Source organism: Phascolarctos cinereus, unplaced genomic scaffold, assembly GCF_003287225.1.
Source record: "Phascolarctos cinereus isolate Bilbo 61053 unplaced genomic scaffold, phaCin_HiC Scaffold_7;HRSCAF=346, whole genome shotgun sequence".
NCBI classification, from domain to species: domain Eukaryota; kingdom Metazoa; phylum Chordata; class Mammalia; order Diprotodontia; family Phascolarctidae; genus Phascolarctos; species Phascolarctos cinereus.
Window position 1 is genome coordinate 42,628,215 of NW_027556180.1, and position 72,089 is coordinate 42,700,303.

Sequence of the window (72,089 nt, forward strand, 5' to 3'; positions counted from 1 at the left end):
TATTAAGTACTTTACCATGTGCCAAAGACTGTTTCAAGAAGTGCTTAAAAATATTATCTCTTTTGATCCAAACCATAACCCTGGGAGGTAGGTACCATTATTACCACCCTCATTTTATAGTTGAGAAAACTGAAGAATGAAGTACTATAGGTATCATTGTTTCTGTTTTACAGGTAAGGAAACTGAGGCTGAGATCCTTTCCCAGGGCCCCGCAGCTAACAAGAAAGTAAGATTTTCAATCTAGATCTTCTGACTTCAGACACTTGAGGGGGTCATTTCTTTGAAGTTTTGGATAGAACTGTTCCAGAAGCCAATCAGGCATTTTCCTCCTGGATGTGAGCCAACTCATATTTTCTTCAAATTTTTCAGCCAGGGAGAAAATAACAACAATAATTGATACTTAAATAGCATTTTAAAGTTTGCAAAGTATTTAACATATATTACTTCAGTTGATCTTCCCAACTCACCCCACGAGATAGATGCTATAGTTGAATCCCCATTTCACAGATGAGGAAACTGAAGCTAAGAGAGGTTACGTGACTTGGCCAGGGTCACTGGGCCAGTACATGCCTGAAATAGGATTTGTACACTGGAAGACAGAATAGCAGCAGCCCTTGTCCTCTTAGACTCTGTCATGGAGATTTGTCCAGCAATTGGAAGGTCCTGTTACATTCCTTTATTTCTTATTATAAATCAATTCTCTTCTTAATTCTCTCAAGTTCCTGCCTAGACGGACATTGTCAAGACTTTGCATTTATCCATATCTACCCTCATGTCTCCTCCCAAGAGCTTGGCAATCCCTTGTGAGTCGGCCTGGAGTGTAAAATGATGGAGTTAGGTTATTAAAATGTAGCATCTCATCCCGATGTCTTCATCCATGCCCTGGTGCACAAAGCTTGCTCAGCAATTTCCAAAGGAAATCCAGTTCTCTTCGGGGTTTTGAGAGTCAGTTGCTGGGGGCTCCCCTCCATCTGGGGGACCAGTCTTTGATTACACATCTGGGCATGCAGAGGGCTTCAAGTCACACCTCAATCCATACCACTTGACCTCAAACCCTTTTCCTTGATATCTGCAAGGAACCCTGACTTTTTCAAAGTCTCTTTCTCCAAGAGGCTGCCATCCCCAGGGGAGAGCTTTAGCTGAGCTGATCTGGATTTAAGAATTGTGACATTAGCTTTCCCCACCCCCACCTTGTGGCTCATCCCTTGGTTTCATGTTTTGTTTGAGAGCTCCCCATCCCTCTGGTCTGGAGACAAGGCTTGCTCTGGTGTGGTCTTAATAGAGCTCCCAGGTGGGCCCAGCTAAAGCCTCAACATTCCTTCACTTTAGAGATTTACAAGAGGAATTCTGCCTGTCACTTCTTTTAACCAAGTAGAGAACAGGTATTGCCCTAATCTGTCTCTCTGTCTTTCCTCTTTTTTTTCTTTCCCTTTTTAATGGAATAAGTATGGTTTGTTGTCAAATTATCCATCTGACTCCATTAACTCCAAAGCTTCATAAAAGTCACCCCTCCCACACATGCACTCACACACACACACAACTTATAAGTGTATATGATTAGATCACTAGATGATTTCATTGGTTTAGAATCTAGGATACACAGATTTTGTTATTAGTTTATTTTTATTGTAGTACCTTGGAGTACCCCCAACTTGCAAAGTAGATAGTGTAAAAAGGTTACTTTAGTTTCAGGGTACTCTGTGGGTACTCATCTACTCAAAACCATAATTCATGAACCCTTACCAATATGTTTATCTTTATTAGTTAACCAGAAGATAAGTCCAGTTTCATGTTTCTTCTAGTTAAAGGAAATACACACATATGCCTATAGATAAAGGAAATAGATATATGTGTATGTATGTGTGTATAGGTATATATATATATATATATACATATATATATACATATATATATATATATATATACATATATACATACCTACACACATATCTATGTCTATCTACATGTCTGTCCTCAAAAAGCCTACATTCCACTATTCTCGAGCTATGAGCAAAATCATCACTTTGGTTCACAGAAAAATGAAGTGTACCCATGATTAAGGATTGGTAGTCTTTCGGAAGTTGTATACTGAGGCAAGCCCTATTCTGGGACACTAATGGTGGGAAGATGGCAGTATTGGTTCCATAGTTAATATAGAAATTCAGGCTATCTGTGATCCTCAAATGCCTTGGTTTTATAAGGGGGAGAGGGAGAAACTTTACATCTATGAACTTAAAAGTGTATTCATTATATAGCTTCTTTGTCAAATAACCAGATAATTTTACATCTGGAAGGTGCCCTAGAAATTAGCTCAGAGCCAGGAGGACTGTAGCTTTATACTGTCTCTGTCACTGATTAAAATTATAACCATGGGTATATCTCTTGGACTGTAGTTTCTACATCTTTCAAACGATAGGGTTGGGCTAGAAGATGGTTTCCAAGGTCCATTCCAGCTCTGAAGCCTAGTGTAGATATGATTGAATGAGAAAGGAAGAAGTAGTTTCAAATAAATACTTTAAACTTTTAGAATTTCGATGTGTGTGTATGTAGGTGGGAGACAATGCATTGGGTGTTTGGGGGGACAGTGGGTGGGAAGCCCTTTTGTGGGTATTTAGAGAGGTTTTAAGAGAAAAAAAGTGAGTTGAAAGTTGATACCACTTGGGGGAAAAAAGTGTGTGTGTGTGTGTGTGTGTGTGTACATATAGTGAAACTCCAATTAAGTGGAATGCTCAGAGAAAAGTCAGTTGGGTTGCTCAAGAAACATTTATTAAACGTTCAATATATGCTAGGTACTGTGCTAAGCATGGGGAATGTAAAAAAAAATTAAGGCAAAAAACAATTACTTTCCTGAAGAAGGGTATGTTCTGAGAAGGAAAGTAAAAGAAAGAGAAAGAGGGAGAGAGTAAGAGAGGGAGAGGGAAAATGAGTGAGCTGTAGTGAACTCCAGCCTTGGGGTCAGAAGACCTGAGTTCAAGTTTTGCCTTTGAAACATACTGGTTACATGACCACAGACAAGTCAATTCACTTGTCAGGGTTGAGGGCCACTGTCAAAGATTATAAGGTTATAGGTCAATTGCTGATCTGCATCCATGGAGGGTATTTCCATAGTGGGATGAAATTCACAGGTTCAGACCATATATCTATCTATATCTATATCTATATCTATATCTATATCTATATCTATATCTATATCTATATCTATATCTATATCTATATCTATATCTATATCTATATCTATGTCTATGTCTATGTCTATGTCTATGTCTATGTCTATGTCTATGTCTATGTCTATGTCTATGTCTATGTCTATGTCTATGTCTATATCTATATCTATATCTATATCTATATCTATACCTAATCTATATCTATATCTATATCTATATCTATATCTATATCTATATCTATATCTATATCTATATCTATATCTATATCTATATCTATATCTATATCTATATCTATATCTGTATCTGTATCTATATCTATATCTATACCTACATCTAATATGATTCTGTACTCTCTGTACATACACATATGTATATAATATGTACATATTTCTGCATATATACACATATGTACACAATATATTCATGTATGTATCCATATACATATATAGTATTCCAAAAGTCTTTATACATTTTCAGGCTATTAAAGCTTAAAACTGCATGAAGACTTTTGGGACATCTTGTATTGCCCAAGATTCATATATAGCACTAATACATGTTTCTGTGGAGGGTAGATTTGTTAGCTAGTACTCAATCCCTTCCTCTTTCTTCTCTTTCAGAAAGAAATGGAGCTGAATTTTTCCTAGGCCTTGTCCATATCCACACTGGGGATGGGTTGGAGTGTGATCTTTTCTTTTATTACTGACATCTCCTCCCTTTCCTCTTTCTCTGGAGATTCAAACATCCACACCCTGTTACACAATTAGCTCACTTTTACTCTAGGGGCAATGTAATGGTTTTCAGGTCTATATGATCTCTTTTTCTGCTATTTTATGATGTTTATAATCAGATGAAAAACTATTACTACAACTACAATAGCTCAGAGCCCCCAGTTAGGAAAATTCCTAATATTTGGATAGAGATATGCTTCAGTTAGCCTATGGCTTTCTCCATTCTTTTTCCCCCCCTCAGCATGGAGTAAGTATATAATACACATCTTCATGACTCATCCCATACTTCTTTATATATGAAGCAAAATCAGGATACAGAAAACACTTAGAGAAAATAAATGATGAGTATGTGCCTGTTACTGGATAAGTACAAGGAGGGAACATGGGTGAGTATTTAAAGAAGTCCTCTTGAAATTTCTTAGTCATTGAAGAGCTGCTTATAATTGGAAGGTTCAGCCTGAGTTCTTTGTTCCAAGGTTCTGGGAGAGCCCACATTCATCTCTATTCCCACTGTTGCAGCTTAGGATGTCATTTTCTCACTGTCTTTACCCATCATCCATGTGACAATACTCTCTCATTCAACTCTTTAATCCCCAAGTGGAGATGCTCATGAAGTCCTGGCTTCTTCCTCTCAATCTATTCTCTTGCAGACTCATGTGTCTTTTTCAAAATTCCTGGGCATGGCTAAAGTTTGCCTTCCAGATGAAAGCTCCTGATAATCTTAATAGCTTTTAAAGATGAGAGGGGATGTATTTCCCTCCAAACTACAAATTGTAGGCCATCAGTCAGTTCTCAAACATCTAATTTGGGTGTCATACACACATACATATATTTGTTTTTCAACTGTGTCTAACCCCATTTTGGGGTTTTCTTGGCAAAAAATACTAAAATACTGAAGTGCTTTCCCATTTAGTTTTCCAGCTCATTTTACAGATGAGGAAACTGAAGCAGAGTAAAGGGACTTGCCCAGGGTCACACAGCTAGTAAGTGTCTGAGGCCAGTTTTGAACTCAGGAAGAGGAATCTTCCTGACTCCTGGCTGGTACTCTATCTACTATACCATCTAGCTGTCCTAGCACATACACACATGTATATACGTATATACACACATGTGTATATATGTATGAGTATGTATATATGTGTGTGTACACACACACACACACACATGTCATTGCTTCCTAGATTTACAGTGAGAAAGACCTTAGAGTTCATCTTGTCCATCTCACTCATCTTATATATGTGGAAACTCAGTCCTTGAGATATGAATTGATTATTACTATAAACAGTAGAGCTAGGATTCAAAGCCAGATTTTCTTATTCTAAATCCAGTATACCAGATGGCCTCTTGTGGTGTAAAATTTACTCAAAACAAAACTGAAACACTTATTCCCTTCAGTACTTCCTTTCAAAAATCATTTCAAGTCATGCTGGTAGATGGATGGTACAGCAAGTCACTTAATCTACCCCAGCCTCTGTTTCCTCATCTGCACAAATGGGGATAAGAATAGCACCTGCTTTACACAGTGGTTGTAAAGATCAATGGAGATAATATATGTAAAGTGTTTTTCAAGCCTTAAAGAGCTAAGTAAATGTTAGCTATTAGTCCATATTTCCTGATATATTAAGTAGAAAGAACAAAATATTAAAATATTACTTAATTTTTGTTGGGCATATAGCAGGTGCTTAATAAATGCTTGTTGAATGAATGTTTGGGTTCTTATCTTTTAAGTCTGTATGATGGAAATTAAATTATTTTATTTTATTCTTGCAGGGCTCCAAGCAGCATTTTCAGCACCAGTTCTTACTGCAAAGGACAGTAGATGTTAGACAGGGAGAAGAGGAGACTCATGGATTAAATCAGACCCTGCAATGAAGCCAGACAGACCATCGATAGCAAGTGGTTCTGTTATTATTTGCCCCAAAGTAGAGTATTCTGCCTCCAGCTTTCACTTTAAGGGTCCAGTTTGTTGGGTGTCATCTCACAGAAATTTTATGATATTTTCTGTTTCAAAAAATAAGTAGATGGGGGCAGCTAAGTGGTGCAGTGGATAGAGCACAGGCCCTGAAGTCAGGAGGACCTGAGTTCAAATGCGGCCTCAGACCAAACACTTGACATTTACTAGCTATGTGACCCTGGGCAAATCATTTTATCCCAATTGCCTAAAAAAAAAAAAAGTAGATACATCATTCCTTAGGCTACCAGGAAGACAGTATTTTGGAAGAGGAAAAGAAGACAAAAGTGGAACAGAAGTGAATAAGTCAATATGCCAATGACTAAAGGGAACCCATCTGTGGATGTTTGCCCCCAAAACAAAAGGCAATCTTGAGTCAGCCTGAGTTTCTTTTGAAGATTTCTTGTGGAGTCTCATCCTAGTATGGAGGTCACTTTGGGTTATCGAATGCTGCACCAGTGGATTGATAGACAGATAAAGCATTTATTAAGCACCTACTGTGTTCTAGGAAGTATACTAAACTCTGGGAATACAAATACAAGCATGATTGCCCTTACCCTCGAGGAGCTTACCTTCTAATGGAGGAAGACTATAGATAAAGGAGAACTAAAAAGAGAGTAGAAGAGGCAACAGCATGGCAGGTGAGGAGAAGCTGAGAGAGTCCCATTGTGAATAACATGAAGCAAGACTGGATCCTTCCTAAAATAGTGATTCCAGGGAAGGAGTCACCTTGAATTCACAGGGAAGGAGAGTAGTCTTACCTTGAATGGGAAATAACCCCAGTTTAGCCCATCTGCCAATTATTGTTAAATGTGCAGAGCCTTATGACAATGGTGGTAGGAGAATGGATTCTTCATCTTAGTCATTATCTGATACATTCTCAGCTGTAAAGTGGTTGGTATGTTCATGAGCTAAGGGAAGATGGAGGTATTAATCATTCAAGAGCTGAAGATACATCCAAATGCTCTGGAATTTGTTTCAAAGAATGGAGGGACCACCAAGAGGTCAGACACCACCAGCATTACTGCTCTTCAACCTTGCTAGGCCTTTTCTTGACTTCCACCATGGCCAGATGAGCTTTTTAACTTTTTTGCCTGTTAATGAGAAAATTATTTCGGCGAATATTTATTGAGAACCTGTGGATACCGAGATAAATAAGACCTTGTCCCTGTTCTCATGGAGCTTTCCCTGGAGTAGGGAGCTACCATATAGAAAGTGCATCTATACACTTTATGGATGTAGATAAAAGTATGTAGCTTGTAGATAAGCTATATACATATGTTTTCTAGCATATATATATATATATATACATATATATATATACATATAAAAGTAAATAGCTAACTTTTTTTCTTAGACTTGTGATATCATCAGGCTAGGGAGCTACACAGGGAGAAAACTCTGTCAAAGCAGGTTGGCATCTTCTCTTCAACTTAGAGTCTTAGAGTTGTCTAGGGGCACTGAGAAGATAACAGATTTCCCAAGGGTACTCAGTAGGTATGTGTCAGGGTCAGGACTCGAGCCCAGGTCTTCCTGACTCTTAGACCAGTTGTCTATCCTCTTTCTACACTGATTACTAGCATATGTTCATATAGTTAAAAAGCAAAACAAAGCAACCTTATAATTATTTAGAATTTTTTAAAGTTGGAGATATATATATATATAATATGTTTTAATTGTGTCAATATATGTACTGTCTTTATCCTATGTCTTCCACTCCCACCTTGTATCATGATCCTCTCCTTCTAACAAAGAAAAACCAAGAATCGAAATCAAGTAGCCAAATGACTTTGTCTGTTAGTGTATGCAATGTTTCCTGTGCCTCCCCAACAAAAGGAGGATGGTAATTTTTATTTAGGCAATGAGCTAGGTGCCACAGTGGATAGAGCTCCAGATGTGGAGTCAGGAAGATTTGAGTTCAAATCCGGTCTCAGACACTTACTAGCTATGTGATCTTGGGCAAGTCACTCAACCCTGTTTGCCTCAGTTTCCTCATCTATAAAGAGCTGGAGAAGGAAGCAGCAAACCACTCCAGTATCTTTGCCAAGAAAACTCCAAATGGGGTCAGAAAGAGTCAGACAGGACTGAACAGCAAAAACAAAATTTTATTTAGAACTTTAAAGTGACAAGGCACTTTTCCCATAACCTTCTAAAGTATATAGAATAAATATCATTGTTCCCATTTTATAGACTAAAAAAGTGAGACTCAGAGGGGTGAAATCTTATGGTCACATCTAATAACTAACCAAACTGGAATTTCAACTCCTAAGGCTCCTAAGGCAAGTTCCCAACCTTTCCCTCCTGACCACATTGCTTTCTTAGGGAATGCTTAAGGAAGGGACTAATAAGGTGTTGGGCTAGATCTCAGGAAAGAAGGATCTTTTCCAACTGAGGAGTCTTTGTAGAAAGCTTAGCTCTTTTCCATTTCTTTGGGACTTTGAAGTTTAGAATTTTACCACCACTCTCCTCTTCCTTCAATCTGGTGTCAAGTGCTAAAAGGGAGAAGAATTGGAATGGCTCTCCTTACCCTAAAGTACAAGTCTGATCATGCTACTCCTCTGTTCAAGAAATATCAATGACTCTCTGTTGCCTATAGGATGAAATGAAAAATTGTCTGGCCTTTGAAGACCTTCACGATTTGGCTGTGACCCATTTTCCTAAACATTTCTCCTTGTTTACTCTAACAATCCATCTCTACTGGTAACACTGCAACATTCCACACTCGACATTGCATTGTAAGCTTATCGAGGGCAGAGATCATTGTTGGTCTCTTTTTTTAATACTCAGTGCCTAACACAGTGTCTGGCACTGGTACTTAAGAAATATTGATTGATTGATTGACAGTCCACTTCCACCTCCATGCTTTTTCACAGGCTTTCCCCCATGACTTATCTCTGCCTCTCAGAACCCCTGAATCTTTAGACTCAGATGCCCCCTCTCTTACATGAGCCCTTCACCAATTGGTAGCGATTTCCCTCCCCTGTACCACCCCCCACCACTGAAATGACTTTGTGCTTACTTTTTATATATTTGTACTTACTTTGTATTTGTTTGCCTATGTACATGCTTCTTCCCCAGTCTTCATTTCCCCAGTGGAATGTTAGCTATTAGACAGCAAAGACAGCTTCGTTTTTGTCTTTGTAGCCCCAGCCCTTAGCACACAGTAGGCACCTGATAAATGCTTGGTGCATGAATGAACGGATAAACAATTGTCTGACTGGTCTTACTGCTCAAGTCTGTGTGATGTCAAGATTAGCAATTAGATTCGATTCCATTTGACAAGGCTTCATTTAAACCGTTTTGACATACTATTGTTTCCCACCTGCCTGACCTTGCATAGTATTTACTTAATGAGTGCTGATGGGTTTGGGTTGAATTGGATAGTTTAAGACACTCCACCACCGGGCCACAGCTTTGGACTTTGGGTGATAAGAGAGGAGGAAAGAAAGAGAAATGGCAGCTGGGAGGGGAGAGCTTAAGGGAAGACCCTCAAGAGAAGTCATTTTGATTCAACCTAAATTACCAGAATAGTGGAGCATCGCCCTTCCTTGAGATTGTCTTTTCTACAAAGCCTTCCCAATCCCAGTTGTGGAGTGGCAGTGTGGGACAATGGAAAACCCCCTGGATTTAGAGTCCTAGGACCCGGGTTTGAATGTTGGCTTCTTCACTTATCACCTGTTTGACCCTGGGAGAGTCACCTCCCCTCTCTGTTCTCTGTCCCCTCATCCATGAAATGAGAGAGTTGAGCTAGATGGGGGAGTCTATTCCCAGCCTGCTCCATGCCATGCATCATCACTACCACCTGGTGACTTGGACTCTGGCTCCTGGGTCCCTTGACACTTACATGTGAGCTTTTGCCTTATATTCCTGAGGTCCAGGACTCTGTCGTTTCCTGGTCATGCTGTAGGTGCGTACCTCCTAACTCACCCCCTATTTCCAGCTCCTCTTATTTTGAGTAATCCATTAAAATATAAACCCCTTGAAGGCCGGCACTGCCTTGTTTTCTTGTATTTATATCTTCAGAACTTAGCTCAGTGCTTGGCACATAGTAAGTCCTTGATAAATGTTCCATCTGTCTTTCCTTCTTTCTACCTTCCTCTCTCCTTCCCTCATTTCCTTTATTCCTCCCTCACTCCATCCCTCCTTCCTTCTATATCTTTCTCTCCATTCATTCATCCATCCATCCATCCATCCATCCATCCATCCATCCATCTATCTATCTATCTATCTATCTATCTATCTATCTATCTATCTATCTATCTCTCTGATTTCTTCCAAATCTAAATCTTCGAACCTACAATGCTACTCCTGCATCCTGGAACAACTCACTAAAACTTATCTGGGCCTCATTTTCCTCAGATATAAAATGAGAAGGTTGAACTAGAAGATTTCAAAGATCCAAGTGCAGTGGTTTAACTAGGTTTATCTGATCTCCTGTACATTACAGACTATTTGAATCTCTCTAGAGCTTCTTCTTCCTAAGTGTACAGGGAAGGTAGCAAAGCTGAATATGAGAGGACAGTGTTGACATTCTCATCGACAGAGGTGAACATGTGGCCCTTCTTTCCTCACCCTGATTGTCTGGAGGAAAAGCTTTTTTTTATGATTATCGATCCACAGTTGAAAGGGGCCTCAAAGGCCATCAAACCCTAACCCCTCATTTTGCACTTGAGTAAACTGAGGCCCAGAGAGAAAGCTGTTTTGCCCGACATCCCACAGGTACCATCTCAGAGACAATATTTGCACCTCGGTCCTCTGACATCAGAAACAGTTCACTAGACCAGGACAGCGCTCCCTCCATTTACTAAGGGGCTAGGGTTGAGACAAGGGCAGCAGGGCCAGAAGCTCTAACCTTCCTCTCCTCTTCAGTTACCATGGAGGCCTTCAGAAAGGGTCTCTTTCCTACCTTTTATTGCTTCCTGCCTCTCCAGGCCAGTTGATTAAAGCTAAACTGAGCACACACATCTTTGCTTGCTGCTTTCACCCCTCGGAAAAAAAAATGTGCTTTTAAAAATTAAACTTGACTTTTATCTGGTTTCGGGGAAAAAATACCAGGGGGCAGATTTGACATTTGTAAGTTATTAATTAATGCTCAGCCCACTTCGATTGTTTTAGTTCAAGCCTCTTATTTGCTTCCTACATCTTTCAGGGTTTTTTTTTTAAATGTACCTAAGTAACACAGGCCTATTTTTCTTCCTTCCTGTTGGCTTGAACAGGACGCTGAGGCTAGACTTGGGTTCCTCCAGTTTTGATTGATAAGCTGGAGAGTACCGGTGCCAGGACGGCAGTGCGCCCTCCAACAGCTCCCAGCGGGATGACAGGCACCGAAAGAGACCACACAGCGAGGGACCCAATCACATTTTTCCTTTATTACAGAACAATTTTAGGATAAGTTGATGCTTAACACAATGTGATCTGACATTTGACACAGTGTGTAATCTGGGGATAGAGTCCCACAATTATGGTCTGTGCAGGGCTGTTCTGCTAATCTAGTACAACCTGGGGAATGGCGCTAATTAAAATGGATTCATTTTTCTTTTGCACTTTTAGCTGAAAAAAAAAATTAAAGTTGACACCAGGAAAGAGATCTGGCACCAAAAGGGGAAATTGTGTGTACGTATCTTGGGTGCACAATAGCAAATCTGCTTTTGTTTTGTTTTTATTTCCTTGTTGGATACTCTGTGAGCTGAATTCTTCAATCATCAAGGCTTAGTCAGGGGGTTGCCACTGACAGAAAAAAAAAGTGAAATGCTAAAAAGGTTCATCTAAGAAATAACAATTAAAAACAAGGTTAACGAATAGATAGAAACAAGGCCACCAAATGGTACGTGTCTATTTCCAAATGGAAGTCGAGGGCTTTCTGACAACTACCGTCTTCATCAGTGACTTGGGAAAGATTATGACAAACAGAAGATGAACTGCAGGACTGAAGAAGGACTATGCCTTCCAATTTCCTTTTTCTTTTTTAAATTTTTAGCAAGAAGGCTTATTTTTACATTACAAACATTTACAGATTACTACTGCTCCAAGAGCTATCTTCTCTAACAGAGCAAAACAGTTAAGGAAAAGCCATGAGACAGTGACTCCATTCTACATCTGCAGTTCTACTCCCCTCCTTTACTATTTTTTTTAATGAACAGAAATATATTTTCCTTTGTTCTACTCACCTCATTGAAAAAAGCAAAGGAAAAAAACTAGCTGAATGACCCTGGGAAAGCCACTTCATCTCTGTCTGCCTCAGTTTCCTCATCTGTAAATGAGATAATGTGCTTAGCACAGTGCCTGGCACACAGTAGTAAATGTGTATTCCATTCCCCCTACTCTGTGCTTTTGCTCAATAAAACAATAAAACACATATATAGAGGCCTGGCCCCCTCAGCTACTGTAGACTGTGTTAACTGGCATACTAACATGGTGGGCATATTACAGGAGTACAATAGCCTCCACTGGAAATTAATTTCATCAAACAATATGCCAAGAATTGCATTAGGTCATAAAGACAAAAATGAAAACAAAAAACCCAGAAAACTCTGCCTTCAAGGAGCTTACCTTCCATTAGAGAGACAAAACACATGGACAAGTAAATAAATAGCAAATGTGTGCAAAGTAATACAATTTCAAAAGTATGCTAAAGAGTGGACAGTAGGAAGTGGCACTTAAAATATGCTTTAAAGGGAGTTAAGGATTGCATAAAAAGTGTAATTCATGTCTACACCAAGTATAGATCTAAGAACACTGGAGACAAGGTGACTAGAGGATGACTTGGGATTGGATCATAATTACAGATGAACATCTGTACAATTCGGGGCACCACATTTTATTTTTTGGGGAGGCAATTGGGGTTAAGTGTGCCCAAGGTCACACAGCTAATAAGTGTCTAAGGCCAGATTTGAACTCAGGTCCTCCTGACTTCAGGGCCAGTGCTCTATCCACTGCACCACCTAGTTCCCACTGGGTGCTATATTTTAGAAAGGACATTGATAAGATGGAGAGCGTCTCAAGGGGACCCTTGCCCATTCCATATGAAGATTGGTTAGAGATGATAAGGTTGGAGGGTGGAGGTTTGTATAACATAAAAGCTGTCACCTAGTTGCCAGGCCGGCTAACTAGAGGTTTGATAAAAAAAATAATAATAAATGATAAAAATGATAAAATACAATCATGTTGTAGAACTTAGTACATCAACAAAAACACAGGATCCCAACTACCGAGCTCAAGAAGAGTTTCAGGAGAAGCTAGTTTCAAACCCTCTCTTTAAAGGCAGAGATTGCTTTATTTTCGTCTGCGTTGCCATTACTTAGCATACAGTAGATGTTTAATAAATGTTTGTTGATTGATCTATAGATGGGGAAACTGAGACCCATTTTGTCTGAGGTCACCCACAGGCAGTAGCAGGTTTGGAATCTTGGTCCTCTTGACTCCAAATGGAGCCCTTATTCCCCTGAACCACACAACAAATACCCAGCCAGAAGTCAATGTGTCAGTATTTGGGTCTGGCAGGGTTGCTGAGAAGCTGAACATTGAAGGACATCAGAGTTGGGCCTGCTAATATATTGGCTTGGTAGCAGAAGATGCTGCATGTCTCCTTGTTAGAGAATGTCATATATCCCAATTCTAAATACTCTGTGCTGCTAGGCAACTTTTATCCCAATGATAGAGTATCAGAATGTGCTTGGCTCAGGGGTCCACACTGCTGTAATGTCTTAAGACCAGAGTGAGTCACAGCCCAAATACCATTAAAATATATCAGATCCACAGAACATTTTTTCCCAGTAATTAAATATCTTCTTTTTTTTGTGAGGCAATTGGGGTTAAGTGACTTGCCCAGGGTCACACAGCTAGTAAGAGTCAAGTGTCTGAGGCTGGATTTGTACTCAGGTCCTCCTGCCTCCAGGGTCGGAGCCACCAAGCTGCCCCCAATAATTAAATATCATATAAGTTGTTTACCCCCATATTTTTATGAATTAAAGAGGTGCAGGAATTCAAATGTTTATTGTGCAAATCCAGAAACTGAGTCACAGAAAAATTAGAGGACTTATCCAAGGTAACACAATGAACAGAATCACAAAATCTCAAAGTGGAAGGGATGCCAGGGGCTGACCCTTACCTGACCAACAATTCTCTCTCCCTACCAAGTAGTCATTCATCTTCTGCATGAAGCCCTCCAGTGAAGAAGAACCCAAAACATCCTGAAGTAGTCCAGGCTGCCTATGAACAACGCTAATTGTTAGGAAGTTTTTCTCTATCTGTGGTTTAAATCTGTCTCCTTGAAGCTTCTCACGATTTCTCATTCTACCGCCAGGGTCTAATAGAACATGACCAATCCATCTTCTATGTGACAACTTTTTCAAATACTTGAAGAAAGCTGTTTCTCATTCTAAATCTTTGTTTCTCCAGGCTAAACATTCCCATTTCCTTTAACTGATGCTCAGGGTCACTGTGCTGGTCATGGAGATACAAAGACAAACATGAAAATCTCTGTCTTCCAAGAGATTACTTTCTATTGGGGGAAATGGCATATACAGAGATATGTATAAGCAAAAAAGATTACAAGGGACCTTTAGTTTTGTTTGTTTTGTTTTGGAGGGGGGACCCTAGCCAAAAACTAAAACAAAACAGAAAACTGAGCTGAAGCCTTTCATTTTTACGGATGTACACATTTAGGCTCCAGTAAGTTAAATAATTCACTCCATGTCTCCATAGATGCTGAGTAGTAGCTAGAATGAAGCCTGGTCCATAGTAGGCACTTAGGAAATGTTGAACAGGGGTACCAACATTGTCAAAGTCACCAGCAAATGAGCATTAGGAAAGGAATCGAGAAGTTGATGGTTCAGCAGAGAGAATGCCAGTGTGTGGAGTCAACTATTGCCTTGTTGACGGGTCTTAGACACCAGTCTCACCTCTGTTTATAATTTCTTTAATAAACTTGTCCTATGATTAAGGTTTTGTTAACCCCGGGCCTTAGCAGAGATAAGGCCCTTTAAGTGAAGCCAGATTCTGGTGATCCCAGGGGAAACCCTGGATGGAGACAAATTGAGCCATAGAGAATGTTGTTAGAGAGGATCCCCAAAACTGAATCTGATCTACCTGTCACAGGTCATGTTCTGACTCACGGGCTTACAGTGTTATTTGTGATTTTCTTGGTACTTACATTGCTCCTCAGAGGCCAGCTGTTCTATTCAGAGGATAGACACCTTTTAAGTCACACTGCCTTCCATCTCTGTTCTCTCTGAATACAAGCTGCAAAAAGGACATCAGCCTGCATTGGTAGACTTTTCTCATCACAGGTCCAGTCCCTATTCCTAACCCCCATAATGCCAAAATCTAGTGCTTTATTCCCTACCTCCCCTCCCCAGGCCACCCTAGGAGAAAAATGAGCTGAGATTCAGGTGTTTATGGTCATGACTGGAAATATTCCAAGTATTTACAAAGCTGGACAGCTCTTCCTGGGGGAAGGAAACTTGGGTAGCCAAGGGAAATGTGATGTATTAGGGGACTGTACCTTGAGGCAGCAGGGTACAGTAGGGAGGCTTTGCAGTCCAAGGACCTTGGTTTGGATCTCAGTTCTGCCCTGTATTTTCTTGTGTGACTCTTAGCAAAGTTGCTTCAATTTTCTGGGTGTCTATTTCATCATCTACCAAATGATGGGGTTGTACTGAATGACCTCTGATGTCCCTTCTAGCCTAGTCTGTGATTATTTTAGTGACCAGGAAGAATCAGGCAACTGGGAAGTACAGTGGATAGAGCGCCAGGCCTGGAGTCAAGAAGACCTGAGTTCACATCTAGCCTCAGACTAGTTGTGTGACCCTGGGCAAGTGACTCAACCCTGTTTGTCTCAGTTCCCTCATCTGCAAAATGAGCCAGAGAAGGAAATGGCAAACCACTCCAGTAGCTTTGCCAAGAAGACCGTAAATGGGGTCACAAAGTCAGACATGACTGAGACAACAGTATTACAACCAGGAAGATGAAAGGAAGCTAAGTGGAGATCTGAAAAGAGTAATAAAAATTCACAAGATAGGTGTGAGTGTGTGTGTGCACATCTGTTTGTCTGAATGTGTCTGTATATATGAAGAAGTATATGTATGTGTTTCTATGCATGTGTCTGTATGTGTATGCCTATGTCCCTACATGTATTTATGTGTTTGTGCAAATATGTGTGTGTATATACATATATATAATATATATACACATATATACATACATACATCTATCTATCTATATCTATCTATCTATCTATCTATCTATCTATCTATCTATCTATCTATCGCTGCATTTTGCCTGTGCATACTCATGTGTGTCTGTCTCTTCAACGAGAAGCATTACCCCAGCCTCAGCCCAGGCTTTCTGAGGTACCCTGTCCTTATAGACCAGCAGCCCTGATCCAAAGAGCCTGAGTCACATTGGCTGCCTCCCCAGCCCTGCGACAAGGGGAGCAAGGGGAGCAAGGGGGATTATGGTAATTATAGAAGCACATGTTCTCAGGCCTCCCTGGCAGTCCAGTTTGTAGATCAAGGCAGGATTATATTCTGCACTTGGGATAAGCCAACATCTCTCCTGATTGGGGGCAGTGGGGGTAGGAACTCCATTTGCTCAATGCACCGAAACCCAAATATTGGACCCCCAGAGCCCATAACATTCCTGTCATTGGTGACCTCACTGTCCTCCCCAGCTCGAAGCCTTTGAAGTCTCCAGTCTCCTGGTTTGTAATCTCCTTCAGAAACAGACGAACTACGCAGAGCCTTTAACTCCTCCATTTGGAGGTTTAATTCGGTAATGCCGCCTCTCCCTTCCACCTGCCGCCCCACTTTATGGAGCTCGCAGGTGTGTGGTCAGACCTGTCAGGTGGGTCTCTGTTTGCATGTCATCTGGGAGCCCGATGGCCTCACCTGGGCATGGCTGAGTGCACACAGAGGAACCGGTGTTGGGGGAATCACAGGTGTGAGCCGTCAACCAGCTTGGCACTAATCCATCCCAGATTGGAAGAGCCTGGACTGTGGGAGGCCTGGCCAGGGCTTGGTCTCACCAGGCCAGGAGGGGAAGGGCCAGGCCTGGGGTGGGGGGAGGGAGAGGGAGGGAGGCACCTTTGCCTCCTCCCCCCCCCCTCCCCGGGGCATGGGGGAAGCACATGCAGTGGTGAAGAGGGAACCCAGGGGGACCAGGAGAGCTGTCTAAGGGCTGGATCTTTGGAGAAAAAAGTAGATTTCATGGGATCCCAGATCTAGAGTTGAAATGGCCTTCAAAGCTATCTAGACTAACCCCTTCATTTTACAAATGAGGAAACTGAGGTTCAGATGGGAGAAGGGACAGTACATGATCACATCATAGACCCAGATCTGGAAGAGACCTCGGAAGCCAACCACTCCATTTTACAGAGGAGGAAACTGAGGCTCAGAGCCATGACGCAATTTTTCCCAAGGCCACACAGGAGTATCAGAGGAAGTATTTAAAATCCACGTCTTCTGACCCCAGAGCTAATGTTCTTGCCCCTTTTACCTGAGTGGCTTTTGGGGGCCCCATTATAGCACAGTGGAAAGACTCCAAGATCAGAAGTCACAGGACTCGGGTTCAAATCCTGGCCCTGCTACTTTTATTTCACGCATAACTTTAGGTCAGAAACTAGATTTCTCTGGTCCTCAGTTTCCTCATTTTTAAAATGAGAGGCCTGAACTAGATGGTTGCTCAGGCCTCTTCCAATTCTGATACTCTATGATTCTGTGTGTGCTGAGTTCAAATCATACCTTTGAAATTAACTTTGACCATGGGAGAGGGGAGTGATTTCACTTCCTGTGCCTCAGTTTCCTTCTCTGTCAAATGGAATATTTGTGTTCTCTACCTCACAGATTTGAGGCATAAGTGAGTAGTATCTGCAAACTTTAAAGCCGCCTGTAATGCCAGTTTTGCTCATGTGCCATCCATCAGTCCAATCTGCTTTTCTAACTTCTTCCCTTCTAGTTTGGGGGGTCTTGTTAATAAGCTTTGAACCAGCCTTACACCACAGCAACATCTCTACAGAGTTCATTTGTAAGCCATCTCCCTCGGTCAGAAGGGGACCATCCAGGACAGACAGTGTCCAAGAGCAAACCTTTCTAAGTTATTGCTGGTGAGTTTAGACAACAGAAGGAGCATTTATCAGACAAAGGCTAATACTAAGACAATGGTAGCAGTTGGCTGAGATGGGAAACATTTGTTTCTGATCAATTGGCAGACAGCATAAATGAAGGAGAGGCCCCCAGCTTCTGGGAAGCCACCCCGGGGACCCCAGAGTGCATTTTTACCTCATAATGAAATGCAGGTCATGAGACCAGGGATCCCCAGGAATCTGAAAGCGGCCGAGGGTGGAGGCGCTCAGCAAGGTGGCTGGTAGGATGGGAAGAGGCCAATGTTGGAGTGGGGAGGCAGAAGGAGGAGAGCTGGGTTCTAGGCCCTTCTCTACCTCACTAACAAGCTGTGTGATGATGCAGAGGTCGCTTCCCGGGCCAAACCCTGATTTTCTCATGAAGAGAAGAGGGCTTGAAATGGTGATCTCTGAGGTCCTGTCCAGGCTGCTCAGCATTCTAAGACGATAATAATAGCTCACACTTCTTTATAGTGTATTTCCATACTGTATAAATTTCTATAATGCTTAATATTTACAAAGCATTTTACATACATTAACTTATTTAAACCTCACAACAACTCTTTGAGGTGAGTGCCCTTATTAGCCCTCTTTTTACAGATCCATCTGAAAAATGGGAATAATTGTAGATAACTATATAATAATTGTTGTTCAGTCTTTTCAGTTGTGTTTGATTCTTTGTGACCCCATTTGGGATTTCCTATGCAAAGAAACTAGTGATTTGCCATTTCCTTCTCCAACTTATTTTACAGATGAGGAAACTGAGGCAAACAGGGTTAAGTGATGAAGACTTTTGGGATACCTGTAGGTATTTTAAACCATTAAAGCTTAATCTTTTTTTCTTTTCTTCCTTCCTTCCTTCCCTCCTTCCTTCCTTTCTTTCTTTCCTTCTTTCTTTCTTTCTTTCTTTCACAGACCCATCGTAAAATGGGTTTATATCATCATCTGCATCATTGAATTGTGTGAGGCTCAAGTAAGATATTGTAACAAAAGTGTTTTGCACAAAGTGCTATGGGACTGTTATCAATTAAACACATATATGCTAGGACCTGGCATATAAAGCCAAAAATGAAACCATGCTTCTCTATTGCATCAGGGGAGACAAACAGCACACATGTTAAATATACAAACACATCTCAGATACTCACTAGCTGCATGACCCTATGCAAGGCCCCTCATCTTTCTAAGCCATGAGTTTCTTCATGTATAAAATGAAGGTAATAATTGTACCTCTTTCGCAAGATTATGTAAGGATCAGTTGAGATAATGGATGAAAAGTGTTTTGTAATACTTAAAGCTATAGAAATATCTATTATTAATCACTCAGTAAGCACGTTATTATACTAGATACTGGAGATGCAAAGACCAAAGTGGAACGGTCCCTTCCCTCAAAGATCTTCCATTATACTGGGGAGTGTTCAGCAAATACCCAAAGAAGTAAATACAAGATAATTTGAGATAGGAGGGAGTGCCAACAACTGAAGGGAGGAAACCAGGGATGCCTTCACGGAGGAGGTGGAACTTGAGCTGAGACTTGAAGGAAATTCAGGGATTCTAAAAGATGGAGGCAAGGAGAGAATGCTTCCTGGTTCAATGTGATGGACTATACAAGGGCAAGAATGGATGAATGAATGAATAATAATAGTAAAGCATTTTAATAGTATTTTTCCATTTACATGTAAAAATAATTTTTAATATTCATTTTTATATAAAATTTCAGGTTCCAAATTTTCTCTCTCTTGTCCCTCCTCCCTAAGACAGTAAGCAATATGATATTGGGTATATATGTGCACTCACGTAAAACACATTTCCTTATTACTCATGTTGTGAAAGAAGAAACAGAACAAAGGGGAAGAAACACAAAAAAAAATAAAGTGAAAATAATATTCTTTTTTTTTCCTCAAGTGTAATCTATTTATTAGCAGGGCTATTAATTGCCAAAAATAATATTCTTTGATCTGTATTCAGACTTCATCAATTCTTTCTCTGGAGGTGGATAGCATTTTCCATCATGAGTGTTTTGGAATTGTCTTGGATCATTGTATTGCTGAGAAGAGCTAAGTTTATCACACAATGTTGCTGTTACCATGTACAGTGTTCTCCTGGTTCTGCTCACTTCACTTTGCATCAGTTCATGTAAGTCTGATAAAGCACTTTTGAAGTGATTATTGTATGGCAGTCATGGAGGAAGGGGATGGAATACTGAGTTTGGGGAGCAGCAAATAGGCTAGTTTGATTGAAAGGCAAATGGAATGATGGAAAATAACATTAACTTACATTCTAGGAAGGGGAGATAGTACACATGCCAGGGATGGGGTGCCCAGGGAGGAGTCGTTTTGTTCTCAAGTCACAGGGATGGTAAGTAAAGTTGAAATGATGGACTCTTTACTGAAAACAATGGTAGTATTGATCTGATTATTGTTCCCAGAATAATAGAAAGGAGGTGAGGATCATCAATGATTATGTGATTATAATTTGGGAATGTATTTTATCAGACCAATAAGTCTATACAGCAAAACCGTAGAATCCGGGAATTCATTAATTAATTCATCAATCACAAGACATGGTTAGGAAAGCCCTATCTTGCAGAATTTTAACTTATAAAACATTTATTAGGTGTCTACAATGCATAAGGCAAGAAGCTCAGTATTAAGAGGAGTCAGAGAGCTGGCCTTGGAGTCTGAATGACTTGGGATTCAAGTCTAGACTTTAATTAGCTATGTGACCCTGGGCAAATCACTTAACCTTGGGAAAACTCTCTAATTCTGTCAATTACAGTTAGGATGTGGATTTCTACTGGGTGGAGGGAGTTTCCACACAGGAAGCTCCCAATGATGATGAAATAACAGATCAGGGCCTTGCCCCCCCCAAAAAGACAAAGAAAACATTTTGCTAAGCACTGAGGGTACAAAAACAAAAAAGGAGTCCTTGCCCTCAAGGATCTTACATTTTATAGACGAGGAAACATTAAAATAATTTGAGGAAGAAGAGAGCACTGAAGATTGTGGGGGTCAGGAAAGACTTCCAGTAGGCGGTGACACTTGGGCAGAGCCTTAGAGGAAGCCAGGGATTCCAAGAAAGGCAGGTGAGAAAGGATCAAATCCCAGGTGTTAGAGCCTGGAGAAATCACTCAGTCTTTCAGTGCCCGAGGCGATGCTCTAACACTGTACCTGGCAGAGAAGGTACTATCCTGAATTAGTAGAGGGATCAGACAAGTCACGTGTCTCCATTGTGAATATGTAAAGGAGATTTCTCTTAGGACAGGGCTGTGTTCTAGTCATCCTTCTGTTCAGCTTCTAACCGTTGGCTGGTCTATGAGACTCAAGTAATTGTCATTAGAGTTCATAATAAATATTTCAGGATATTTCTGGAGACATAAAACCTATGCTTGGTGGGGAAGGGTTCTGGAATGTCCACTGAGACCCTCGAGACATACGAAATAAATACATTCGGATGTGGACCTTGTTAACTCAATATGAATGTAGTCAGGGCTGAAAAAGCTTATTCTCCCTTGGAAGGAAAGTTTGAAAGTCTGAAGGGCTTTCTTGCCTCCATGCCTTTGACCCCTTTGCCCATTAAAATGTTTTTCTTAGCTTGTGAGGAAGAAAAAAAACACCCAGAAAAAAATTGCTGGTCTTCCTTTCCTTCGGTTTTTTATTTGTTTTTTTAGCCAAAGCATAAGACCTTACTTAGGTGAGTAGCAATTAGAGCATTTTTGTGGTTTATTTTCTGATCTAACTGCTTACGTATGAAGAAAGAAATTCTGACAAGTTGGAGTTAACCTGGATCTTACTGCAAGTGCAAAACCAAAACATTTTTGGAAAGATTTAGACAGAAAAATCAGTTGGAATTTTTTTTAATCAACAAAGCCTTGCTTTTCCTAGATTGTACCCCTCTGTACCCCGACCCCCAACCAAGTAGATTAATTTCATGGGAAGTTAAAAGAGTTTCTCTTTGAATTGACTTGCTATTTAGTAACACTGGATGCCCATGGGTATCTCAGAACCAGGGATAATAATCAAATTGATAATGTGATTTACAAGAATATCCTGAGTTAATATAACCCTTTTCATCAGGAAATCACAGCCTGCTTTGGCAGGGTTCACTTCATTTATCCTACTGTTGCCCTTGGCATAAAGGGCAGAGCAGGTATTAGATCTCCCATTTAAAAGAAGGATAAACTCAGAAAACACAGCTCTTGAGTGACCAGACGCCAACGTAAAAAAAAATGAAAAAAGCAGTATTGATGATAAAAAATAATTATCATCATCATTACTATTATTATTACTAGGTTTGCTCCAGACCTGTGATTTCATTGGCATAGGGAATGTCTTATGAGGAAACTCCCCTTACCAAAGTAGATCTGTACCCACTTGCAATTTAGAGTGTTAAAAAGTTCTCTGGGGATACTGAGAGAGAGGTACAGTGACTTGTTCAGGGTCACACAAACCCATGCCTTCCAGACTCTGAGACCTGAGACTAGTAATCTATCCATTGCCCCATTCTGCCTCCAAAATAGAATCTAAAAACTTTGACTTGGAATTTATTTCAACTCAATTCAAAGTTTTATTAACATTTATCCTAGGACCTATGTGAGATGTTGGTAAACAGACAAAAATAAAACAACCTCTCTGTCTCTTGATAATATTAACAATAACAATGATGTCAGGCACGATGATGACAAAGAAAATTGAAATGATAATGATGTCTGGATGTCTGGGTTTATGATTTCATATGTGTAGCGAGTTCTTAATATGGAAACTCCTTCCACGCAGAGATTTTCACCTTCTCTGTTCAGCACACCATTAACCCTTAGATAACTGCTTGGGGAATTGAGAGGTTCCAGGGACTTGCCCAGAATGGTACAGCTAACGTAGATCATAGTTGTGACTTGAACCTGAGTCTTCCTGGTTCCAAAGGCTGTCCTCTAGCTAGTGCACCTTGACCACCACCATCACCATCATAACCACCACTACCACCATTACTGCCATCATGATTACTATCACCTACCACCATCATTTCCACTATACCACCATTATAATTATCACTCCACAATGACCAACACAGCCACTGAGGTAATTATCAATCTGTTGCCACCATTATCACCACCATACCTCTCAAACCATCATTGTCACAATTATCACCACTACCATCACCAACCATCATTTACCTTCACCACCACCATCGTCATCTTCATAGTCACCACTGCCATCATAATTTCCATCACTGCCATCATCATCCTCATCATCACCTCTATTATCATCATCATTATCTCTATTACCACAACCCCCCAATATTCTCCCAATGATGCTGTATTTATATGAATCATGGAACTCCAGGATCCTGAAAGAATCAAATTTGCTGCTGATTGAAGTGGTAGAGGAGAAATACAAGTTGGGCATCAGGAGTCTGCTAAGTGACCAGTGATTACATATGTGAAAGAAATCATGAAGGAGAAATAATCCATGATGTGGATGGCAGGAAAGAATGAACACATCCCTCAAGTGAGGGATAACAAATGGACCACCTGAGTTCTGCCCATTCAATGCCAATCTAGAAGAGGGTTCCTAGGATGTTGACTGGGTCTTACATGAGGGATTCAGGGGAGGTCATAGACAAAAATTATTCGAAATGAGAAGAAATGAATGTGCTAGGATGTACACTCACAGAAAGAGGAATGGCAATGATGAAATTATGGATCCATCTATTACACTTACAATGCTGTCTTAGATGGAGAGAGATCCCACAGAGTGATGTATAGAGAATCCCAGAGACTCAGAGCTGGAAAGGAGTTCAGAATCCTCTCTTCCAACCCATACCTGAACATGATTCCCCTCCGTAACATTGACAACAAGATGTCCAGTCTTTGTTTGGATATTTCCAGTGAGGAGGATACATTACATCCTGAGACAGCCCATTTCATTTTTGGACAGATCTAATGTTTTTCCATCAACTTGCATCCATTTTGTAACATCCATCCCTTGTTTTTAGTTTCATCTCTGACTTAAGCAGAACAAGTTGAGTCTGCCTTCCACATGATGTTTTACATCTGCTGGAACTCTTCTTTGTTCCAGGTTAGATATCCCAAGGTCTTTCAACCAATCCCCATATGACCTGTTTCCCCTCTTTTAAATAATCTCTAAACTATCAATAACCTTCTTAAGTTGTGGGGTCAAAAACTGAACTCAGTTTTCCAAGTACAGTGTGACCAAGGCAGAGTACAGTTGGATTATTAAGATTATTATTTAGTCTGGGCTCTGCCCTTAAGAGACTTGGGGTCTATTTTGATTGACAAGATATTTGCATATTGTCATTCATAGAAAGATATAAGCTAGTATATGACAAGTTCCAACACAGATAATATGGTTAGTAGGCACTAAAAGAATATCAAGAAGGGAGAGATAACCCACCATGGTCTGAGGAACTTCAGAAAGGCCTCTAGGAGAACATGGGTCTTGTGTTAGTTTCTCCAGGATTTGTGTGATCAAGAGGAGTAGGGACAAAATAATAGCAGGGCCAGGGATTGTGAGTGGAGGTAAATTAATGCAGATGGAGGAGAGACCTAACCTTGATCACTGTGTTTTTTAGAGTCAGAGAAGACTGGATAGGTACAATGAGACCAGATTAGAATAAAGAGTTTGCCATTTATCTTTTAGGCACCGAGAGTTATTGGAGGCTTTTGAGCAGGGAAAAGATATTATCATATGGAGTTTTTGAGGAGATTCATGCTAATAAATATTCAGTCGTGTCAGACTCTTTGTGAACTCATTTGAGGTTTTCTTGGCAAAGATGCTAGAGTGGTTTGCCATTTCCTTCTCGAGCTCATTTTACAGATGAGGAACTGAGGCAGAGTTAAGTGACTTGCCCACGGTAACACAGATAGTAAATGTCTGAGGCTGGATTTGAATTTAGGAAGATGTATCTTCCTGACTCCAGGACAAGCATTCTATCCACTGCCCCAACTAGCTGCCCATTAAGAAATTAGCCCTTACTTTTAAACCATACTTTGTACTTTCTAAAGCTTTTTGCATTTGATCAAATTTGACTCTCTGACTTAGGTAAGGCATATACAACATTTTCTATATCATAGATCCTTGCATGTGAGAACCTCAGAGTAGGACAGGATCTTAGAAATCATCTAGTACCATTGTTACATAAAGAAATTTTAGTTTTGCTTCCAGTATTGCAAACTAAATTTTGTTATGCTGCTGACTTAAACAGAACCATGGGGACCCTTTTGTAGATCTCTGTGGAGACCTATAAAGAAGTTTTTGGAGATCTTTCCTCTGGGGGTGGTGGTTGGGGACATAGCTAGCCAGAGATAAAGGGACATTTATGGATCGTCCTTCAGACTGAGCCTGGTCTATTTGAGTCCAGACCTTGGTATACTGAGCCATTGGTTATAGCTACTTCGTATAGGCTTCATATTCTTTTCTCTGTGTATGTGTTGTAATAACTCTAGTAGCATAGTGGAGTAGCAAGAAAGCTGTGTTTGGAGTCACAGAATCTGAGTTCAAATGTTGTGTCCACCATTTTCTACCTGTGTGATGTTGGGCAAATCACTAAATCCATATGGAAAATGAGAAGGTTGAACTAGGGGACCTCTAATTTCCCTTCCTGGTATAGGTCTATAATCCTATGAGGGCAGGCACTTTTTTCATTTTTGTCTAGCGCTTAAAAGAAAACAATTGTCAAATGAATGAATCAATGAATACATGAATGGCCCAAGGAAATTGAAACTATAGTTATATTATAATATAAAATTATTTGGACCAACTAATTCACATAGGATCATAGCTATATAGCTACAAGAGACTTCAGAGGCCAAATTATCTAAGTCCCTCATTATATATATGGTGAGGCTGTCACTCGTATAGAGCATGGAGGTGTTGTATGTTTTAGAGACAGGCAAAATAGACATCTCCAGCCTCTTCTTCCTCCACCCTTCTCCAAGGGAGATTTTGACTCCTGACAGCAAGGGAAACATTTTGACTCCTGACAGCAAGGGAAACAGGAGGGTGGGGGCCAGAAGCTTGACCATTCTGCTCTCTTCCTCTCTGCTCACTAGGCAAGAATTATATCTATCTGCTGCCTTAAGCATATTAGTCTAGGGGATGTGGTTTCAGATTCAAGCTAAACTTCTGATCACTATTCATTAATGAAATTGAAGAACCCTAACCTCTATATTCAAGGCTTGACTCCCCAGCAAAAAACAGTTCCACAAGGAACGTACACAGACATTCACACACACACACACACACACACACACACACACACACACACACATACAGAGCGAACATCAAATAAACCCATTTATCCAAATCTATCACAAAACAGAAATCAGAGAAAGTATTCATAGGAGAATCTATACCAGATAACACGAGTGAAGGAGTTTTTCCACTGGGAGTGAGATAACTCAGCTCATCTAAGAGATACATCCCCAGATCTAAACCAAAGGGGAAATTCCCAAAGTCTATAGTGTAACACACCATAGATAGAGACATGATGGGGACGTGCTTGCTTCTCTTATATTAACTTCTTCCTAGAGTCTTATTTTCCCTTCACCAATCTGGAAGAGAGTTCGTATCACCCATCATTTCTCTTGAAGCTGGAAGCCCAAAGAGCCTGAAGAAACTCAAAAGACCCCCAAAGAGAGTGAAGCACCTGAATCTCTCCTCCCCCACTATCCCCAACTCTGCCCTGCCCCTCACACGGTTGTGGTATTCATCTCCACCAAAAAGGAGAGAGTCTCATTTTGGGGTTTGGGACTTGAGTTACATATGTAAGAGGACACTGAATCTTAGTTCAAAACCTTTGAAACAGTTTTGAAACAGAGATCCTGGCTTTTTGCTGCTATGTATTACAATTCAAAGTTAGATAAGACTTTCTTCCCAATAATTCTATTTGGCAGTGCAAGTAATTATTACCCCCATTTTACAGATGAGCAAACTGAGAGTCAGAGGGGTTCACTATAGAAAGCTGAACTATAAGATTTAGAGCTCAAAAGGGCTTTAGAGATCATTAAGTGATCTCTCAGGAGGTAGTAGGCTTTTCTGTCCTAGAGGTTCTCAAGCAAAGGCTGAACGATGGCTTGTGGGAATGTTATGGATACTGATTCTCATTCAGTCATAGGCTGGACTCGATGGTCACTAAGGTCTTTTCCAATCCCAGAGTTATAATCCTAAGGTACTCTTAGCTACTTTAGATTTTGCCACCAATCCCTTAAGGAGTCACAAGATCAGATATCAAAATTACAATGGAATGATACAATCAAAGGCTTGAGAGTCGGAAGGAAACCCAGAAGCAGGGTAGTCCAACATCCTTGAAAGGAATCTTGACCATACCATGCTAGTCAAGTGGGCATTCAAGTCCCACTGACAGGCCTCTGTGGAGGGGAAACCCACTCTTTCTCACGGTTGCCTGTTACACTTGTAAACACTTCTAATTATTAGGCAGTTATTCCTGACATCAAACATCAAGCCTAAATCTGCTTCTTTGCCATCTCTATCCATTGCTTCTAGCTCTGCCCTTTGAGGTTAAGTAGAACAAATCTAAAACCTCTTTCAAAGGGTGACCTATCTAACCATATGAAGATAGCCATTCCTGTTCCCCTCTCCCCACCTCAAACTCATCTCTTCCCTTTTCCAGCCTAAACATCTCCAGTCTCTTGCAGTGATCCTTATATAACATGGATGCAAGACCCTCCACTATGCTAGTTGTCCTCCTCTGGGCACCATCCAGTTTGGCAATGTCCTTGCTAAACTCTGATGCAAAAAAAAAAAATACACACAATGTTTCCTAAGTGGTCTGAAAGGGGCAGAAGATAGAGGACGTATCACTTTCTTACTCCCAGAATCTACGCCTCTCAATTCAGCCCAAGATTTCATTAGTGCTTTTTTTCTCCTACCATAACAAATCCCATGCTGTTTATAGACATGAGAGGACAGCGCTATCTCTCTCTTTCAGGGAATATAAGGATTTCAGCAGACATGGGGTAGGTGTTTAATAATTCATTGGACTATGTTATGATTAAGTCTCTTACCTAAAAACATTTTGTTTATTCATGGAATTAAAACTACAACACAATACCTCCCTATCAGTGGGCCAGGAGAAGTCGTCACACACATGTTGGCTCCACTCATAATCGCCAGTATGCTGCAGAGCTTTGCGGCTCAGGCTGATAAAGGCAATTCTAATTGAGTATACACATTAATTATCAGTAATATTACTGGAGCTATTCACATGTGTCAGGGCAGTCACCGGAATCCAAAGCAAATGATTAGAATTGCTCTTATGAGTTGTCATATTTTGTACTTTGTGGGGAAATTTTGCCCTCATTTCTCTCTTCTGGAATATCTTAATGAGAGAGAGACAGAGAGAAATAGACAGAGAAAGAAATAGAGACAGAGATGGAGAGAGAGTCACAGACATAGAGACACAGAAACAAAGAGAGAAAAGCTTCCCAGATTCTAAAAATGTTCATTAGCTGCTCAGTGGTACTGGGTTATAAATTAGTCCTTTTATTAGAAAAATCATACACATAGATGTGTATGTATATATGTGTGTGTATACATACATACCTATACATATACACATTCACACACACATATACACATATATGAGCAAGGGTGATGTAGAGGACAGAAGACTGAACTTTCCCACCCTTGATGCCTACTAGCTGTGTGACCTGGAGCAGGTGTATTAACCTCTCTGAACCTCGTGTTCCTCCTCTACAAAATGAGGATTACAACACTTGCCCTGTCAAGCTCATAGTGTTGTGGAGAGGGAAGCACTTTGTAAACCTTAGTGCTATGGAAATGTGAGCTGTTGTTATCATTTTGGAACTTATGTAAAACAGATGAAAAAGGAAAATCAGACCAGTCAATCTTGGTTATCTGAAGTAGCGTCTTATTAGATCTTAATGAGATCTGCCTCTAAGCTAAGGGCAGGGCCATGCTACTTTGTGGTACTAAAGCTCCTTTTACCAGGTGACCTTGAATTCAAAGTGAACACATTTAACAAAACAGAATAATTAGGTGAATCAGTAGTAAATAAGCATCCATTTCAAAGTGACTGTTGCCTTCAGGTAAATCATCAAAACTGTGATTGTCTCAGATCCCAATTAACCGTTTTGTTTTCCAAATGCACTCTGTGTGTGTGTGTGTGTATGTGTGTGTGTGTGTGTGTGTGCGCGTGTGTGTTGTGGGGGGGGAGGATACATTAATTAACTATTAAAAACTGCTAAGGAAACTTACTCCAGCTCTACAGAACACTGGACTTCTCTGGATACAAACTAGATAACGATTGAAATCTCAGGCAGGTTTTGAGAATTCTGACTTCTTAGAATGAGAACTGGATTAGATGCTAGAGCATAGAACACAGTTATTATTTTCTACCCTATTCCCCTGGATCACACCCATGCTGACTCAAATCTGAGTCTTATTCTTTTTAAGACTTGTAGAACTTTTAAAATTTACTGTTCAGAGGCTCCCTTGTTCTGTAACTCTACACACAGCTGCCTGAGGGATATGGTTTTTTGTTTTGTTTTGTTTTGTTGAGGCAATTAGAATTAAGTGACTTGCCCAGGGTCACACAGCTAGTAAGTGTTATGTGTCTGAGGCTGAATTTGAACTCAGGTCCTCCTGATTCCAGGGCCAGTGCTCTATTCACTGCACCACCTAGCTGCCCAAGAGATATAGTTGAAAATACAGTATGCATGTCTTGCCTCTTAGACTTACCTAATAGATTTATAACAAGAAAGAAAGAAAGAAAGAAAGAAAGAAAGAAAGAAAGAAAGAAAGAAAGAAAGAAAGAAAGAAAGAAAGAAAGAAAGAAAGAAAGGAAGAAAGAAAGGAAGAAAGAAAAAGAAAGGAAGGAAGGAAGGAAAGAAGGAAGGAAGATTGTCCAAAACATGAAGCTAAATTTAAAATGCTTAGCTCAACAAGTTTCCATTTTTATTTCTTCCAGGAGATGAAATATCAAAACCCCAAAGAAGAGGGTATCTTTGTGTCAGGGCTATCTAACTAGTATTAGGGTTTATTGAATCTGGATAAGATAAGGTATTTCCTTGGGACTGCTTCCTAGACTAAAAGTATATCCTGTGCATTCAGGTTGAAAAAAAAATCTCCATCCTACTATTGTCCTATAAGAAATGATGAGCAGGATGCTGTCAGAAAAACCTGGAAAGACTTACATGAGCTAATGCAAAGTGAAATGTACTGGGTACAAAGTGACAGCAATATTGTAAGATGATCAGCTGCAAATGACTTTGCTATTCTCAGCAATACAATGATCGAAGACAACTCTGAAGGACTTAGGATGAAAAATGCTATCCATCCCCAAAGAAAGAACTGATGGTGTCTGAATACAGATTGAAGCACACTTTTTTTTAACTTTATTTTCCTTGAGGTTTTTTTGTCTATGTTTTCTTTCACAATATGACTATTATGGATATGTTTAATTGACTACACATGTGTAACCTATATCCAATTGCTTGCCTTCTCAATGAAGGGTGGGGGGCGGGAGAGAAAAAGGGAGAGAATTTGTCACTAAAGTTTAAAAATGAATGTTAAAAATTGTTTTCGCATGTAACTGGGGGAAAATTTTAAAAATATTTAATATATATTTTTTAAAATCCCCATTCTACATTACAGGATACTTCTTAGCTGAGGTCATTTGATTATTTCTCAGGAGCTAATATGGCACTCTGAATGGTGTGACTACATTATTAGCTCATTAATATGCATTTGATCTTGATTGAGAAACTTACATTGAAGATGTCAACTATCCAGCACCTTCAGAGGAACCAAGCTTTCCAAGCAGATCAATTTTTTTAGATACTTGAAGACTCTCTCTAATCACTAAAATTTTAACACTGTAACTTTTTTTGAAGGGGAATCTTGATGACTTACTTCCCTATCTTCTTTAAAAAAAAAAGACATTAACATTTTATACTGTTCTCTACAACTGGATTGTCCTCATCCTTCTCTAGCTTCCACTGTTGATGTCATACCCAGTCAAAAATCCAGCTCCACTACTACATCCTATAAAACCTTCCCTTGCGGCCATCAGCTAGAAGTTATTTATTTTATCTGTTCTCAGAGCGCTTTATATTCCTCTAATGTATAATGCAGAGCCTAATTGGGATCCCATTATCTCTGCTATCTCAAGCCACTAGAATCACAGGATATTAGTAGTGATGCAACACATCCTCATCCGGGAATCTCTTCCACAATATTCCTGCCAAGTGGTCATTCAAATTCCACTTGAAGAATCGAGTGGAAGGAGAAACTGCTGCCTCCCAAGAAAGGACCTTTCATGTTCACACTGTTTTAATAGTTAAGGAATTCTTTATATAGAGACAAAAATTTGCCCTTTTGAAAATTTCCCCCATTGTTTCTAGTTTTGTTCTTTGCACCCAACAAAACTCATCTAATAATCTCTCTTCCACATGTTAACTATTTCCATATTAAATTCCTGGAAACAGCTATCATGCCACCAGTTCCCCCACACATTTTCACCATGTTAAATATCCTTTGTTTGTTTAACTAATCCTCATATGGTATGGTTGCCATATTTTCCTCATCCTTGTCTCTTCTAGTCACTTTCCAGTTTGTCAATATCCTTTCTAGAACATGGTGCCTAAGAAATAAACGCAATAATAGAGATGCGGTCTGAAGAAGGCAGAGAATGGCAAGACCGTGAGCTCCCCTTCTCAAGATGCTATCCTTCTATTACGGCAAAGTGAATCGACCATGGCCACCCATGTCACGTTGTTGGACTTGTGGTTCACTAAAGCCTTCAGCTTTTTGTCACAAGAAATGTATGTCACCATGCTATGAGATTTCTTCCAGATTCTGTGCTGGAGTGTTTTTCAGAATTCATAGGTAGGGTTTCTTTTTTAATTTCATTTTGTTAGACTGGATGATCTAGCTTATCATTGATGTTGTTGTTGTTCAGTCATTTCAGTCATGTCTAACTCTTTGTGACCCCCTTTGGGGTTTTAGCAAAGATACTGGGGTGGTTTGCCATTTCCTTCTCAAGCTCATTTTGCAAATGGGGAAACTGAGGCAAACAGGGTTAAGTGACTTGCCCGAGGTCACACTGCTAGGAAGTGTCTGAGGTTGGATTTCAACTCAGGTCTTCCTGACTCCAGGCCTGGCTCTCTGTCCACTGCACCACCTAACTTCTCAAGCTTATCATATACTATGTTAACTATCCCTCCCAGATTTAGAATATTTGTAGGCCATCTAAGCACTCACAAAAGTCATTGGTTAACATGCAAAACAGGAGAAGACTGACAGATTTCTGGGGAACTCTGCTAGAGATCTGCACAGGTTCTCACTGCTCCATTAATCACTATTCTTTGGTTTTCATATCTGATCATCTCTGAATTCATCTAGCCATATACTTTTCTGTCCACAAATACAGCATGAGACTTTTATTAAATATTTTGATAAAATCCAGGCATACTTTATGATATTTGCCATATCTACCTTTCTAGTAATCCTGTAAAAAATTAGATCATTTGACATTTGACAGCCTAATCTCTTTTGTATTGATATATTTTATTTTAATGTCCCATTCATTTCTGAATATGTTTTCCCCAACCCAGAAAGCCTCCTCATAAAAGAAAGACTTAAAAAGAAGGGGGGAAAAACCAGCTAGGGAAACTGAACAATACATCAATCACAACTAACAGAATCTATAATATTCTATATCCAAAGTACCCACCTCAGTCATGAAAGGAGAAGGATGCACTTTTTCAGCTCTGGAGGCATGACCTGCTATTACCTTCTTGGTAAGCACTGCTTCCCTTTCTAGTGCACAGGAAACATACCTTTATTAATAGGTTCTCCAAATGTTCCAAGAATTGAAATAAACTCACTGCCCTCTAGTTTATAGTATCTACTTTCTTTTCTCGTCTGAGTATCCAAATGACATCTGCCCTTTTCCTCTACTATAAGTCCTTTTCCACTCTTCATGATTTTTCAGATTCACTCACAGTAGGTCAATGGCCAGATAAGAAAGTCCTTTTAGAATGAAAGAGGCCAGATGGAAAGAACAGTGGACTTTGAATAATAACTTTGAATAATAACAGCTATCATTTATATTCAGCTTTAAGCTTGCAAAGCACTTTACAAATATGATCTCATTTTGCCTTCACAACAACCCTGAGAGGTAGGGAGGTACTATGATTATCCCTATTTCACAGATGAAGAAACTGAGGCAGTCAGAAGTCAAGTGGCTTGGTCAGGGTAAAATAACTAGTAAATGTCTGAGACCAGATTTGAACTCAGAGCTTTCTAATTCCTGGGGCAGCTAGGTAGCATAGCAGATAGAGTTCCAATCCTGAAGTCAACGAGACTCATCTTCCTGAGTTCAAATCCAGCCTCAGATACTTACTAGCTATGTGACCATAAGCAAGTCACTTAACCCTATTTGCCTCAGTTTGCTCATCTGTAAAAACAAACTGGAGGAGGAAATGGTAAACCACTCCACTATTTTTGCCAAGAAAACTCCAAATGGGGTCACAGTCAGGCACAACTGAAAAACACTTCCTAACTCCAGGCATAGTGCTGCATTCACTATGTTACTTATCTGCCTCTGTTACTTGTCTAATTGAGTCAGTAGATCTGAATGTGTATCTCTGTTCTAACATTTAACATCTGGGTGACCATGAGCACTGACCTCTTCAGACCTTAAATCTCACTCCCCAACTCCCAGCGTTATTATGAGAAAAGTCCTTTGTTAACCTTAAAGCATGTTAGGGATGTGTTATTACCTTGGACTGTAATTTCTCTGGCTCTATTGACTTGCACTCGTGGAGAACTGCAGAATGCCCTCTTACCATCTCTTCACTCATCTTCACTTTCATTTTGCTGTTATTCCTCTCCATTCCATCTTTCCCAATCTGAAGATGTTTCCTCTTAGTGCAGAAAAAAGAAGAGAAAGAGTTGACTAACTCTGCCTCTTCTCTGAAAGTCATTATCCATTATCCCACTCACTCTATAGTCAGATCAAAGTATCTTTCTTTCTCTTGCCCTCTCTTTGCTTTTCTCATTTTGTTGGGTCTATAAACAGCCAGGTGATGCAGTGGCTAGGGCTCCAGGTTTGGAGTCAGGAAGACTTGAATTCAAATCTAGTCTCAGACACTTGCTAGCTGTGTGACCCTGGGCAAGTCACTTGACTTCTGTCTGCATCAGTTTCCTCATCTGTAAAATGAACTGGAGAAGGAGGTGGCAAACCACTCCAGTATCTTTGCCAAGAAATGATGCAAGAACCAAATGGGGTCATGAAGAGTTGGACATGACTGAAATGACTGAACGACATAAACAGCTTCAGTTCCTTCCAAGTATCAAAGTCCCCAAAACCCTTTTGGCAGGTCCTCAGTCATGTTCTTCCATCCATCTTCTTCACATGTCTTTTAGAATCAAAGTCAGTGATGAGTTCTCAATGCATCTATACATCAGGTTCCACAGAGAGCTCCTCCTTTCCTTCCTCTTTCAGATATATTTTATTTATAAGCTCTTTGAAGACAAGAACTGCACCATTTATCTTTGGATGCAACCTGCATCTTCTCCAATGCTCCAATGAAACATGTAGAACGTAATAGATCTTTTATAAGTTGTTGGAGAATAGGTGAATAGGAACATGAATGAATGAGTGAAAAAAAAATTAAGCCTTCATAGTGTTACAGTGGAAAAGGCTTTAGATTTGAAGTCTGATGATCTGCATTGAGGTCCTGACTGTTCTATTTACTATCTAACCTTGGACAAGTCACTTCACAGAATCACAAAATTGCAGAAGTTGAAAACTGAAGGAGTCTCAATGACCATCTAGTCCAACTCATAAACAAAATGTATACCATTATAAGACATCCTACAAGTAAGTGGGCAATCTCTTCCTCTTTTTTTTTTTGTGAGGCAATGGGGGTTAAGTGATTTGCTCAGGGTCACACAATTAGTAAGTATCAAGTGCCTGAGGCCAGATTTGAACTCAGGTCCTCCTGACTCCAAGGCCAGAGCTTTATCCACTTCACCACCTAGCTGCCACCCATCCAATCTCTTCTTGAAGACACCCAAGAAAGAGGACCACACTACTTCTTGAGGTAACCTTGTCCAATTTTGGACCGCTCTCATTGTGAAATTTTTCTTGACATTTTCCCCTGTGATTTCTTCCCATTGGAATAAATCTAGTCCACCTCCACATGGCAGTTCTTCAAATACTTAAAGAAGCTTTTGTTTTTATCCTGAGTCTTAGTTTCTTTAAAGTTCCTTTCTCTAAAGTCCCTTCTCATATAACATGGACTCAAAGACCATTCATTGTTCTGGTTATCTGTCCTAGACACACTTTAGACTCAAAGTTCTTTTTTCTGTCTTCTTCACTTACCTTTTCTAAGGTTCCAGGCTCATCACCACTCCACATGCTTGAGGCTGACCCTTTAAAGACAAATTTTATAGAACTCAGAACTGTATCATCCAATTATTCCTAAAGAGTTTGAAGTCTAATGCAATCTAAAGAAAAAAATAACCCCACAAGTATACCTGATAGAACTGAGGAGTTAAATAAAAGAAAGATTAAGAGGTGTCTCTAAAGGATTCCATTGAAGCTACTTCCCAGCATCACAGCTACCTAGGCTCTTCTTAAATATCCCCCCAGGACCCCACTTTGCTCTGGTAAGACTTTTAATGTCTCACCTCTTATGAGGAAGTTCTTCCCAATGTCTAACCTAAAATTATCCTATGGTAATTTAAGCCCATGAATTATTGCACTGCTCTCAATGGGAACAATGAACATTTACTCACTGCTGACTCTATAATAACCCTTCAGACACTTGATGACTGGTATTAGGTTTCCTCTTAGTCTTGCCTTCTTTAAGCTAATACATCCAGTTCCCTTAACCTTTATTGGAAGGGCTTATTAGTCAAACCTTTAATCATTTTTATTGCTTAACTCTTGGTGGTTTTCAAAGCCCACACATCTCTATTCAATCAGTGAACCAAAACTGAACAAACTCCATTGATGAAAAAAATGACCAATGTAAAGTGCTGTGAAGAGGATTCTTTTGCAATTACTGCAGGACATATCACTTTTTTTTGAAGCTTATGCCTGAAAAAAAAGTTAGTATTGCATTATTCACTCCAATTTAACTAATGTCATACTTTTACTCCCAGAATATCATCATATTCATTCTCCTCTTTCTTTTTCTCCCCTTCCTCCTACTTTTTCCTCCTCTTCCTTTTGATTTTTCTTCTCCTCTCTTTTCCCATCTTCTTTCTTCTGCCTATCTCCTTCCCCTTCCTCATTCTTCTTCTTATCCTCTTCCTCCTCCCTAACCTTCCTCTTTTTCCTCTATCCTATGTTTCTCTTCTTTTTTCATTTTAAATATTCTTTTCTATTTTAAAAATATATTTATTTTTAGTTTCCAACATTCACTTTCATGAGATTTTGAATTCCAATATCTTCCTCTTTTTCCTCCTCCTCCTCCTCCTTCTCCTCCTTCTCCTTCTTCTCCTTCTCCTTCCTCTTCTCCTTCCTTTTCCCTTCCCTCCTCCTCCTCCTCCTCCTCCTCCTCCTCCTCCTCCTCCTCCTCCTCCTCCTTCTTCTTCTTCTTCTTCTTCTTCTTCTTCTTCTTCTTCTTCTTCTTCTTCTTCTTCTTCTTCTTCTTCTTCTTCTTCTCTTCTCCTTCTTCTTCTTCTCATATCTGATCTTCACCAGTTCTTCAGAAAACTGTTCCTTATAACATCCCTAAGATACTGTAAATTCCATGTTTAAGGATTCTGAAGCCTAGAGATGCACACCTTCCATGAGGTAACCAATCCAGTATTTACCATTCTTTACAATCCAGAATTAGCTATGTGACACTCTCCCTCTCTGGGTCTCAGGATTTCTGTCTATTAAAAGGAGGGTAGGAAGAGATCCCTCAGATTCTTTCCAGCCCTAATGTGTTGTTTAATGTTATGAGGTTCCTTCCATCTCTGGCTTTTTTGTTTAATGTTCTACCATTCCCATGTTCTAGTCTCCCTTCCTGCTCTTGCATTCTACATTGTGAGGTAGTATGGCCTATTGAAGGGATGACCCTGGAGTCAAGAACAGCTGAATTCCTGCATTCAAATCTTGCCTCTGATACTTCTAGCTAAGTGACCCTCGGCAAATTGCCCACCCTCCCTGAGCTCAGGTTTCCTTTTTTTATTTTTTATTTTTAATTAATTTATTTTGAATTAGCAACAATCACTTCCATAAGCTTTTGAGCTTTAAATTTTTCTCCCCCTCCCTCCCCACCTCCCTCCACAAAAATCTGATATAGGCTATACATACATATTCTTATTAAACATAGTTTCACATTAGTAATGTTGTAGGTAAGAATTAGAACCAATAGGAGGAGCCACCAGAAAGAGGAAGCAAAACACAACAGAAGAAAAAAAAAGCAAATAGTATGCTTCGATCTACATTTAAACTCCATAGTTCTTTCTTTGAATGTAGATAGCATTTTCCATCATGAGGCCTTTGGACACATCCTAGATCCTTGTATTGCTGAGAAGGGTTAAGTCTATCAATATTAGTCATCGCCCAACGTGGCTGTTACTGTGTACAACATTCTCTTACTTCTGCTCATTTCACTCAGCATCAAACCATACAAGTCTTTCCAGGTTTTTCTAAAGTCAGCCTGTTCATCATTTCTTATAGCACAATAGTATTCCATTACATTCATATACCACAACTTGTTCAGCCATTCCCCAATTGATGGCCATCCTCTCAATTTCCAATTCTTTGCCATGACAAAAAAAGCTGCTATAAATATTTTTATACGTGTAGGTCCTTTTCCCATTTGTACTATCTCTCTGGGATATAGCCCTAGAAGTGCTATTGGTGGGTCACAGGGTATGCACATTTTTATAGCCCTTTGGGCATAGTTCCAAATTGCTCTCCAAAATGGTTGGATCATTTCACAACTCCACCAACAATGTATTAGTGTTCCAGTTTTCCCACATCTTCTCCAATATTTATCATTTTCCTGTTTTGTCATGTTGGCCAATCTGATAGGTGTGGTACTTCAGAGTTGTTTTGATTTGCATTTCTGAAATCAATAGTGATGTAGAGCATTTTTTCATATGACTATAGATGGCTTTAATTTCTTTCATCTGAGAACTGTCAGGTTTCCTTTTTTGAAAAATGGGAATAATACTGGCATCCCCACCTCACACAGATGTTATAAGATTCTGGTGAGGTGGTATATAATAAACACTTTGCAAACTTGTAAATATTACATAAATGTTAACATTACTATGCTTAATATTCTAATGTTCTAAGGTTTTATCCAATTCGAACATTCCATGTTTGATTTTCTAACATCCCAACATCCCAAACGTCCTTCCAGCTCCAAAACGTAATTCTTCCTCTGTCAATTATTACTTGTGTGACCATGGGAAAGTCACTTAATGCACCTGTGCCTGGTTCTTCATCTATAAAATGACAATGTTGAACTCAATGACCTCTGAGGCTCCTTTCAGTCTTAAATCTGTGATCTTATGTCCTATGCCTCCGGCTCTGATGTTCTATGTTCTAACATCCTTTGTTCTAAGATATCCTGGGGCCTCAGTTTCCTGAACTCTAAAATAAGGAGAATTGCACTAGATGGCCTCTGAGGTCCCTACAAGCTCTAGATTTGTGGTCTTGTAGGATCCTACATATCTATCTAGAACATCTATTATTCTGTGGCAATGTCCTCAGTCTCTACATTGTGTCTATGGTTCCCTACTGGTTAGGGCTGGACCATGCTCCAGATGAGCTTCCAACCTGACAAGAGAAGATACTGATAAAGGTCACAAATGAAGAAAAGTTTGGTTTTTTTCAATGGAACTTCTCTACTAGAAATGATTTTCCCTGATGTCATATTCTCAGATACAAGCTTTTTTATTAGGTGGCTATATTTTAACCAATTTTCTTCTTCTGAGACTCACTGATCACATTAAATGGCAGTTTGAGGACATTAAAAAAAACCCCACAGCCCCTTTTTCTTAATTTAGCAGTAGCAATTGTTCTCATGTATTCACTAGAATATATATACATGTATAATGTGCTAAGAATTTAGTCTATATATTAAATAGGCTAGAGTTCACTAGGGACATGTAAAAATAGAACAAAAATAAAACCATTTGCTTGCAGATTGGAGGTGAGGTGAGTGGGATGTTAATTAAAGATAACCTAAACACTCTTAATATTAACCTCCTGATTTCTTCCAGTGTTTCAGGTAGAAGAAAAAAATTCTTCAGTATAGTTAAGAATGGGATGGGATAAAAGACACCAATGAAGTCCAGGGCAAGTATGAAAACAGAAGCTGCTTCTCTAGACTGCTTGACTAATAGGAGCTGAGCCTGAGAAAGAGATAATAATCAGAACAGCCATTCCAGAGCAGACTTCAAATCATAGTAATTATGACAGTTTGTGCCAATAGCCATGAGGTGGGATTTTTTTGATGTGGTTAAAAATAACATCTGTAAAATCCAATAAAAATTACATTTTGCTAATTTTCTGATAAGATACTGCTTTAACTATACAGTGTCTTCTGCTACCAGTTTTTCAATTAGAGTATTTCCTTATGGGTTTTTCTTTTCTTCTTTTTTTTTTTAATTTCTCTCCCCTCCCCTCACCCCCCCGCCTTTTTTTTTTAAAACATCTTCTCTCCCCAATCCGATTCCACCCTGAACCAAGCATTTGTTTTAACACTCTTAATTAATTGTTTTGTTTGAGTTTTGCCTTTCAGGCTGATCTCAATCTTCCAGACTTTATTAGCTTGCTGATGGCTGATCAGTGATACAGAAGGCCCCAAAGCTCTCTTCAGTTTGTTCTTCACAGCACTGAAAGCAAAGTTCTGACGTTAGTCCAATGGAGTGAAATGTCACAGAGGAAAGTTGATGGCATCATGAAACCAGGTCTGCTTTTATTGAAGAAGTATACTGAAAAATTATTGTCTTCTTCTACCTGAAGCACTGGAGGAAATCAGAAGGTAAATATTAAGAATGTTTAGGTCATCTTTAATTAACATTCCACTCATCTCACCTCCAATCTGAGAGCAAATGGTTTTAATTTTGTTCTATTTTTACATGTCCTCGGTGAACTCTGGGACCCAGGCCATCTTGTCTAATGGTATTTGATCTAAAGAAACAAAAGTTTTGGCTAAATCATTATCTTACGAGTTGATAGGTCCCCTACCAAAAAAGCATTGGCGCTAATTCAGTGTTCAGTTATGTTCCAGTGGGGGATTTTTTTTTATCAGGTTTGAGTTGGATTGCATGACCATTGAGGTTTGTTCCAACTCTCAAATGCTGTGATTCTGTTCTCCAGCCCATGGATCAGAAGAATTCTATGTGTCATATGTCCAAAGGTTTGGGGTTTCCCTGGTCTTCTTTATTCTTTATTGATTTTTTTTTTACCATATCACTTTAAAAGTTAGAGGTGATTGCAAAAATCATCTAGTTTAATGCCCATCCAAATCATGAATCTTCTCTCCAACACGCCCAACCAGCTTTCACTTGGAGACATCTAGTAATTGGCAACCCACTACTATTCATGCTTTTGGATAGCTCTAATTATTAGGATATTTCCTTAAGCTAAATGGGAATTTTCCTCCCTGTAAATTCCACCCACTGCTCCTATTTCTGCCCTTTGGGCTAGAAAATCCCAGTCAAGCCAGTCAAATCCCTCTTCCACATGACGGCCCTTTAAATACTTAGAGATTGCTGTCATGTCATCCCTCAACCTTCTCTTCTTCAGGTTCACAGAATGACAGAATTGCAGTCAATCTCAGTGGGCACTTTGTCTCAGAACATTTCTGCAGAAAGAACTCTCTCCCCAAACTATCAGAGAAGTTATTACCTACTCTTTGTTGGAAGATGCCCACCAAGGAGAAAGCTCCTGAGGAAGACTCTAGTCCACTTCTAGAGAGCGGAAATTGTTAAGACTTTCCCTCTTGCTTAAATGCTGATCTAGCAACTTTGCAAATTCTACCTGTTGTGGCTGTTTCTGCCCTTGATGGAAAAGCAGAGCCAGTTCCAAGTGACATCCCTCCAGATACTTAGAAATAAGTTGCTATGTTCACCTTCCTCCATCCAATGTTCTCCTGATGAAATACACCTACGTCCTTCAAGTAATTCCCTTAGGGCATGAACTCAAGGTCTTTCCCTGTTCTGGCCACCATGTTCTGGATGCTCTCCAACTTCTCAGTGTCCTGTTGAAAATATGGCACCTGGACATGCATGCAGCACATGGGATGAAGTCTACCTGGGGCAGGGGATTATGGGGTTATCACCACTTCATTTCCAGAGGCCATAGCTCTCTTGAAGCAGCCCAAGATGACATGAGTTCTTCTGTCTGCTACATCAAACCATTTGTTCTATGGACCTTGGAGTCCTCTGGATGTTTCTTCTTGGATCAGTTTAATTCTTCAGGTTGCAATTTAGAATGTGAGCTCCTTGAATGCAGGGACTGCTTCAGTGTTTGGCTTTGCATACCTAGTACCCAGCCCTGTGTCTGTCCCAAAGTAGGTGCTTAATAAAGGTTTGTTGGACTGAATTGCTTTCCCCTCACCAGACTAGTTACTGTCCTTTAAACACATTCTAGTTGTCAGTCCTTTATATAGTGATATCAATATGGATATCAATGCTGATGCAGATATAAGTGATAGATTTATAAATATATTTGTATAATAGTTCATATAATAAAACACATAATTATGTTATATATGATTCCTATATAATATATGCTACCATAAAGTCACATATACAATTATATGTAACACAGTTACATAGAACTGTTACAGATCATATATTACAAAATATATTATATAATATATTCATAGATATATCATCTACATCTACATGCATTTATAGAAAGAGATGGAAATAGATGTAGAAATAGACATAGATATAGGTATAGATGATATATTGACATATGACATAGATAGATATATCAACACAGACACATATATCTATGGGATATTTATTTGGTGTGCTCCCTCTTTACCACTGCCTCATAGAATTAATCCTTCTATTCCTTCAACATACAACTCAAATCTCACTTTCGACATGAAGTCTTTTCACAGCTGTAATTGTTCTCCCTCTCAAGCCATCTTTTGTTTATTTATATTTGTCTATATATACATATATAATGTATCTACATACACATATACATATGATAGGCATCACACACATATGCGTGTGTATATATATATTATGTCCACATCTTTTTTGTCTTCAATAGCAAGCCCTAAAAGGGAAAGGATTATTTCATTCTTTATATTTGTATCCCAAGTACCCAGCAAAATACCTGGTGTCTAGGGAGTACCACTGTTGGTAGATATAATCTGTTGGTTGATTGCTAGATATAGCTATGATTACGGCTGTACATGCAGGTGACCCAGATACAGTTACACATGATATATAGAGAGAGGCATACGCATAGCAATAGAAATATAGCCATAGATATAGACAATATATAGATATAGGCATAGACATAGGCATAGAAAGATATAGTTATAGATTCAGAGCCTCACCAAAATCTTTCTCTGGTGCTTTTTCTTTTCTTGTCTTTTTAAAAAAAATTGTATTTATTTTATTCTGAACTTAAGAAATAAAACAAGCATTTCTATAACATAGAATAAGTAAATAAAGATGATTGTACATGAAACTGTAAATCTATTATATGCAACTTGTTATTCCTTTTAAATTTATACTAAAATTAACATAGAACTTTATTTTTTCCCATTTTTTCTTCTTGCCCTAGAGATGGCTACCATTAGGCACATATATATATATATACATATATATATAAATGTGTGTGTGTAAAAACATTCTATACATACTTCTATTTATCAGGTCTTTCTTTGGATGCAGATAGCATATTTTATTCATATTCTGAACTTTGTAGTTAATTTGGGTATTTATAATAGTCAAAATGCCTTAGTCACTCAAAGTCATTCTTAAAACAATATTGTTGTTACTATATTCAACATTCTCTTGATTTTGCTCATTTCACTCTTCATTATTTCATACAAGTCTTTCCATGTTTTTCTAAGATCATTGATTTCTTATAGCACAGTAGTATTCCATCACTATCATATACCACAACTTGTTCAGCTATTCCCTAATTTCCCACATTCCTGCAGTTTCCAGTTCTTTGCCACTACAGAGTTGCTATAAATATTTTAGAACATATAGGTTCTTTTCCCTTTTCCCTAATCATCTTTGGAAATAGGCCTAGTAGGGGTGTTGCTGGGTTAAAGTGGATAGGCAGTTTAATAACTCTTTGGGCACAATTGCAGCTTGCTCTCCAAAATCCTTTTTCACATTGTAAGCTGACCCAGGAATCTTGAAATCTGCAACAGCAGAAGACAAATGCTAGCAGATCCTACACAGCTGAAAAGACTTTGAGTGTACACATTGAGATGACTGCCATGGTTTTTCTCTGAAGAGCAGTCTACCTAAATGCAGAGCCAGCTCATCATTAGGGAAACCACCAAGTGATGAATAATTTAATTCCTCTTACAGCAATTGCTGCAAACTCTCAACTAAGACTTCTGGATCAGGAGTCAAAGGACCAGCGTTCAAAGCTCGGTTCTGCCATTTATTACCTTGATCTTGAGGGAATTACTTCAGTGCTCAGCTTAGTGCCTGGCACAGAATAGGTGCTTAATAAATGTTTATTGAATTGGCATTTGTTGCTATCATTACTTCACCTCTTTGGTTCTGTTTCCTCATCTTTAAAATGAGGATATTTAATTAGACGAGCTCTAGGATCATTTCCCAGTCCACCATGTTTTCTCTACTCATACCCTGGAGGGGACACAATGAGGTTGATGATTTTGTTCAGTTCTTCCTCACTTAAATTCAATTCACAACCAAGTCAAGACATTGCCCTCATGATGTTCTCTTCAAGAACAAAGGATCATCATCATCATCATCATCAACAACAACAACCATCACCTCCATCTCTGTCCTCACTGGGCTCTGTAACCTGGGCTCTGCCTCTGAGTTCCTCAGCTCTGAGAAATTTTTTGCTGTAAATTTTTTGCTGTAAATTTCTAGAGCCCATTCCTCCATGCTACCTTACAGTCTAATCTTATGGCTTTCTCTTCCAAGTTGATCACCTCTACCTCCTCCCTATCCATAACCTGGACTCTAATTCTGGGTCCTCCAGTTATGATAGGTGAGCTTTTACTTTTTCTTATTTTCATTCCTCTCCCTAGTCTGCTGCATGCCATTCCACATGTGTGTACCCTATCTCCTTCCAATCACCCTTAATGTGGTTATACACACACACACATACACACACACACACGTTATATATATATATATATATATATATATATATATATATATATATATATGCACAAATATATTATATATACATACATACCCATACAGATATGTGTTTGGATAATCTATGTGAGAGATGAGTGGCACATGGAGAAGGAAGAAGAAGTACTTCCTTGTCAGAAGAGAGTGTAGGGGATGATATTAAGGTGTTTTGAGATTAAGGGAGGAGAAGAGGGAGCTTATGTAGAATGGTGTCAATTTTCTCCATAAAATTAGTGGCAAGATCTTCAAATGAGAGGGTGAGGCTTGAGGAGAGAAGAGGAGAATCTTCTATTCTGCAAGCTAAGCATCCCCAGTTTCCTCAGTCTTCATGTGGTGTGGACTTCAAGCTCCTCACCATTCTGGATATCTTCCTCTGGACCCTTTCTAATTGATCAAGGTCCTTTCTAAAATGTGGTGCCTAGCAAGCACCATGAAGGATAAGCTGTTTCTAGTCCCAGTAGCTAGCATTTATATGGCACTTTAAGGTTTGCAAAGCACTTATCCTCGTAACAACTTTGAGAGGGGGGTGCTGTTATTATCCCCATTTTACTGGTTAGGAAATTGAGGATTAGATAAATCAAGTGACTTGCCCAGGGTCACATAGCTAGTTTAAGTGTTTGAGACCAAATCTGAATTCAGGTTTCCCTGACTCCAAGTTCTTTATGCTATCCACTGAACCACCTAACTGCCTCAGAATTTATTTCTAAGATTTGGGGCACTAATGCAATCAGGCATCATCTTTATGGCTTCACATAGTTTTTGTTTTTTGTTGTTTCTCCCCTTCTTTGATAAACACATCCATTGTGGACAATACACGTAGAAAGCCTTCTCTTTACTTTTCTGGGAGGTCCTCATTTCCCAGCTTGGCAGAACTAGGAGGGAGATCAGAGTCAGGGGCCTGGCTAAGGTCAGCATACTATTTGAAGTCCTCATAGGACATTTGCCTCTGCAGTAAGAAGCAGGGAGCAGTGGTGGTAGTGGTGAGGTCCAGGTTCTCTCTTTCCCTGTAGCAGGGGTGGTCTGGATAATCTTTTATTTGCTGGACAGCTCCTTAGGAGATACTTAGTCCAGAAAACCAAAGTGTCCCCAGAACATCCCTACAGAAATCTAATTCCTTTTTTCACCTATAATGGGCAGTGCACCTAGGTAGGTAAGCATTTAGCAAGTGCTTACTGTATACTAGGCACTGTGGAATTCATTGAAATCATTGCCTATGAAAGAAAACTCACCATTATTGAATATTTCCATAGTTCCTTCTCGGTCTATCCCCTGATCTGGCCCCCAAAAGTGTTTAGTTTCCTTCACATCTTATTCCTTCCTATCTTCTTCATTTTTTTTCCTGAAGGGGTGGTGGGGGTACAGAGTTATTTCTGCTTCTACCAATTCAGAGCAATAATCATTTTACAACTTATATTCTTAGAGACATGCCTGATATACAAACAGAACACTTATTAAGCCCTCACTCTGTTTCAGGCACTGTGCTAAGTGCTGGAAGTACAAACACAAGTAAGGCAGCTCCTATAGTGAAAGAGCTTTCATTGTAATGGAGTGAAGTCACCATGTAAAGAGCAACTAGAAGTGAAGAAGAGTTAGGTATGGAGCAGTCAAGAAGTGTCACGAAAGTTGACTTTTTGGATCCCAGGGACCCCAGGGCAGAGGCACTGCAAGGTTAAGAGATGTTTCTAGGGTCACGTAGCCAGTACGCATCAGAGGTAGACCCTGAATCCAAGTCTTCTTGACTCTGGGGCCAGCACTCTAACCATTACACTACACTGCTTCTTATCATCACTTTTATAAATGCTGGAGCGAGGATTTATTTGTTTGCGGGATAGCTGTGATTAAAAAGCTGAGGAATTATCTGATTTGGACAAGATCACATTGTAAATCCGTGGTAGAAGAAAGATCAAAATATTGGGCTCTCATTTCTTATATGGGGCTGGCCCTTAATTTATAGGATCTTGGGGTTAGAGCCAGCTGGGACCCCAGAGGCGATCTACCATAATCTTCTCATTTCATAAATGAGGAAACTGAAGGGCACAGAAGGCAAATAACTTACACAGCTTGTCAGTGACAGAGTTTAGATTTGAACTCAAGACCACTCACTTCACAATGTTCCCTCAACTGCACCATTAACTGCAGCCTCCCTAAATCCCTGGCCAGCAGTTGTCTGATGGGGGATGTGTGTTCTTGTTATTTGTTCAGTCATTTCAATCATGTCTGACTCTTTGTGACCCCTATTTGGGGTTTTCTTGGCAAAGATACTGGAGTGGTTGGCCAGTTCCTTTTCCAGCTCATTTTACAGATGAGGAAATGGAGGCAAACAGGGTGAAGTGACTTGCCCAGGGTCACACAGCTAGTAAGCGTCTGAGGCCAGATGTGAACTCACAAAGAGGGTCTTCCTGCCTCCTATCCACTGCATCACCCGTATGCCCATGATGCATGTCTGCATCATGCTCCATTCAGCCAATTGGTTCTTTCAATTATGTCTATTCAAACATTTAACACGGTCAATAGCCAGTGAATTCCCTTGGTTTGGCTACACATATTTTGTCACAAGATTTTTGTTTTTCTTCCTTTTTCAATGGTAGAGGTGGGAGAGGTGGGGCTGTCTATTGGGGGGAACTTTTAAAAATATTAATGCAAGCTCATTGAGGGCAGCAACTGCTTTCATCTTTTTTCTTTTATTCTCAGTGTCTTGGGACAAAGAAGGCATTTAATAAGTGCCTGGTGAATTAAATTCAATATCCAGATTGGCTGATTTAAAAAAAACCCAGAAACTTATAATTAACAAGATCCAGGCTTTGAAACATAGTGCTTTCTCTGTTTATTAGTAATCTCTTGATCGCTAAATCCGATGGCTCTTTCTCAATTCTCATCCCTCTTGATGTGATACCCAGCCATTAGAGGATTTCAGACTAGAAGAGATCTTTTTGATTGCCCAATTTTCTCATCTTACAGATGAGTGAGGAAACTGAAGTCCAGTAAGTTCACCAATCTACCTAAGATCACACAGAGAGCTTAGTAGAAGAACTAGTGTTTGACTCTGACTCCAAATCTAAGACTCTTTCCATTATATTGTACCACATTGCTACTCATTTAACAAGTGGGAAAATTACTTAACCTCTGAACCTCAGTTTCCTCATCTGTAAAATAGGAATAATCATACTTATATTATCTGCCTTATAGAGTTGTTGTGAACTCTTTCTAAGCCTAAAAGTGCTAGAGATGTCAAAGTAGTTATTACCGTTTTGGCAGCATACCGACATAGTCTGAGAGATATTAACTGCCTGAAATGGATATTTTGATAGACTCACAACCATCCTGGGAAGTAGGTGCTTTTATCCTTACCATTTTACAGATGAGGAAATTGAGGCAGAAAGAGATTAAGTGACTTGGCAGGGTCATACAGCTGGTAAGTGTCTGAGACCAGATTTGAACTCAGGTCTCCTTGCCTCCGTGCCTGTCATTCTATCCACTGCACCACCTGGCTGTTGGGAAGATGCTTTGGGGCCATATTGTGGAAAACTTTAAGTGTCAGGCTGAGGATTTTGAATTGATCTTTTAGGTAATAGAATTAAAATTCATATGAGTCCAGGAAAAACAAACCTCTGTCTTAAATATTCCTTCCAACAACTTGGCTAAAGGGTCACAGTATTACGGATTAACAACTGGAAGGACTCTTAGGAGTGGGCACAGTGGAATGAACTCTGCCTCTGGAGTCAGAGGACATGAGTTCAAATCACACCTCTGATGTTTGTTGTCTACATGATTGTGGCCAAATTATTCAACCTCCCAGGGGCTCAATTTATTACCTGTAAAATAAAGGAGTTAGACCAGATGGTCTCTGAGGTGATTCAATTCAACTCAAACCATGTGATTCAACCTCCTTAATTTTATAGATGAGGAAAAGGAGAGCTTAGAGACCTTGTCCAAGGTCACACAGTGGCAAATGACATTGCCTGAATTTGAATGCAGGCCTTTTGATTCTACATCCAACACTCTTCCACTGGGCAGAAGATTAGACTGTACAACCTCAAAGATCTCTTCCGACTCTAGGATTCCATCCCTATGACAATAGAAAGGCATCTGTTAACTGAACAAACAGAATAATGCAAATAAAATACAGAAGAAACCCAAAGCAAAAACCTGACCCTCTAAAGTCTGAGTCCTGAGTCTTCCCCAGCTCAGTCTTGCCTGTTCAGGCTGTGGCTTTGGGCCAATCTTCGAGCCTTTCTACCTCAGCCTCCCTGTTGGGTAAACGGCGACTGTTACGCTGTGATTAATTTCTCTCATAAGGGGGTTGTTTGTATTAATTAAAGGTTGCAAAGAGCTTTGAAGATGAAAAGTGCTGACTTCTTATGCTACTGGGAGGCACCAAGTCATGGAATGTGATAAAAACTGCTTCCCTAGATAAATGAGGAAAAGTGAGCCATTCTGTACGGGGAACTTTGTGCATAGGGCTGAGACCTCGGCATGGGAAGAAGAGGAAGGATTCTTCCTGAAGAAGAGCAGAATAGTCACATCCAGAAGCTCCTCGAGGTGAGGGATGGTTTCATTTTTTACTTTGATGATCCACATAGTAAGCACTGAAGAAATATTTGCTGAATGGCACTAAATTATACCTAACCAGGACAGTTAAAGAGATTTAAACTGCTTTAGTGACATGCTCATTTTTTCTAAATTAAGCAATACACTTCATTTTGACCAATTGATGCTTCCCCCTAAAATGCTCAATCTCCCTTGCAAAGAACATATATCATAGATCTAGGGCTGGAAGGGACCTCAGAGGGTATCTGGGCCATCCCCTCACTTTACAGTAGAGGAAACCGAAGCATAGGGATATTACGCACTTTGCCCAAAGTCTCAGAGGTGGGATTGGAACCCAAGTTCTCTTGACCCCAGAGCCAATGCACTTTCCCTGATTCTCCCCTAAATGGTTTAATAGGAAGGAGGTACGTACCCTTTATTCTTTGCCTTTGATGAGTGTGCCACCATGAACCATTGCAAATGACCAGAATTCTGTTGTTTCCCTGCATTACATTAAAAATGTCTCAGCTGCAGGCTATATTTTGTTTTACTCGTGGCCAAAGATGACACATCCTCCTCTCGTTTTCTTTCTCTGCCTGGTCCATTTCTCCCCTTGTCTCAACCTAATGCACTTCCTTCAAATCATCTTTTTTCATGGTGCTGATCATTTTCAATTATTTTTCACTGCCCCCCCCATCCCCGATCAATAAATAAACTCCAAGTGGCCCTTGTTGACAGAGGTGGGACAATCCACTCTTTATTAGTATTGCAGGAACCAGAGCAAACACGTCAGGGGAACCCAAACGGCCAATGAATATTGAAGGATATTAATTTACTTCCTTCAATCGCCTTTATGAACTCTAAAAAATAAACACATACTGGGAACAAAAGAAGAAAATGTCAGCCTTGAAGCTGGCTTGCTGGCTGTGGGCTGGGCTTTGCAGCTGACCGTGTCTTTACCTGCCTTGTTACGAGGTCATGTTTCTGCTTCTCCCATGAGGATTCTCTTTTCAAGAGGGACTCAAGACCCATGTGTGACTGGTCCCTAGGAAAGTCATTGGGTTTGGGCCTGATTTTGCAGAGATCCAGATGAAAGGAAAACCAAACAATGGAAGGGTTCACGAAGCCTCAGAGTCCAAGGTGGGACTTCAAAAGGACCTTTTTTTTTAAAATGGGGCCTTTAAAAAGTAAACTTTCTGTCTTTTGTGGCTCACATAAAATCCATTTTAGACTTGGCTCAGTTTACAGACTTGTTTTTTATCGTCCAGATTCCAAGAATCACAGAATCTCAGTGTTGATTAGGACCTCAGACCAGAGGTCATCTCTTTAATTTGTACCCAATCTAGCATTATTCCTACTTTTGCCCTCTGAATCCACTCTCCTGTAACTATTCAGGAAATTACAGGCTGTCCTCAACTCACTCCCCCTTTCCAGTCACCATCTCCCCAACTCTTTCCTCTCCCTCCCTCCCCTAGTTTTAGAGCCATGAATCATGAGTAGACCAATTCTTCCATTGTACCTGGATGGGCCATGCCAATTTACTTCCCTACGACCCCATTCTACATTCTTGTAATTTTCTGGACCACAGGTGCCCCCCCCCCACTCCCACTTCTCTATCTGTGTTAGAATTTAAGCCTCCTGAGGGTGAGGAATATCATTGTTTTTGTAGTTGTATACCCAGCCCCTAAACTCAGTGCTTGGCCCATAGTAGGCATTGAAATAATTTTTCATTGATTATACCTGACACATAGCCCTGCCCCCCAAGATCACAGATTTTGACCTGAAAGGGGTCATGAAAGTCATCAAGTTCAGCACCTCTACGTTATAGATAGGAAAACTGAGGCCTGGAGTAGGGTTACAACCTTTGCTTAAAGAATTCTACCTCTTTGCCCTTCTGGATATCTGTGAGGATTAGGAACATGTTCTTTCTATCGAGTGTCAATTTCTCTCTTTGCGACTTCTCCCTTAGTTCAACCCTCAGTGGGCCTGGCAGGAGAAGTTTGGGAGGCAGTGGAGCTCAATGGGAGGAGTCCTGGCTGTGGGGTCAAAGGAGCTGGCTTCCATTCCTGCCATGGACACTTCTACCAGTGACCTGGGGCAAGACCTCTCACCTCTGGGCCTCATTTGCCCTTTCTGTAAACTGAAGGACCTGGACAAAGTAGATTCTGAGGTCCAAATCTCAATTTGTGACCTCATCCAAACTACCATTGTTGTCGCTCAGTCATTTCAGTTGTGTCTGTCTCTTTGTGACCCCATTCGGATTTTCTTGGCAAAGATACTGGAGTGGTTTGCCATTTCCTTCTCCAGCTCATTTGACAGATGAGGAAACTGAGGCAAACAGTGTTAAGTGACTTGCCCAGGGTCACACAGCTAGTAAGTGTCTGAGGCCAGATTTGAACTCATGAAGTCATGGGTTTTCCTGATTCCAAGCCAAGTACTCTATTCAGTGCACCACCTAGCTGCCCCAAGTTTACCTTTTAAAGGTCAAAACAATGGATATAATGTCAACCATTGGTCAGATAAATGGTACAGGAGGTTCATGTACCTCAGTTAACAGAGGAAGTAAATGCTGTCGAAGGTCGCTTCCAGCTTGAGGATTAGATGGAGACAAGAGCTCCTTCAATGCTCAAAGCCAGCTATTATCTGCTCCTCAAATATCCTCCAGGCTAAACATTCTGGCTTCCTTCCTCTTATGACTTGATCCAGAGGCTTTTCCTTACGCTGGTGGCCTTCCTCTGGACACTATCAATATGCTTTCTAAAATTTGGTGCCTAGGACTGAATCCAGTACTTCAGATAGAATCTGTCTGTGGCAGAGTATTATAATACCAGTATACTGGTATTAATAATAATAATAATAATAATAATAAAATAATATAATAATAATAATAATAATAATAATAATAATAATAATAATAATAATAATGGCTAGCATTTATAGAGGGCAGCGAGGTGGTTCAGTAGATGGAGTGTTAGGAAGACTCCTCTTCCTGAATTCTAATCTGGCCTCAGACATTTACTAGCTATGCAACCCTGGGCAAGTCTGTTAACCCTGTTTGCCTCAGTTTCCTCATCTGTAAAATGAGCTGCAGAAGAAAATGGCAGACCACTCCAGTATCTTTGCCATGAAAACCCCAAATGGGGTCACAGAGAGTTGGACTTGGCTGAAACAATACAACAACAACAACACTTATGTACTACATGCTATGTGCTAGGCACTATGCTAAGGACCTTAAATATGCTTCATTTCATCATCACAACAGTCCTGGGAGGCAGGTCTTGTTGTTATTCCCATTTTACAGCCAAGGAAGACAACAGTTAAGTCACACAGTTAGTAAATCTTTGAGGCCAAATTCAAACTCAGATCTGTCCTGACTCCAGGGCCAATGCTGTTTCCATTAACCCACCTGGTTACTTCTTCACCTCTATAGTCTTAAGCACTATGTTTCTCAGATCATACTAGTTCCTTAGAGATTGTATCATGCTGATGACTCATATGGAGTTTGAGGTCCACTAAAACCTCCAGATCTTTTTCTGATAAATTGCTATCTAAGGCACTCTCTCTCCTATCCTTATTCACATCTTGTACTAATGAAGCTGATTCCTCAGGAGGCAAAAATATCTTTCTTGGGCTACAATTGACTCACCAAAGGCTGTCTGTCAATCCCTTCTGAGTAAAATTTATTGAATCCAAATGAACTCCCCTTTCATTTATAGGATCTCTACAAGTTTTCTAGGTGTCCTCAGGGACCAGGCCTTTCTTCAGCACTGGGTCCTGAAAAGGGGTCAGCTTGGCCTTCTATCTAAAAGCAATCACACCGACTCATTTGGAGCTTTATGAGAACTTTTCAATTTGAGGGTAATTTTTCTAATCTCAGATGAGGCTGGAGCTGCCTTGCTCTGAGTCATAAAATTCATATAAAATCTATTTTCCTTTAAACATGTTTATCTGAATTCTATAGAATCCACTAATGGTATAATCATAAGGGGAAAATTTGATTTTTCTCCCCTCAAAATAACGAGCCAAACAAAAAGAAAGTTATATGATAACTTCATTATATATATTTATCATATATTTAAAAGAAATAGCAAGTTATATATAATAGATTTGCAGTTCCATATACAATCATCTTTTTTTTTCTGTTCTACTATATTATGGAAATGTTTGTTTTACTTCTTAAGTTCAGAATAAAATAAATTAAATTAAAAAAGAATGAGCCCAGCAAGACACTAATGTTTTCATCCCCACCCCGATATTCTGCTAAAGCACAGTTTTAGCCAGGAAGAGACGCTCTTCAGAGCGCTGAATAGAAGAAAGATCAGGTTTGCTGAGTGGTTCGTAACTCATACTACTTGGAGCCTGTCCCTGGCATCACTGTTTTTAGGTTTCATCTGAAAAAAAAGCTATCATCTTTGAACTATTTTTTAAAAAAGAAATGAAACCCAAGTCCAGGACTTTGGGTGAAATCAAAAAGAAATCCTTAGGTAGCTTGAAGTTCTTAGATAATTCTCGCCAAAGCCACCCATGATCACCCTCATCCTTCTTGACTTCTCCACACCCTTTGACACTGTTCCTAGGTGCTGTCAACTCTCTCAGGTGTCAGGACATTGCCCTGCCCTGGATCTCCTCCTACCTGCCTGTCTGCTCTTTCTGTTTCCTTTGCTGGATTATAACTCATTTCAATGGTGGTACCTCCAGGCTCTGTCCTGAGCCCTGTTCTTTTCTCTCTGTACTGATTTCTTGGTGATCTCATAAGCTTCTACGAGTCCAATTATCATCTAAAGGAAGAGGATTCCCAGATCTTTGTCTCCATTCCCAGTTTTGATTCTGAGCTTTAGACATGCATCACCCGCTGCCTGTTGGATATTTCAAAGTGGTGCCCTACAGACATGTCCATCTCATGTGGCTAGGTGGCTCTGTGGACAGAGCCCCGAACTTGGAGTCAGGAAGACCCGAGTTCAGATTTGATCATTTACTTGGGTGACGGGCAGCTAGGTGGTTCAGTACAGAGACTGCTAGGCCCACAGTCAGGAAGACTCATCTTCTTGAGTTCAAATCCAGCCTCAGATTTTCTAGCTATGTGACCCTGGTCAAGTCATTTAATCCTGTTTGCCTTAGTTTCCTCCTCTGTAAAATGAGCTGGAGAAGGAAATGACAAACTGCTATAGTATCTCTGCCAAGAAAACTACAAATGGGGTCACAAAGAGTCAGATACAACTGAAGCAAGTGAACGGCAACAAAACCGTGTGACCCTGCACATTTACTAGCTGTGTGACCCTGGGAAGGTCACTTGATCTCTGGGTTTCAGTTTCCTCGTCTGACAGATGGAGATTAATAATAGCACTTACCTTCCTGGGTTGTTATGAAGAGAAAATAAGGCAGTATTTGTAAAGCATTTAGTACAATGCTTGATACATTGCTGTTCAATCAAATCCAATTCTTCATGACCTCGTGGACACCACTATGCCCATGGTAAAGGTATTAGATATTGGTTTGTCATTTCCTTCTCCAGTGGATTAAGGCAAACAGAAGTTAAGTGACTTGCCCAAGGTCACACAGCTAGCAAAGGGCTATTGTGCTGGATTTGAGCTCAGGAAGTTAAGTTTTCCTGACTCCAGGCCTGGCTCTCTATCCACCAAGCCACCTAGCTGCCCCTGCCTGCTATGTAGTAAGCGCTTAATAAATGCTTAGGAATTTAAAAAAAAATTAAAGTCGACATCTCCAAAAGTAAATTCATCTTTCCTTACCAACCCACTCCTCTTTTAGACTTCCATATTTCTATTTCTACCACTCTTCCAGTCACCCAGATTCAAAATTAGACACCTTAGACTCTTCACTCTCTAGAATGACCCCCTCCCAACCCCAGACCCATAACGTCCAATCTAATTGATTCTTCCTCCACAGCACGGGGTGTGCCCAAGGTAGAAAAGTTGTCTTAAAGTGCAACTTTAAGTTTATACTTAGACTTTGGGGACACCCTCTGTATACTGCATCCATCCCTTCTCTCTATTCATATGGCCATCGCTCCAGCACAGATCCTCTTCACCTACTGCTTGACTCTTGCAGTCACTTCCTAACCAGGCACTCTGGTCTCTTTCTTTCAATTCTTCCTCCCTTCCTTTCTCCCTCCCTCCATCATTCCTTCCTTTCTTCCTTCCTCCCTCTTTCCTTTCTGCCTCCCCTCTTCCTTCCTTCCCTCTTTTTCCTTCCTTCCATTCTTCCTTCCTTCCTTCGTTCCTTCCTTCCTTCCTTCCTTCCTTCCTTCCTTCCTTCCTTCCTTCCTTCCTTCGTTCCTTCCTTCCTTCCTTCCTTCCTTCCTTCCTTCCTTCCTTCCTCTCCCCTCCCTCCTTCCCTCCTTTCCACCCTTCCCCCTTCTTTCATTCCCTCTTTTGCTTCCTTCCTTCTTCCCTTCTTCCCTTTTTTCCTCCTTCCTTCCTCCCTCCATCCTTTCTTTCCACCCTCCCCTTCCTTCCCTCCTTCCATAACTCCTTCCTTCTCTTCCTTGGGATCATTTCATACAGATAATAGTTAAACCCATAGGAACTGATGAAATTACCAAATAGAGAAGAAAACAATGCTCTGGACAGTACCTTAGGGGAACACCCATGGTTAGTAGGCATGGCACAAATGAAGATTCAGTGAATGATATTGATAAGGAATGGTAGGAACATAACCAACAGTGAGAAATGTCATGAAAACCAAGAGAGGACAGAGTATCCAGGCAGAGCTGAGAGTCCACAGTGTCAAATTCTGTAGAGAGGGCTCTGCCCTCAGAGGCCAATGGAATTAGTCCCCTTCCATATAACTAGATTTGGTCATTAAGAGATCATTGAGGGGCAGCTGGGTGGTGCAGTGGAGAGAGCACTGACCCTGGAGGCAGGAGGACCTGAGTCCAAATCCAGCCTTAGACACTTTATACTTATTAGCTGTGGTACCCTGGGCAAGTCACTTACCCCTGATTGCCTCATGGAGAGAGAGAGAGAGAGAGAGAGAGAGAGAGAGAGAGAGAGAGAGAGAGAGATCATTGGGAACTTGGGGAGTAGCTTCAGCTGGATGCCATAAGACACTGTTGACCATATTAAGCTTGCTATCCACTCAAACCCCCAGATCTTTTTCAGATGATTTGCTTCCTACCCATGTTATTCCTATTTATTATTTGTGAAGCTGATTTTTTTAAAAAAAAATCTTAGTGTAGGATAATAAGCCTACAGCAAGCATCTGTTACAAAATTTTGTGAAATCTGTAATCATTTTGGTAAAGTAAATGACTTCCTTCCTTCCTTTTGAAAGTCTTTCATTTTAGAAAGTGCTCATTCCACATTACTCTTTGTATCTCGCCCCAGGTTCTGTGTATTTTATTTCTCTACCAACTTTGGCATTCCCAGAATATCCATAGTAGAAAACACATTTGGAGCCTTTGTAATCTCTGGCTGGGGACATGGGAGCAAGGCCTCCTGGTTCAAACCAAACTCTTTGGAAGTGGACAAATATTATTAAACATGTCTGGCAAAGTTCTTTGTGAATCAGGGAGATATTCACAGCATCACAAAATTGGAGAATTGAGAAACAGAAACCTCAGTGGGTATCTAATCTAACTCATACAGGAAAATAATTCCCACTGTAACATCTCTGAGAAGTGAATCCAGCCTGAACCTGAAGACCTCCAAGGATAGGAAACTCACTACTTCCAAGGTAGCCAGCTCTAATTGGGGGCAGTTCTAATTGTTAAGAAGTTCTGATATCCAGACTTTGCCTCTTCACCACTTTTGCCCAATGGTCCTGGTCCTGCCCTCTGAGGCCAACAGAATTAGTCCTCCCCCGTATGCCAACCCTTCAAAATACTTGAACATAGCTATTATGTCTTCTTCCTTGAGTCTTTTCTCTGGGCTGTCTGGACAGCTAGTCAGTCAATCAATCAGGCAGTCAATAAACATTTATTTAATGCTTATTGTGTGCTAGGCATAGTTCCCTCAACTGAGCCCTATATGGCATGGATTTTAGGCATTTCACCATGCCGGTTGCCCTCCTCTGGACACTCTCCAGTTTGTCAATTCCCTTCTTAAGTCATGATTTCAATAACTGAACACAATACTATGTATGAAGTTGACAGTGGCAGAGTATAGTGGAAACAATGCCCCTCAATGCAGCTCAAGTTCAAATGAGCTTTTTTTGCCCATGTAGTCCATATAAGCTTGAGTATACTTCTTCAAAATCACACTCTCACAGACAAATTGGATCCCCAAAGCTAGGCTTCACTTTCCTTTCAGTATTCTAGAAGTACTCATGGGGAGTCCTGGGTGATTTTCTGATTCCATTGGCTCGAGCCCCCCCCGGTGAACTTTCCCCAAGATGCTAAGGCCATCCCCATCTCTAAATCTATGATCCTATGACCTCAGTTCAAATTCTGGCTCTATGTACTCTTGTATGAATTTATCCAAGTCATCTCACCTTTTGGCCTCAGTTTCCCCATCTGTAAGATGAGGAGGGTTGGCCTCAATGGTCTCTATGGTCCCTTCCATGTCGAAATTTATGGTTCTATGATAATAATAGTATTTATTAAGTGCTTGATTGTTTTCAAAGAGATATTTCAAAGAGATTCAAAGACAAATATTGTCTAATGTTAGTCTCATAAGATGCTAGATGCTGTTGTGATCCCTGTTTTACAGATGTGGAAACTGAGGCACACAAAGGCCATGTGACTTGCACAGGCTAACACAGCTAGTAGATGTTTGAGGCAAGATTTGAACTCAGGTCTTCTTGACTCCAGGCCCGGTTCTCTATCCATCATGGCACCTAGCTGTCCTAAGGGTGGGAGCATCCTCTATTGAAGCTGATAGCCCTGATGTAGCCCTGGTTTCAGAGGACTGGGGCTTATTCCAGATGTGCCACTTATTACCTGTGAGGCACTTAACCTCCCTGGACTCCTTTTCCTCCTCTAAAAAGAAGGTTAAGGGTTTGAAGTGGATGATCACTGGGGTATCTTTCTGCTCTCAATAAAATATCCTATTTCTCAGCAGAGGTAGCTTCCTGTGCTTCTTAATTGGCCTGGAATAACCTATGTGAATCCAGCATGGCCCCACCTCTCACCTCTCCCTGCCTTCCTCACCTTTTCAGGTACAGCCTACAAAGTTCAGGGCAAACAGAGAGCCACTGTATGGAGGAGAGATTGTGGGCTGGCATATCTAGCCACAAATATTGGAAATCAGACCCAGGAGGGCCCAGGGCCTCCTGGATCATCTCATTGAACTTGTGATCACCTGAAGAGTTCTAGTTACTAGTGCAGATAATAGTTGCACAAGGGCCCTACCTGGTAGGCTCAGTACATTGCCCTGTAAAAACAAAGACAAACTTGATTTCTGTTTTTTGGGGAATGTACCATCTCCTTACAGAGGCTGGTAGATGGTGCAGCTGGGCCTGAAGTGAGGAGGACCTGAGTTCAAATCCAGCTTACTAGCTATATGATACTGGGCAAGTTACTTAACCTCTGCCTGCCTCAGTTTCCTCAACTATAAAATAAGCATAATAATAGCACCTACCTGGAAGGGTTGTTGTGAGGATCAAAGGAGAGATAATTGTAAAGTGCTTAGCACAATGACTGCACAATAGTAGGTGTTTAATAAATACATATTCCATCCTCTTCTCCACCTCCCTTCACAGCCTCAGATGGTAATGTAGATAGTGTTAATGACCTGGTCCTGAAGTCAGGAAGATCTGAGTCCAAATCCTGCTTCTGACACATCATTGCTATGTGACTTTAGGGAAGTTACTCAAACTCTCTGAGCTTCAGGAAATGTCTCAAAGTCTTACCTTCTAGGATGGCCTTCATTGATGGTGTTTCCACCAAAGAAATAACAGATCCTTGACATTTGGTCAGAGTGACTGACTGCAATTTCAAATCCAACGTATTTGATCAAATGTAGGACATTGTATTATTCACAAGTAGGTTATAGATCAGGTCCTAGTTTATCCTGTGCTTTGCCCTTCCACATTCCCAGCTAAAATTGATCCAAGTGGACTGAGGCCGTAAGATTTCAAGTTAGAAGGAACCTTAGAGATCATCAGACCCAGCACTCACCTGAGCCTGGCACCCTTCCTCCTCTACCTGGGAATGTCTCAGAAGGATGCAAGAATCTGAGAAAAACAGTGGTTTTTGAAAGCCTTAGGTGCTCACCACAATTCTTAGGATCAGAAGATCTTGGAAGAGACCTTAGAAATCATCTATTCCCACCCTTGCTATTACAGATGAGGAAACTGAGGCAGCAGACTGTAAGCTCCTTGAGGGCAAGAATGCCTTTTTATTTTGCCTTCACATTTGTGTCTCCAGTCCTGCACATAGCACCTTGCATATGTGTGTGTATACGTATATATGCACATATGTATATATAATATGTGCACGTACATGCATCTGTATATGCGTGTGTACATATGTATATACATATAAATCTATATGTGTGCAAACGTACACATACTCACATATATACATAAGTTTATACATACACACATACATATATATGTGTGAACATATATACATATGTGTATATGTGTGTATATATTTGTATATATACACACAGAGATATAGATATAGATAGATATAGATAGATATAGATATAGATATAGATGATATAGATATAGATATAGATATAGATATAGATATAGATATAGATATAGATATAGATATAGATATAGATATAGATATAGATATAGATATAGATATAGATAGATATAGATATAGATATAGACATAGACATAGACATATATATATGTATATTAGGTTTAGACCTGTCATTTCACTTGTGTGGTCAACTCAGGGGTAGAAACCTTTCTACTCAGGTAGATTAACAATTTGTCAGATTTATAGAGTTGCCCTGTGGCGTTGAGTGGTCAAGCCACCGGTCCAAGGTCATTCAGCCAGTATACCTCGGAGATTATATTTGAACCCTAGCATTCAGACTGGAAGGCTAGAACTGAAGCCAGAAGCATGAGGCAGTAGAGAGATTCCTGAAGTTGGACCCCTGCCTTTAAAACATAGGGCCTCAATTTCAAATCCTGGCTCTCTCCTGGACAAGTCACTCCTCCTCCTCTGGGCCCTGCTTTCCTTATCCATAAAATAGAGTCTTGGATCAGGCAGCAGAACAGGTTCTGGGTTTGGAACCAAAGGACCTGGATTTGTAACCTGGCTCTACCACTTCCTGTTTCGATTGTCTCGGTTAAGTCCTTCCTTTCTGGCCTGTTTCCTTCAGCTAGGTGACTTCTAAGTCCCTTCTAGCTTTAAGTCTATGATTCTATTACCTTTATTCCACATTATCTCTCATCCTGCACATAGTAGGGACTTAATAAATGCTGCCCCTTTTGAGTGGAATTGTGAGTCATTGAGGAGAAGTGATTTGTCTAGGGTCACAGGGCTAGTATGTAAGTAGCAGAGTCAAGGTCCTTGGACTTCACATACAGGGCCCTCTCCACTATGCTGCCTTTATTTGGAACCCAGGAAAGTATAGACCACTCCCCCCACCTCCCACCCCCAAGAGAAGGAAAAACAGAGTGTCCCAGTTGACTCAGCTACATTGTCTGAGCCACATTTTCTTCCAAAAGGAGCAGGAAACTTCAAGAAATGACTTGTCCTAGGTTAACAACATACACCAAAACCTAGGACTAAGCCCCTTTGAGCTCCCAGCAGCCTTTGAAAAATGGAAAGTTGATCAGAGTTCCACTTCCAAAGATGGAACAGAGCTGTAGAGAACCGTCCTGAGCTTTCTCAGGCTAAGCGAACTCCAATCCTTGTTCTCTGAGCCTGGAACATTGTCTTCCCATGTCAGACCTTTCATTATAACCTGTTAGCTCTTGGAATGAAGGATTCAAAAAGCCTGCTCTTTTTATAGATTAGAACAAGACCTCAGTCTCTGGCCCCCAAGAAACATAGGTAGTTTCCTCTGGGAGCCCACAGTAAATTAAGGAGAGTTAACTTCTAACCTTTACCTGAACTATTTCCTCTTTTTTTTTTTTGGTGTTATTCACAGAGCAGCACCGTCGCTCCCTGGGTTTGACTGTCCTGGTAACCACATTACTGGCATGGCTGTCTCACGCAAACACCGGCAAGATATGAGGCTAGATCAACAGACTTGGATGGGTTGGTTCAGCCAAGTATAAACTAGCCATAGGAAAATCCAGTTGAAAACAGAGGACAAATAGACGAGGGAGGCAAGCCACAGCTTGCAGGGGGAAAGCGCCAGCAGTGCAGGTTTATCTAAGGTGTGGCCTAGCTTAAGCCCCGGTAATTACCCAGGATACCAGAGCTGGTGGCTGGAAACTGAAGGGCTCTGGCAGACTTAACCCTGTCATTGCCACTACCAGAGCCTTTTTGGGGAGGGTACTGTGTGGCCACAATGGATTACAGCTGAGAAATTCAAACTTTTAAGCTTTTTAATCTGAAAAATCATCATAACCATTACTCCAGCCACCTGTCAAAGAAGCTGGTCTACACATGTAGGCTGACCTACCTTTTCTGACTTCTGGTAGGGGTAATTCTTGGTATGTTTCCAAAACACCATGAGGTAACTTAGATCTCATATAACACTTTATTTTGTTTCTATTCAATTAATCAATTAATGAATATTTATTTAGTGCCTACTATATACCAGACACTCTGCTAATGGACTAATGGATTTCTCATGCACTCAGTCAACAAACATTTATTAAGCATTGGGAGCAGCTAGACAATGAAGGAGACAGAGCTCTGCACCTGGAGTCAAGAAGACTTGAGTTCAAATCTGGACACTTGATAGCTATGTGACCCTGAGAAAGATACTTAACCTCTTTCTGTTTCAGTTTCCTCATCTATAAAATGGGGATAATAATAGCTCTTACCTTTCAGGGTTGTTGAGAGAATCCAATGAAATAATAATTATAAAGTGCTTAGCACAGTGCCTGGCACATAGCAGGCACTATATAAATGTTAGCTATTATTATCATTTTTATTTGTTTGCTTCAGTTTCTCATTTGTAAAATTTGAATAATAATAGCGCCCACCTCACAGAATTGTCATGAGGATTCGATGAGATAATAATTGTAAAGCGCTTACCATAGTACCTGGCACATAGTAAGTGCTATATAAATGCTATCATCATCATCATCATCATAATCATCATCATCACCATCATCATTATTATCTATTGTGTGCCAGGCACTGTGCTCAGTGCTGAAGATACAAAGAAAGGCAAAAAACTTGATCCCTGCCCTCAGGGAGCTCAAATCTTATGGGGGAGAAAATATACGAATGAGTATGCGTGAACAAGAGCATATATCAGGTAAAGAGGAGGTGATCTCGGAAGGAAGCTATTAGCAGCTGATGCAGGGGTGGAGACTGGGAATGGGGTGGGGGGGACCAGAAAGGACCTCTTGTAGAAGGTGAGATTTAAGCTGAGTCTTAGAAGGACCCAAGGAAGTTAGGATGTAGAACTAAGGAGAGAGAATATTCCAGGCATGGGGGCAGCCATTGAAAAAGGCATGTAATTGATAGAATGTCTTCTGTGAAGAGCAGCGAATAGACCAAGTGTCACTGGATGGCAAGATGTAAGAAGACTGGAAAAATAGAATGGAATATTGAGAAATGTTTTTTTCTGAGGGAAGACTATACATGTGAGAATCACCTGGGGAGCTGAGAGGTTAAATGGCTTCTTTGGGGTTACACTGCTAGAATATGTCAGAGCTAAGACTGGAATCCAGGTCTTCTGGACTCTAGGTTTGACTTTCTATCCATTGGTGTTAAAAATAAGAGGCTTTGTAGCAACACTCAGCTTTGGAATAACTGGAAGGTTCTGTGTGAATTCTTCAAACAAATTTAACTTGACTTCTTTAATTTTGGGCCCTGTTCATTGTCTGGATGAAGTCTTGATCCAAGCTATGTATGTTAATGAGTAAGTCAATGGGTTGCCCAACCAACTGCATGTAATAGTCATGGAAGTACATGCTTTTCGTATTCTTTATTTTCTAGCATAAATGGTTAGGGTAATTTTTTTTTTTGCAAATGTTCATAGATGTCTTTAAAGAGGCCCTGTGATATCCCATGTCTCAATGAAATAAATGAAATGTCATCTATTAAAAGGAATATTCTAGACAACTTGACTTCTAATAGGAATCTTCCTCTTCAGAATTATATAATCATAAAAGTTGGAAGGGGCTTCAGCAGCCTTCTGTTCTGGGTCATATATTCAGGGCAGAGCGAGAAGGGAATATGAGTTGGGAGCTCCCTAATCCAGAGGCCTTGAGCAGTGTACAATAAAATGAGGAAGATAAGCTCAAAGCAGGGTCTCACTTCCAGCATTTAACCCAGCCTGCAGAAGAATAACCAAGGCAAGAATCCCAAACCAAAGGGGAGCCTATAATTCTGCCACTCCGAACCAACAGAGCTTTCAAGCTGAGTGATAGGAGCAGAATTCATCAGTAGTTTACTCCTACTTAGACCCAACCCAAACTGAGGTCAGGAACTTACAGAGCTCAGACTGGGAGTGGGGTGGGGTGGGTAGCAATCAGACTTTGCTTTGGATCAGAGCCCTTTAGCAGCAGTGAAAGATTGCAGGTCCCCAACTTGTCTTTGAGATCCTAGAATAACACAACACTCAATACCCAAGAAAGAAGCAATAGGATCAGCCTAGACCTTGCCATCAGAAGTGCTACAGAGCTCAGCCTTAACATCATATCCAAAATCAGGAAGTAGGCTGGAGGAATGGGCAAACAAAAGAACTTCACCATAATAAGCTATGATGGTAGCAGAGATGCTCAAGACACAAGTGCAAAAGAAGTGAATGACTCCAAAATATCTACAAGCATTGTCTCAGAGAAAAACACAGCTTAGACACAAACTCAACTAAAATTCCTGGAAGAGATGAAGCAAAAGTTAAAAAAAATTAAAATATTTTTATAAGTTGAGAGCCCTTTAAGAAAAAAAAATGGAAGAGAAATGGGAGTTATGGAAGAAAGAATCAGAAAGGGAATTCACAGCTTGGCATAAGAGGTTTAAAAACCTTGCCTAAGCAACAAACTTCCCGAAAATCAGAAGGGAACAAATAGAAGCCAATGACTCCATGAGGCAACAAGAAGTATTATAACAAAATCAAAAGCCTGAAAAAAATTGAAGAAAATATAAAGTATCTCATAGCAAAAAAAAAAAAAGACCTGGAAAACAGATCAAAAAGAAAAAAAATTAGAATCATTGAACTATCTAAATGCCATAATCAAAAAAGAGCCTAGACATCATATTTCAAGAAACCTTAAAATTGCCCAGATCTCCTAGAACCTGAGGGCAAAGAGGAAATAGAAAGAACCCATTGGTCGACTCCTAAAAGAAACTCCAAAATGAAAACTCCCAGGAAAATCATAGCCAAAATCCAGAGCTTCGTGGTCAAGAAAAAGTACTAAAAGCAGCCAGAAAGAAAGAATGTTAAATGTCAAGGAGTCATAGTCAGGATCACACATGATTTAGCAGCCACCATTACAAAGGAGCAGAGAGTTTGGAATATGATATTCTAAAAGACAAAGGATATGGGTTTACAGACAAGAATAACTTACCCAATAAAACTGAATATAATGCTACAAGGGAAAAAATGGATCTTTAATGAAATAGAGGACTTCCAAGCATTCCTGATGAAAAGACCAGAGTCTCGCAGAAGCTTTGAAGTTCAAACATAAGAGTGAAGAGAAACATAAAAAGGCAAACATGAATGAACAATGATAAAGGACTAAACAAAGATAAACAGTTTAGATTCAAGCATGGGGAGATGAAACATGTATCCTTTTTGAACCCTATCATCACCACATTTCACAGAGAAAGTCCAATTAAAACAAGGCCCAAGGGTGACTCTGTTGTGTCTTGATGATGTTAAGATCTTAAGAATGAAAAGAGTGGGGAAGAAGAATACATTTTAGGGTGGGGGATGGAGATAAAAGAAGGCTAGGGGAAATTATCTCACGTAATCTGCACATACAAGTAGATATCTAGACAAAGAAAAAGGAGGGGTTGGGGAAGAAGTTAGGACTTGACACTTGAACTCACTCTCATCTGAACTGGTAAAAAGAAGGAAGAATAAATATATTACAGAAATACATGTCACTCACCAGAGAAATTAGAGGGAAAGGGGAAAAGGGGAAGGGGATTAGAAAGAAGAAAGATTAAGGAAGGGATTAGCTCTAAGCAAAAAAAAAAATCTAAGGATATACAAAAATATCTATAGCTCCTTTTGACATTTAAAAGAATGGGAATCTGATAGGGTACCCATAAACTGGGGTCTAGATGAACAAGTTATGGTACATAAATGTAATGAAATATTTTTGTGCTTAACTCTTATCGGTATAATGACCAGAGGACTCATAATGCCACCCACTTTCTGAGATGTGAAAGACTCATTGCAGAATGAAACTATTTTTTTAAATATAGCCAATGTGGAAATTTGTTTTGATTGATTATGTATGTTTGTAATAAGTTTTGTTTTTCTTGTGTTCTCATTTGGGGGGGAGGGCAAGAAAGCAGATCTTGGCTGTTTAAAACTAAAATATTTTTAACATAAATTATTAATTTAAAAAACAAAAGAAAGAAAATGAATCCCTGAGCATCTATAATTTTTTTCACCTCTTAAATTGTGCCACAGAATTCTTCTATATTTAATTAGAACCTGATGCTTTCCCTAACTTTACTCTTTGAAGTGCCTTTATAAACCTTCCTTACAAACTGCAGACATAATAGAGTTTCTACATGGGTAGAGGCTCTACTCTCATTGTTGATGAGCATGGATAACTATAGAAAGACCCAAAGATCTGTTCATTGCATGACTGTTGTGCTGTCATCTATAAATGCTCTTGGAGCATTTCTGTATCTGGCTGGATTATATCATAAAGTGATAATAGCTAGAGGTTATGCTAAGCTCTCTATAGACTCGTTTGCCCTTAAATTGTTTTTTTATTGTTTTGTGAAATGATAGTGCTCATAATCTTCCATCACATGCTTTCATGATGTTCTGCAAATGAGAGTTTACACTCCAAATCAATGTTGTCCTTGGCATTTAAATCTTATCTTAGTAAGGAGATGAAATATTGGCTGGCTGAGCTAGTTTCTGTCAGTCTCTTCATTTCTGTGAATATTTTACAGTAAAGTTATCTGAGAAATTGTAATTCTTTCAAAAAATTTTTGGAACGAAATGCAATCCTTGTGGATCATTCAACAGATAACAAAAAAAAAGATTTACTGAGACATAATAGGAGGAGAATATTCCACAGGGCCAGGCTTTGAGGATATCTTGAATTGATTCAGCTGAGCAAGGCTCCCAAGCCTCTCTTATCCTTCATGATCCATCAGCCAAGCAACAGAGAGGAGTCTGTAAGCTCCTTGTGACTTCTCTGTACTCTGGTGATGAGGAAGTGAGGTCAACAGCCTGAACCTTTAGTCATCTGATCCAACCAAGAATTGAGGATGGTTTCAATGCCTTTTAAGGAAAAATTAGCCTAAATTGCTTGAGGGAGAGATTAGGATATTGTTCTTACTACATATCCCCTCATCACTGCTTATAGTACTACATAGTACTAGTATCCCATTACATTCCAGTACCATAATTTGTTCAGCCATTCCCCAATTATGGGCAACCCCTTAGTTTCCAGTTCTTTGCCACCACAAAAAAAGATGCTATAAGTATTTTTGTAATAGTCCTTTACTTTTCTTCCTTCTCAAATTGTTTTTTTCTGACTTGACAGTTTGCTAGAGGAGCATCTTCTTTCTCATTTTTACCCTTCTAATTGCATATTCACTCTCACTCTAACCAGTTGATGGTGCTGATTCTGGGATAACTTCTATATCAATAAACAATTCTTTCTTCTGGATTAAAATTTAGGCAATTTCTTTTTTTTTAATGTCATTTCGTGTTTGTCAACACCAAAAGTGCCTCTGAATCTCTTGTTTATACTTTGTAATATTCATAGGGTATAAGAATGATCAGGGAAGTGGTGCTAAATGTTTAACAATCCACTAGATGGGGGGAGTATGTTTAAAACACTTTTAAGTTTAATATGTATTATCAACATTTTCTCCAGCACTTTAAATCTACACAATCAACAAAAGACAAGAAAAAAAATCTCTGATTTGTAGCATTTGATAATTTCAGAGTTGTAAACACTCCCATTGAAAATTTAACAACCTGGGGCAGCTAGGTGGTGCGGTGGATAGAGCTCCAGTCTTGGAGTCAGGAGGACCTGAGTCCAAATCTGGCCTCAGACACTTGACACTTACCAGCTGTGTGACCCTGGGCAAATCACATAACCCCAACTGCCTCACCAAAAAAAAAAAATTAACAATCCGATCTCCAGAGGTGGTTTGGGTTGGCTTCAGTATACCCCTGCATGTGAGGCTTCTAAGTATTCGCAAACTTTTGGCCACTTTTGTTTCTTGGTCCCACACTGTATTTTCCAAGCTAGTTTTTGCTATTTTGTGTCCACCTTCACAAAGGACAGTCAGTGTGATGTCTAGAGTGCTGGACTTGGAGTCAGGAAGACCTGGGTTTAAATCCTACCTTTGACACTTACTAGCTATGTGACCACCTAGTACTCGCTCAATTTTCAGGAGCCTTGGTTTCCTCATCTTTACAATGACAATAATAAAACCTATAATACTCTTTGTGCAGAATTGTTGGGATATTCAAAAGAAATAAGATATGTAGAGTGCTTTGCTAACTTTGAAGTGCTATATAAATATCAGTTGTTATCATGTCTACTGAAGACACAATGTCAAGGTCAATGGTGACTGAATTCTGAGTGGCTTGCCATCCAGTCTCTGTTTGGCAAGAGCAAGGGAAACAGAGCCCACGATACCTGGAGGCAGCCCATTCCATTTTGGGATACCTCGAATTGTTATAGCTTTTCAAGTCTAAATCTGCCTCTCTGCAGCCTCCACCCCTTGCTCCTAATTCTTCCCTCTGGGGCCAAGAAGTACAAGCTAATCCCTCTTCCACGTGACAGGTCTTCAGATCCTTGAAGGTAGCTCTAATATCCTCCCTGAATCTTCTCTTCTCCAGGCTAAACATCCTCAATTCCTTCAGCAGAGCTTCATACTGCATGATCTCCAGTCCTGTTATCATTATGATAGCCCTCCTTTATACACACTTCCGTTAGTCAAGATCCAAGTCAAATCAATGAGCATTTATTTATGAGGCAGTTAGATCATGCAGATGATAAAGCATTGGGCCTGGAGTCAGAAAACCTGAGTTGAAATCCAGCCTCAGACATTTACTAGCTGTGTGACCCAGGGAAGTCACTTAACTTCTACTTGCCTCAGTTTCCTCAACTGTAAAATGGGGATTATAATAGTATCTACCTCTCAGATTGTTGTGAGGATCAAATGAGATATTAATGGTAAAGCACTTAGCATTTTAAGCATCTACTATGTGCTAGGCACTGTGTTAAGAACTAGCGATACAAAAAGGGCAAAAATTATTCCCTGATCTCAAGGATCTCACAGTCTAGTAGGGTAAAGGGGAAGAGTCAGTATGTCACCCAGAACTGAACATAATATTCCAAGTGTGGTCTGAACAGAGCAGAGGATAGCAGGACTGTAATCGCTAATAATTAAAACCGTTTTTATTATTAGTCTTGCACTAATATTTTCCTCTGATGCCTCATCATGGCATGTAAGGAACACTGACTAATTGAAGATCATGCCAGACAAAGGCAAACTCTTGTAGGTCCTACCAAATTGAAAAGGCTTCAAGTATGGGTACAGTAGAGGGCTCTATACCTGTCACCAAGGCTCAGCCCATCTAAGTGGCTCATTATCATATCAACATCAGTGTAATGAATTTTTTGGCAAGGCAGCTGATGAAGACTGTGCTAAGATACAGCTCTGTTATGGTTTGCAATGATGTAGGGAGGGCCCATTTAGTGAAAACAGATCATTGAAATTTTGAAGATATGTTATTATCACCATCATTACTACTACTGCCACTACTACTACTACTACTACTACTACTACTACTACTACTACCACTACTACTACTACTACTACTACCAACTATGACTATCTTTGTTACTCTATGCATCTCTTAATGCAGCTTAGGAAAATGTTAATGCTTTGGGCTCCTCTCTGGAACTGTTGACTCACACTTCACAGAATCAAAGAATCCCAGAGTTTCAGAGTTGGAAGGAACATCCATGGCCACTGAGTCCAATCCATACCTGAATGAAAATCTCTCATACAACATACCCAATAGGTTGGTATCCAGTCTTTATCTGAAGACCTCCACTGAGAAAGGGCCCACTACCTCCTAAAGTAGTCCATGCCAGTGGCTAATTCTGATGATCAGGAAGCTTCCTCTTGCATCTAGTCAAAATCTGCTCCTTTGTAACTGCCATCTGTTGTTCCTAATTCTGCCCTTTTCTGGACAAGCAGAGTGCATCTAATTCCTCTTTTATACAGTAACCCTTCAAATACTTGAAGACAGCTACTGAGTCATGCGAGCCCTGAGTCTTCCCTCCTCTATGGTCACCCCAACACCTGTACTCAAGTCCATCACATCTTCCAGTGCCCTCTTAGCATATTAATCATATATCTGGAGAGAAATAAACATAGGGCTTGTTTATTCCACTGCTCCATTTGTCTCGATCTCTTCAATGGAGGTATGCCACTCATTGTTCCTTATTAGATTGTAAATTCCTCTAGGGCATGGATTGGCTTTTGACTCTTTTTGTATCTCCAGTACTTAGCGTAGTGCCTGACAAATAGTAGCTGCTTAATTATCATTTCTTGATTGATTGATCTGAGACGCTGAATGTTTCTATACAAATATGGGGAGATTTTGAAGAAGAAGCAAGGCAGGAATGAGGTTATTAGGCCAGGGGGAGTAGACACCCTGTTGAACAGAGACCTTAATGGTCTACACTGCAAAAAAGCCAAAGGCTTTTCAAGACCACAACAGTCCATTCTAGTTCTAAATCTATGATCCAATGGACTTCTCAGTTTCTGGATAAATTCCTTAATTTTAACCAGAACTTTCCAGATAATTTTGCTTTGGTAGTAAAAACCAGAGAACACAAGGCTATTATTTGTTGTTCAATCATGTATGACTCTTCATGATCCCATTTGGGGTTTTATCTTGCTAGTAAACAAAATATTGATCCACATTCTTTGCTTTAAATTTTACTTCTTGACTACTTTTTCTTTCATGGGAAAGTTTTACGAAAGGAGTGTTGTTGAGAATAGAAAGATGTGAGTCCCTTTTTGTAACTTTTTTCTTTCTGTTTCACCACACCTATACCAGAACAAACCCCAGGCTACAGTATCACGTAACCCACAAGCAGCTGGCCTGGGTGCTGTTGATGGCTGTGGGCTTTAAGATACTTTTCAATACAGACTTATAGAAAAAATAACAATAAAAACCTCATACTTCCTTCTCCCATCCCAATAACTTTGTTTTAAATAGGTTTTTCATGTTAATCTCAGCCACAATAGATGATCTAAATCAAAGGAACAGGCTTGGGAGATTCATGCCCTGTACAATAAGACCGCATGCTTATTGACCAAGAAGCATACTTATCCAGATCATGATGGATGAAAACTTATTGTGATTATTGAGTGAATGACTCTATGCCATATACTAGCTTTGATCTAGCCCACTGTTGTCAGGGCTGTAAACAGAAGGTCATATCAGAGGACCACCAAACAGCAATGCCAGCTGTCATCCTTAAGAAGGTGCTATCTCATCCTTCCCCTCTGTACACATTCTGGTGGTTGACTTTAGGTCTATGGCAAGCTGGGTTTTCCACATGGTATCAGTTGTATCTCTGCTCTTTTTTTTTTTTACATTTGTTCTCATTTGAAACTCATTCTTTCTTTTTAAAATAACAACTTTGTATAGAAATAATTTTTAAATAAATTTTTTTATCATTGAATATTTATTTTTTCTCCTTCCCACATTTCCTCACCCCAAGATAACTAAAACCCTTATAACAAAGAAGCATAGTCAAACAAAAATAAATTCCTATATTGTTCATTTCCAAAATTGTGACTCATTTTGCAGATGAGTCCATCACTTCTCTTAGGAGATGGGTAGCATTCTTCATCATCAGTCTTTTGAAATCATAATAGATTATTGTATCAATCAGAGTTCTTAATAAACCTTTCAAAATTCTTTTTCCAAATTGAGATGATACTATCGATTATTGTATTGGTTCTGCTCACTTCACTCTGCATCTGTCCATACAAGTATTCCCATGTTTCTCTCTTTCTTCATTTTTTTATAGCACAGTAGTATTCCATTACATTCCTACACCGTATTTCGACAGTTGTTCTCCAATTGATGGACACTCCCTTAATTTCCATTTCTTTGCCACAATAAAAGGAGCTGCTATAAATATTTTCATCCTTTTCCCTCTTTCTCGGATCTCCTCTGGGTGGAGGTCTAGTAATGTCATTGCTGTGGTTAAAGATTATGCACAATGTATTAACACTTTGGGCATTGACTAAAATTGCTTCCCAGAATGGCTGTACCAATTCAGAGCTCCATCAACAGCAGCATAACAATGTGGCTATTTCCCTATAACGCCCTAAAAAGCTATCATTTTCCATTTTTGTCAATTCTGCCAATATGGTGGGCATGAGGTAAAACCTTAGAGTTGCTTTAATTTGAATTCTTCTAATTATTAGTGATTTGTAGCATTTTTCATAGGTCTAGAAATAACTTTGATCTCTTCCCTTTAAAAACTGCTTGCTCCTATCCTTTGACAACTTATCAATTTTAGTTTGGGTCTTGTTTTTATAAATTTGAATCTACTACTTCTGAGACTGTCATCAGAAAACGTGCCTCAAATATTTTTCCCTATTAACTGTTTCACTTCTCACCTTATCTGCATTGGATTTATTTGTGTAAAACCTTTTACATTTTATTTAATCAAAATTGTCTGTTTCATCTTTTGTGATCTTCTCTCTCTATCCCTTGCTTGGTAATGAATTCTCCTATCCATGGAGCTGAAAGATAATTTCTTCCTTGTTCCTCCAATTTATGATTTGACCCTTTGTGTCTAGGTCATTATCCATTTGAAGCTTATCTTGATATATAATATAAAATTTTCACTTAAACTAATTTTATGTCAAACTGCTGTCTAGTTTTCTCAATGACTTTTGTCAGATAGTGAGTCTTTACCCAAGCAGCTGAGGTTTTTAGGTTTATTGAACACTACTAGGTTCATTTGCTTCTGTGTACTGTACATGGAATCTGTTTCATTG